This window comes from Capricornis sumatraensis, chromosome 8 (genome assembly GCF_032405125.1).
Source record: "Capricornis sumatraensis isolate serow.1 chromosome 8, serow.2, whole genome shotgun sequence".
Taxonomy (NCBI): domain Eukaryota; kingdom Metazoa; phylum Chordata; class Mammalia; order Artiodactyla; family Bovidae; genus Capricornis; species Capricornis sumatraensis.
In genome coordinates, this window is record NC_091076.1 from 83,175,300 (window position 1) to 83,236,247 (window position 60,948).

At 45.2% G+C, this 60,948-nt stretch overlaps 2 protein-coding genes across 3 annotated transcripts; both read right to left on the reverse strand.

Moving 5' to 3' along the window:
• Positions 1-16,038: 16,038 nt before the first annotated feature.
• TVP23C (trans-golgi network vesicle protein 23 homolog C) lies at positions 16,039-25,450 on the reverse strand. 2 transcript variants are annotated; one of them, XM_068977138.1, is made up of 7 exons: positions 25,335-25,450; positions 24,617-24,699; positions 23,279-23,423; positions 21,112-21,201; positions 19,822-19,953; positions 18,491-18,619; positions 16,039-17,145 (listed from the first exon to the last, which is right to left on the reverse strand). In XM_068977138.1, the coding sequence occupies exons 1-7, from the start codon at positions 25,344-25,346 to the stop codon at positions 17,110-17,112; spliced, it is 627 nt and encodes a 208-aa protein (XP_068833239.1). In that variant the 5' UTR covers positions 25,347-25,450; the 3' UTR covers positions 16,039-17,109. The 2 variants fall into 2 exon arrangements, with proteins under 2 accessions (XP_068833239.1, XP_068833238.1); XM_068977137.1 differs by lacking the exon at positions 25,335-25,450 and adding an exon at positions 24,902-24,986.
• Positions 25,451-28,180: 2,730 nt separating this feature from the next.
• FBXW10B (F-box and WD repeat domain containing 10B) lies at positions 28,181-58,818 on the reverse strand. The gene is made up of 14 exons (XM_068977458.1): positions 58,147-58,818; positions 55,288-55,464; positions 53,274-53,468; positions 53,052-53,179; positions 52,128-52,250; positions 50,939-51,048; positions 48,937-49,137; positions 45,169-45,290; positions 42,254-42,402; positions 41,095-41,237; positions 33,543-33,701; positions 31,500-31,765; positions 30,348-30,404; positions 28,181-29,019 (listed from the first exon to the last, which is right to left on the reverse strand). The coding sequence occupies exons 1-14, from the start codon at positions 58,646-58,648 to the stop codon at positions 28,202-28,204; spliced, it is 3,150 nt and encodes a 1,049-aa protein (XP_068833559.1). The 5' UTR covers positions 58,649-58,818; the 3' UTR covers positions 28,181-28,201.
• Between the last annotated feature and the right edge of the window lie 2,130 nt (positions 58,819-60,948).

Genomic DNA, 60,948 nt, shown 5'->3' on the forward strand with positions numbered 1-60,948 from the left:
AGCTCAGACAATGTTACATTGTGGGGTTTAAAAACATGCATTTTTAAGAGCCTGGGCTTACTGAGTCAGCGATCTGGAACATTCTCAAGATGCTAAAAATATCCCAAGAGTGAACTGAATTTTAAATTGGGCTTTAACAAACATTCTATGTGAAAACAATCAGGCATTTCTTCTTTAAAACCGTTATGTATTTTCTTTATTTAGATTTTTCACTACTGGAAATAATAAGAAATAGGGTGTTCAAGCCTCCGATGGGGGACCGAACATCAAGGCCCAAAAGGTCATCCAGTCGTAAAAGTCTATCCAAATAGCCAAGATTCTACCCAGAGGAACTTGACGTATAATCTTCAATCTCTCAATTTACATTTTCAAAGTAAAAAAGGGTGAAAGGCTTCTCTCCCTTCTGACTAACAGTTTGATGACTCACAGGTCCTGGCCTTGGGGAGGTCCCAGCTGTAGGAGCTTTGCCCCCACCCCAGGGACCCCATCATTGTATGGGGGCATACTTTACCCAACTTCAGGGGTTTTTTTCCTTCCAACAGCTTGCAAATGCAAGTCTTTTTTGAACAGCTGCCCTTGGGCTACTGGAAGCAGTCAGAAATGGTGGGGTGAACCCCTTCCTCACTGGTGGGGGGGGGGCATACCCAGTGACTGACGGGAAGGAGCAGAGAGAACCCAGCCTCCCATCCTTTGCTCCTGGGCACTTAAAAACCCCTTGTTTACAAACCCCCTGCAGAAATAGGCTAAAGTCACTTCCTTGGAACTTAGTCTGAAGTCACACCCTCTCCCACCCAGCTCCTCTCATGCTTCTCCAGGAACCAGGAATACAGCTTGCAGGAGAACTATCATCTCAGTGTCCCTCCTGGGGGACCTGACCCAGGACGACCAGCTGGGTGAAGGGGGCCTGAAGCCAGGCTCCATGGAAGACTTGCCACCCAGCCTTGCAGCGTCTCTCCACCCAGGAGGCCTCCTCGGGGCCTGAGCAATGAGATGCCAGCTACGTGGAATTGCTCCACACGGTTTCCCTGGTGGCTCAGATGGTAAACAGTCCGCCTGTGGTACGGGGGACCAGGGTTTGATCCCTGGGTCAGGAAGATCCCCCGGAGAAGGAAATGGCAACCCACTCCAGTATTCTTGCCTGGAAAATCCCATGGTTGGAGGAGCCTAGCAGGCTACAATCCACGGGGTCGCAAAGAGTCGAACACGACTGAGTGACTTCACTTCATTTTTGGTCTATAATATTGGTCTCTGCCATACATTAATATATGTACACATGTGTCCCCTCCCCCTTCAATTTCCCTCCCTGGATGTGACTTTCATGATGAAATGTTACCAGGGTCACTTGGATTCAGAGGAGAGAAAGAATGGGATTTTTTTTTCATACTCATTTTTGTTTGTGGAGAAGCAGAATCCAGAAAGGCCAGGTCATAAAGACACGAGCCTCTCAACACCACTCCAAGGGGTCGAGACCGCAATTATCCTAAAATCCATCTTTCATCAGCCTCTCCCTTGCTCTGGGGTCTCCAGGCACAGGGAGGCTCAGGGACGCCCACAGCAGGTCATCAGTGCAGAGGCAACAGCAAGAAGAGAGAAGATGGAGAAGGGAATGGCAACCCACTCCAGTATCCTTGCCTGGAGAATCCCATGGACAGAGGAGCCTGGTGGGCTGAAGTCCATGGAGTCACAAAGAGTCAGACATGAATGAGCAACTGAGCACGTCTAATAATCTACCCGCGGAGATCTCTGAAAGGACACTGAGTTTGCCAGTCATTTCCGTAGGACCCTTCTTTGCTGCTGTTTGGGTTTCTCTCTCCCATCCCATCACCCTACACCAATTACAAGCTTTCCATGACCCCAAAACCATATCCCACTCAACTTCATGTCCCCATTCATTCATTCCCAAATGTAACATTAATATTTGTATTTCCCAGCACTTAACACAGGTGCTGGCACAAAGCTGGTGGTCAATGAATACGAGTTGCTGGCCATACTGTGGCGAAGGGGACTTGCCTCCACAGGGAGAACAGTGGCTGAGAGTGCAGGCCAGAGGTCAGAACACTCGGGTCTCTAGCAGGGACCAGCTGCGTAACCCTGGGCAGAACCAACTGCTCTGAGCTCCCCTCACCTTATCAAGTTATGATGATACTTATAGAACCTCACGGCATGAGCAATGTCATGAACGTTAACTGAATTAGTCCAGTAGTAGTAGTTGTTTAGTCGCTAAGTCGTGTCCGACTCTTGAAATCCCATGGACTGTAGCCCCCCAGGCTCCTCTGTCCATGGGATTCTCCAGGCAAGAATACTGGAGTGGGTTGCCATGTCCTTTTTCAGGGGATTTCCCGACCCAGGAATCGAACCCAGGTCTCCTGCACTGCAGGCAGATGAGCTATGAGGGAAGCTACCTCACAGTGCAGCACACAGTAAACAGTATGTCAGTGCTGCTCGTGCATTCATTTATTCGGCTGTGGCAGGTCTTCAGTGCGGCACTAGAGGTCCAAAGGTAAGTTGCCTCAAGGCATGTGGGATCTTAGTTCCAGTTCCCTAACTAGGGAGGGAACCCGCATCCCCTGTATTGCAAGGCAGATTCTTAACCACTGGACCCCCAGGCAAGTCCCAGTGCTGATTATTTTTAATATCCACTGTGCGCTTCATATATTACCTACTTTGTCTCATTAAATCTCCAAACAACTTCCTGAGTTGAGGTCACCAACCCTTCCTTAAAGATTCATGTTATGGTTTGACAGAAAACAACAAAATTCTGCAAAGCAATTATCCTTCAATTAAAAAAATAATTAAATTTAAAAAAAAAAAAACAGAGGTAGAAGCTGGACTGCTTGGCTGGTAAGCGGCAGAGACAGAACGTGAGTTCCGAGCCTGGTCTCACACCCAGTCTCTTTCTATTCCGTCTGCAAATTAGGCCGAGATAATCCTCAGCCAAGAAGAACAACTGCAGGTGCTCACAGAGGACCCCTCAGGCACTAAGAGTCCAAAGCAGGGGCCAACATCACATCAGGCTCCACCCCCAAAACAAGGGGTTCAGAGCTGTGATCAAGTCCCAACTTCCACCCGCCGTGGTTGCAACCCTGGACACTCTGGTCAGCACCCCAGCCAAGCTCAAAAGCCTCTTCATTCCATCAGCCCCAAGGCATCCCAAGCCTCCAGTGCCCCCAGAATGTCTGCCCCCCCGCCCGCCGGCTCTCAGCCAGACCGCCAGCATGCCAGCCGTGCCCACGTACTGGAAAGCAGATGACAGCTGGCAGAAAACTTAGACCATGTCCGGGACAGGATGTTACTGCGCCTTTCTGAATCCTAAGCGTTCCTTCAGGCCCAGGACGCCAAACAGTTAAACACTGTCAGCACTAATGCTAGTGAATTAGAAGCAACCATCTATTAATAGAACCTATTAATAGAACCCTGGCTACAACCAAGCTCACTGGGGAAGTACTCCAGGCTTGACTAGTGATGTCTGTCAGGGCCCAGGAAGGTGGGCAGCACATAGGTACACATTTGCCAGCCCTTCTTCAGGCCAAGGGTCTATACATGAGGACAGTCAGGTATTGAGGAAACACGTGGTACACACGGGATTTGTCATGGGGGGTGGGGGGAGACGTGTGACAGTGGTCTCTGCCTTCAACAAGGAATGCACGGAGGTGAGAAAGCAAATAAAAATATAAATGCCAATGATGTGTAGGGAAAATTGCTCTGTTCCTTTGTACTTGAATTTTTTACAGTGTGGGTTTTTCAGGGACTTTTTTCTAGTTTTCTCAATATGCGCTTTTTTTTCTCTTGGTTGCATCAGGTCTTAGTTGCAGCATGTGGGATAGCGAGCTCAGGTTCCAGAGCATGCAGGCTTAGCTGCCCTGAGGCTTGTGGGATCTTGGTTCCCCTACCAGGGATGGAAACTGTCCCCTGCATTAAAAGGTGGATTCTTAACCACTGGACTACCAGGAAAGTCTGGGAGGGATTGCCTGCCTCTCTCTGGGTTCCTCCTCCCCATCTCAGCATTAGAAACTGCCTGCAGGTGGAAATCCAAGGCAACTAAAAGGCTCACTTCATTTTTATCCCTTTTCTCAGGCACCACCATTGTGCACCACTTGTGGTACAATGCCAAGGTAGTGGAGGAAATTATTTTATGTATCTTGTTCAGCTTTCCCATTGTTTACAATGAGAGGTTCAGTCCAGTCCTTGCTACCACATCATGGAAGTCCCCCACAACATGTATTTGTAGTTTAGTCTGTTTCAATCAGCACAGTCAATCCTAAAGGAAACCAACCAACCCTGAATGTTAACTGAAAGGACTGATGCTGAAGCTGAAGCTCCAGTACTTTGGCCACCTGATGCAAAGAACCAACTAATTGGAAAAGACCCTGATGTTGGGAACGATTGAGGGCAGGAGAAGGGGGTGACAGAGGATGAGATGGTTGGATGGCATCACCAACTCAATGGGCATGAGTCTGAGCAAACACTGGGAGACAGTGAAGGACAGGAAAGCCTGATGGGCTGCAGTCCATGGGGTCACAGGCAGTCAGACACAACTTAGCGACTGAACTACAAAACAACAATAGTTATTTCTGAGCATTTTTAGAGATTCATCCAGTTGAGAGTACCACCAGTGATGTGTGAGAATGCCTGGTCCAGGAGCATGTCTAAATCAATCCTATGTATTGAGGAGGCTATACCAGGCTGCTACCAGTCTCCTCTGTCCATGGGATTTTCCAGGTAATAGTCCTGGAGTGGACTGCCATTTCCTTCTCCAGGGGATCTTCCCAACCCAGGACTCAAACCCAGGTCTCTCACATTGTAGACAGACGATTTACCGTCTGAGCCACCAGGGAAGTGGCTGGCACATAAGTTATCATTTAATTCCCACAATTCTGTGAGGTGGGTTTCATTATCCGAGTTTTTCAGACAAGGAAACCAGGCTTGAAGGGATTATTGTTGTTTAGTCACGAAATTGTGTCTGACTCTTTGCAAACCCAGAGACTGTATAGCCTGCCAGGCTCCTCTGACAATGGGATTTCTCAGGCAAGAATACTGGAGTGTGTTGCCATTTCCTTCTCCAGGGGATCTTCCCAACCCAGGACTCAAACCCAGGTCTCTCACATTGTAGACAGACGATTTACCGTCTGAGCCACCAGGGAAGTGGCTGGCACATAAGTTATCATTTAATTCCCACAATTCTGTGAGGTGGGTTTCATTATCCGAGTTTTTCAGACAAGGAAACCAGGCTTGAAGGGATTATTGTTGTTTAGTCACGAAATTGTGTCTGACTCTTTGCAAACCCAGAGACTGTATAGCCTGCCAGGCTCCTCTGACAATGGGATTTCTCAGGCAAGAATACTGGAGTGTGTTGCCATTTCCTTCTCCAGGGGATATTCCCAACCCAGGAATCAAGCCCACATCTCCTGCATTGACAGGTAGATTCTTTACCACTAAGCCACCTGGGAAGCCCTTGAAGGGATTAGCAAGGTTAATAGTGATGGAGATATAAAAAAGGGGAAATAATTATAACTTATTGTTCATGACTTTTTAAAAATAAAGTGAGTTTCAACAACAACAACAAAAAGTGATGAGGCCCCACACCACAAGGCAGGAATTTGGACACTGAGAAGGCGGGACCCAATTAGATGCAGAAAGAGCTTCTATTTTGTTCCTGGAGCTGGAGAAGCCTTCATGAAAATTAGTGTTTCCTTCCTTTATGCTTCTCTGGCTCATTTCACATCCTCTATGAGACAAGCTTTAAAAATACTGCTGTTCATTCCGGTTAGGACTGTAGCAGTCAGCTTGGGCTGCGGTAACAAAGCAGCATAGACAAGGTGGCTTAAGCTAACAGAAGTTCACCTCTCACAGTTCCAGGAGGATGGAAGTCCAAGAGTGCCAATGGATTCAGCTGGACCTGCAGACAGACACTTTCTCTGAGTCCTCACATGGCGTTTCCTCGGCGTAGGTACAGGGAGTGATCTCTCTTCCTGTTATTTTAAGGCCACCTATAAGGACCATCCTGCCTTATTTAACCTCTTAGTTACCTCCTAAATGCTCTGCCTCCAAATAGTCACAGTGGTTAGGTTTTCAGCATAGAATGTGTGTGTGAGCTTAGTCACTCAAGTCATTTCCAACTCTTTGTGACCCCAAAGATGGCAGCCCACCAAGTTCCTCTGTCCATGGGGTTCTCCAGGCAAGAATACAGGAGTGGGTTGCCATTTCCTCCTCCAGGGGATCTTCCCAACCCAGGGATGGAAACTGTGTCTCTTATCTCTTCTGCATTGGCAGACAGGTTCTTCACCACTAGCACCACCTGGGTAGCTCACATTCATATCTCCTGCTGGTCTGTTCCTCTGACTGATACAAGCAGATACACACATACACAAGGAATTACTAGGCAGTGTCCTATGCGCTATGATTGGGGAAGCATCGTACATGGTACCTGGCAGTGTAACTCAAGCCTCAGTCAGACTCGCCAGATCTGAGTCTTGGCAGCATCATGTACCAGACACACCATGAACTTGGGTGAATTCCTACATTCTGCAGGCCTCAGTTTCCTTATGCGTAAAATGGTGAGAGTATCTCCCTCTTGAGGTTATTGCAAGGGGTCAAAGAGGTTCTTATCTTGCTTGAGAACACACCACCGGTAAGGACAAAGCCAGGTTTTACACTCAGGACTGTCTGCCTCCAGAGCGTGTTCCCTTAGCCCTCTGCTGAATCACCTTCTCCTTGGGAATTACACTTCAGCTGTTCTTTTTTTTTCATATTTATTTATCTGGCTGTGTCAGGTCTTAGTTGCAACACACAGGATTTTCACTGCAGTGTGCAGGCTTCTCTCTAATTGTGGCTTCAAGGCTCCAGAGTGCATGGGCTCAGTACCTGAAGCTCTGGGCTTATTTGACCCACATGTGGAATCTCAGTTCCCTGACCAGGGATCAAACCCGCATCCCCTGCATTGGAAGGCAGATTCTGAGCTACCTGATGGCCAGGAAATCCCACAGCTGTTTGTCCTTCAACAGGCACATTTGCCAAAGGCAGCCCATACATTGTTATGGCTTCAACTCTGCTCTGCAGAGAGGCCTCATAAATGCATAGCTTTTGCCCAGTCCTAATGGAAATCCATTGTTCCATTGCATTCTGGTACCTGGATGTAAACACTGGCTTCAAACCAAACATATCTTAGATTCAAACTCATCACCTTCCCCTGACACTGACCAGTCCTGGCTTCACCTGTCTCTAGTTGTATGACCCAGGGAAAGCTGCTGACCTTTTAATCCTCAGAGTTCCACTGTTCAACCGGGGGAGAGGGCGTTGGTGATATGAGGAAAGCAGACATGTATCATGTATGGAGTGCCTAACTCGGTGTCTGGTACGCCCTAAGTACTAAATAACTGCACTTATTCATTCAGCATCTACTCATTCATAGGCACTGGTTTTAATTAATTTCACAACAGGAAACATGGGTTTAGTCCTAACTCACTACTTGCAGGCTAATTTTCCAGGAAAACTATTATTTCCCACCAAACCAAGTAAACAAGATGCTCCAGTCTGGCTCTTTTCTTTGCATTTTACGTTGATGTATTGCCATCTAGTGGACCCTGCAAAAGTTACAAGCAAAAGAGGAAAAGGGCGCGCAGAGAAAGGCAATACCCTAAAAGAAATGCTCACCGTGAACACTGGTCCATAGCATTGCTGGATTTCAATGACTATCTGAAAAACATAAATAATAATATGTGTTCTAAATATAAGCTGTAAATAAACACTATAGTAAGTTACCAGTTTATCTTACAATCTCTAACTTGGTCTAAGGAAAATGAAAAATAGAAGAATCAGCCTGCAAAAGAGTCTTTCCGTGAGAGCTTGTTTGGAGGTTCTCACAGGGAAGTGCAGATACTCATATACCCTTGACCTAAGACTGGTCCTCCTCTATCGGGGACGGTCATCCTCTTAGACCAAGCGTGCAGCTTCGGGAGGGACACACATGGAGAAGTGACGGAGAAAGGGGACATCCGCCTAGCCAGCCAGATCAGCCGAATCAACCCTGGCGATCAATGGGGTGACAGATGTCGCAACCAGATCACCCTCACATCCAAAACACTCTAACACCATACACAAAAATAAACTCAAAATGGATTAAAGATCTAAATGTAAGACCAGAACACTATAAAACTCCTAGAGGAGAACATAGGCAAAACACTCTCTGACACAAATCATAGCAGGATTCTCTATGACCCACCTCCCAGAGTAATGGAAATAAAAGCAAAAATAAACAAATGGGACCTAATTAAACTTTAAAGCTTTTGCACAACGAAGGAAACTATAAGCAAGGTGAAAAGACAGCCTTCAGAATGGGAGAAAATAATAGCAAATGAAGCAACTGACGAACAACGAATCTCAAAAATATACAAGCAGCTCATGCAGCTCAATTCCAGAAAAATAAACAACCCAAGCAAAAAATGGGCCAAATAACTAACAGACATTTCTCCAAAGAAGACATACGGATGGCTAACAAACACATGAAAAGATGCTCAACATCACTCATCAGAGAAATGCAAATCAAAACCACAATGAGGTACCATCTCACGCCTGTCAGAATGGCTATTATCAAAAAGTCTACAAACAATAAATGTTGGAGAAGGTGCGGAGAAAAAGGAACCCTCTTACACTGTTGGTGGGAATGCAAACTAGTACAGCCACTATGGATAACAATGTGGAGATTCCTTAAAAAACTGGAAATAGAACTGCCATATGACCCAGCAATCCCACTGCTGGGCATACACACTGAGGAAACCAGAATTGAAAGAGACAAGTGTACCCCAATGTTCATCACAGCACAATATTTAGGACATGGAAGCAACCTAGATGTCCACAGGCAGACAAATGGATAAGAAAGCTGTGGTACACATACACAATGGAATATTACTCAGCAAGTAAAAAGAATGCATTTGAATCACTTCTAATGAGGTGGATGAAACTGGAGCCTATTATACAGAGCGAAGAAGTCAGAAAGAAAAACACCAATACAGTATACTAACGCATATATATGAAATTTAGAAAGATGGTAACAATGACCCTATATATGAGACAGCAAAAGAGACACAGATGTAAAGAAAAAACTGTTGGACTCTGTGGGAGAAGGCGAAGGTGGGATGATTTGAGAGAATAGCACTGAAACATGTATATTATCATATGAGAAATAGATCACCAGTCCAGGTTCGATGTATGAGGCAGGGAGCTCAGGGCTAGTGCACTGGGATGACCCTGAGGGATGGGATGGGGAGGGAGGTGGGAGGGAGGGTCAGGATGGGGAACACATGTAAACCCATGGCTGATTCATGTGAATGTATGGCAAAAAACACAATACTATAAAGTAGCCTCCAATTAAAATTTTTTTAAAAAAATTTGGATATATATAGCACAGTTCTATTACAATAACTTCCCTATGTTAGAATATGGAATCATGTATCAATAGTATAATAAATTACAGCATATAGGGGGAAAAAAAGAGTCTTTCCTGCAACTGATGGCTTTTCTCCACTTGAATTCTCCATGCCACATCCTGAATGGGAATCCAAACCATATAGTCACTCAACTAGGGGTTAGGCCTCCTGACTGTTCTACTTTCAACTAGCTAAGCAACTCTGTTTTTCTGAGTTTCCATTATGGAGTGCTTACTGAGTATTTGGGACTATGCTGAATATTTTACATGGATCATCTCACTTGATCATTAAATTATTAATAGTGAATCATCAGTAATGATTACTGAGTTTTCCCTTCAATCCTCTCAGCTTTCACATCATGCATTTTGGGAGCTCTGACACCAACTGCATATATGTTCATAACTGTCACGTCTTCCTGACGGATTGACCCTTTTTTTTTCAATATGTAATGTCCTTGTCTCTTGTAACAATTCATTTTGTCTTAAAGTCTGTTTTGAAAGTGTCATCTGACCTCATGGTTTTGATAAGAAGCAAGCTTTTAAGTTCACCGAGCATCCTTTACACGTGGTGGATTGTTTTCCCTTGCTTTTAATATTCTCTGGCATTGGCTTTGGACAATTCAACTATGAATGTATTTAGATGTGGCCTCTTTAAATTTATCCTACTTAGAATTCGTTACACTTCTTGGAAGTGCAGATTAATGTGGGTTGTTTTTTTTTCCCAAAATCTTTCATGAAATTTGAGAAGTTTGCAGTCATTAATTCCTCAAATATTCCGCCTTTCTCCTGGAACTCCCCTAGGGTGTGTTTGAGGTCCACAGGCTGTGTTCACTGTTCTTCAGCCTTCTCTCTGCTCCTCAAACTGCAATATTTCAATTGTCCTATTTTCAATTGTTCTTTCACCTGTTTAACTTCTCCACTGAATTTCTCATGTCAGTTACTAAACTTTCAGTTCCATAGTTTATATTTGGTTCCTTTTTATAATTTTTATCTTTACTGATACTCGCATTTTGTTCATAGATCATTTCCCTAATTTCTTTCAGTTCTTTGCCCACAGTGCCTTTTAGCTCTTTGAACATACATGACAGCTGATTTGAAGTCTGGGCAAGGTTTCTGTTGAATTCTTTTTCTGTGTATGAGCCATACTGTCTTTGTTTCTTTGTGTGTCTTGCCAATTTTTGTTGCTGTTGTTGTTGAAAACTGGACGATTTCAGTAATATAAGGAGACAACTCTGGAAATCAGATTTGTTGCCTCTTTCCTTTAATGCTTGTTGTGGTGGAGGTTGCAGGGTCTTTCAGTGACTTTTCAGAACTCTGAACATCTGTGGTATTCTTTGTCATGTGTAGTCACTGAAATCTCTACTCAGCTAGGTTCATCTTCAGCTAATAATCAGAGATTTCCTTAAGCATCTGAAGTAAGCCTTTTGCTGAAGGGCTCATGTGCACTGGGGTGCGTAACACTAGTAATTTGCATCTCTACCTAAGCTTTGATTTCTTGTTTGTGTAGAACCTCAAGACAGTCTAGAGGCAAGAGATTAGCGCCTTTTCAGGTCTTTCCTGGACATGCAGACCCTGTACATGCACGTGGCACAGTCAGGAGCTTTTACACATAAAATTCCTGTGAATGTGGCCACAACAAAGGAGACTAATGCTGCTGCAGTGACTTTAACTTGCAATTCAAAAGGTTGTTTCTATGCTCCAACACGATTACACAGGGTCCACATTTTTGTCTTGCTCTCTCAGGGCCACAGAATGACCCTGTCAGATGTCAGTGTCCTAGAGGACTACCTATGTTCAAGGAGAACCCCAGAGCCTAGCGGTCAGGGCCAGGTCAGTGTCCAGCTGACAGCTGTCAGGGGTTGCTTTTCCCTTCTCTTTAAAGGAGGATTTGCATGTACATAATTTTCCTGGGGCATACGGAAGCTATACAGATGCCAGACAACTTGGGGTTGTACAGAAATGTTCTCTACCCATGAAACAACCCATCATTGTGCAAACCAATGATTAACGTATTTAGAAAAACACCCTCCCCTGGGGGTGGCACCACCTCGAGAGAACTCGAGGGAGTAGGCTCTGAATATTCTAAATCCAACCCCCAAATCACACTGAAGAATACCTATGTAACAGCACAGCAGCCTATGCTCACAGACCTCACCAAGCTGTGCTTCAATAGCTTTACAGCAAAAGTTGGGATTTAAAAAGCTGTCCAGATCCAATGCTGCAACATGCTCACCTACCTATTTATTATAGAAGCTATGCTGACAGCAGCAGTGTGTCTCCTACATAAAGCTCCCATGAGAAGTGTGTGGCGGGCACTGCCAGTCCCCTACCCCATGTCCCTTTCTCCTTTGGAAGTGTTAGTCACTCATGTCCAATTCTTTGCGATCCCATGGACTGTAGCCCACCAGGTTCCTCTGTCCATGGACTTCTCCAGGCAAGAATACTGGAGTGGGTTTTCATTTCCTTCTCCAAGGGAATCTTCCCGACCCAGGGATTGAACCTGAGTCTCTTGCATTGCAAGCAGATTCTTTACTGTCTGAGCCATGGGGGAAGCCCTCACTTTTACTCAAGGAAGCAATGTCCACCTACCTACCTGCTTTTCCAGACTTTACACACCTGAGCAACACCACTCTGGCCAATGAGATGTAAGCAGAAGCAAAACCCTACTGTGATTGCTGAGAAAGCTTTTGATTTTCTGATAGAAGAGGACAGACAGGACCAGAACCTCCCTTCTCCTTCCTTGCTTATAAACAGATGAGTCATCTTCAGCTGTGACAGTCATCTTGTGACCCTGAAACAATAAGCATGGGGACAAAAACCAGCTTTCTGAGAACTGTTTAATAAGTGCATCAACACCACCAAGTGCCCACTTTTAGACCTCCTTTGTAGAAAACCACACAAACTCTTTTTTTAAGCCACTATTATTTATAATATATAAATATTTATTTGTAATATAATAAGCCACTATTATTTGTTATTTGCAGTTGAACAAATTACTAACAAACAGAGAAAACTAACTTTACCTTCGGACAACTTAAGGAGTTAGCAAATGGAGGTTTATGCTAAGCCTGTAATTTTACAAACAACTAGGGAAAAAAGTGCTCAAACTATGAGGGGGAGGTGCATACCGTGTGCCAAGTCACTTCAGTAGTGTCTGACTCTGTGTGACGCTATGGACTGTGGCCCCCCTGGCTCCTCTGTCCATGGGATTCTCCAGGCAAGAATGCTGGAGTGGGTTGCCATGACCTCCTCCAGGGACTGTGGCAGGCAGATTCTTTACCTCTAGCACCACCTGAGGGGTTTGAGTTAAATCTTCATTTTTCATAGTAGGAAGCCAAAAGCTAACAGAGACAGTTGGTAAGTCAAGAAACACTGTAAAAACAATAAGCATTTTATTCAGTATGAGGTAAATACCCCCAAATACAAAAACTGTCGCAGCTAAAGATGTCTACTACTTGATAGCAGAACTGAGAGTGGGCAAGACTTGCATTTCTTTGTAGCCCTTCGGTACTATTTGATTTTCTGACCATCATACTTTAATTATTATTTCTTCATGAATTAAAAGTGAGTAAAGGTTAGATTACCCTTTTCCTTGGTACATTTAACCTCTTCAGGAAATGACAGGCTTGCTCTTTTCCTTCTAGAATAAAAAGGATAGAAAGAATGCTTCCTGCTTCTCACAAGAACTTATTATTTTGACTTTAGTTTTAATTGAAAATGTATCTGACACATGATTTGAGAACGTGTTCCTCAAAACCACGCAGACTTTGGCTTTACATTCCTAGCAGTGGTTTGCAAACAGTGGCTTGCGGGCTTCTCAGAAATCGGTGGTTAGGGCAGAGTAGGTGATGGCCGAACAGCTGTGCTCATTACGGACGCTCAGCTTTGACTCAAGACTCAGGAGAGAGAGTCCCACTAGTGTGAACACGATCACACAACAGCAAAAGTTAGCACAGCCGAATTTGTCCTGCAAACAAACTGTTTGGCTTCATGTGTTCTCTTTTTTCCTCTTAACATTTAATTTACAAGCATTAAAAGACTAGATTTCATACAAGCATCCAAATTTTCCATTTCTCTTGAAAAACTGAAAACCCTAGGCACACAGGGACCACATGCCTAAGGGGGCAAGCAATGGCTGGAAATGAGGAGCTTCCGGTTCACTCAGATCCAGGTGGACTCTCCTACTTTTCACCTCATTGACTTTACCTGCCTGGTATGACCAGAACTGGCAACCCTGCACCAAGGGACCAGAATCCAACAGCAAACTGGGACTTACAAGTTTTCTGAGTATTACTTGTCAGTTGTGCACCTATATTCATCAGAACAGGCTACTGTGTTGTGTTGTTATGGAAACAAATTCACCAGGAGATCGAGTGGCTCCACCAGGAGCTTACTCCTCACTCACACCATTCGTCTGATAGCAGCAGGTGGGAGATTCTGCTCGACAAGCCCCCCAGGGACCTGGCTGGCTGAGGTACGACTTCAAGCACCTCTGGCTGCCTCAGAAGGAAAGAAGATTGGAGAATCCCACATCCGCTGTACCTTCTTCACCCCAAGTGACACAGGTCACACCTTCACTTGCATCACAAGGGCCACAACTGACCTCATGGCTTCTGTTAAATAGGGGGCTGCTGAGAAGCAGAGGAGAACCAAAGGAATAGCAGGGGAACATCATCTGTCTCTACTACATGCAACTGTCAGTAACACAAGGTTTTCACGGTCTCACCTCCCTCTCAAGGTTACAGAGGGAGAATCAAATGAGGTTAATAGACATAAAAGAACTCTGAATAAGCTCAAAAGAGTTTTACTAATTTGACGGATGATAGTATCGACACCTCAGTGGACTTATCTGCCATAAGCTCTGCACAACACACAACTTTCAAAGGTGTGGGTCAGGGAACAGGTACATGGGGGCTGGGGAATGCAACGCTGGGGAATGCAACACTGCTTTCACGTCAACTGCACCAGTCAGCCAATTCACTTGTGCTCAAGGCTGACCAAGCAAGACAAAAGGGAAAGCAATATTTGCACCCCATAGTCTCTTCCAACTAGCTTTCAGTCTTGAAATGATTAAAGTGTGTGGGGGGCCCAGATTTTTACCTTCCAGAGATGGTTGCTATGTCCCCTCTCTGTGAATGCAGGGGGAGTTTGTGGCTGCTTCAACCAGAGTGTGGCAGAAGCGACACTACGTGAATCCCGAGGCTAGTCACAGAACGTCACGCACTTCTCTGGCTCCCTAGGGAAGCCTGTCTGAGACCCCAGCTGCCAGGCTGTGGAGACGACCTCAGATGAGCCTCCACGGAGAGACAACCCAGAGGTTGCAAATATAGATGTTCTAACTGCAACCTGGCTGCGGTCCACCTGACAGCCAGCATCAGCTTCCAGACCCAAGAAGACACCCCTAGATGCTTCCTGCCTCCTGGAGAGCATGCAAACCCCGGCCTTCAAACCTCTCAGCTGAGCCTAGACTGTGCAGCAGTGAAAAGCTGTTTCTGATGGGCTTCACCCAGACCCCTGATCCCCAGCTTGTGTGTCATGAAATGACTACTCTGCAAGGCTTGGTTTCGGGGTGAATTTTTATGGAACAGCAGCATCTGGAAGGGCTAGACTGGTTAGCTTAAACACCTCACAGTGGAAAGAGCAAACGTGTGTCTGCTGAACTCCTACATCTCAAATTCCACACTAACAGAAACTGTGGGGGAAGCTAAAAATACAGACTGGTAAGAATTTAGTTAGGCTGCAGCAACAGGAAAACAGTAGTAACACTTAAAAAAGAGAGAAGTTTGTTTCTCAGTTAAAAATTCAGACGGGCACTTCAGGGCTGTCCCCACCAGAGGGAACTCAACCTCTACTTCTCTGCTGTTCACAAGACCAGGCTTCCACCCCATTAACCACAACAACTATCCAAGCACCATCTGTTCCATGTACATTTCAGCTAACAGGGGTGGAAAGGAGAAGAGACAGGCATACCATCCTTCTAAGGACACTTCCTGCAAGTGCAGCCACAAAACGGCAAAAAAAATCTGGGAAACACTGTCTCTGTTGCCATGTTCTGGCTAATAAGTGGGAAATGAGCAGAAGGGAAAAACTAATAGTGGGGGATAAAAAGCAGCAAACAGCAGGTGCTGCCACATGCACATTCCGAAAATCAGTCTGGTTTAGGATCGCAGCCTCAAATAACAACAGCTGCCTCAAGAACGACACCAATGGGTCTCCTGCTAGACTCCCAACTCAGCAGACTGATGTCAGATCTTTCAGGTTCAATAATATCATGTCTTTACACAGCATTCACTTTCCTCATCAGATATGTATAAATAAAATGGGAAATAAGCACTTACCAAATTAATGACTTAGTAAGTTAATGATCCATAAGAAAGGAAAGGACATTTAGAGACAAAGACTTCCTCAAAAATCAGAGGCGTGTCCTGATGGCTCTTCCTGCAATCAGTGGCTCCTTGGACAAGTCACTCAGTGACCTGAGGTCCCGCTCTGTCACCAATACACTCGTGTCACACAGAACAGGTTTGCCATGAGGATCAAATGAGACCACAAACGTCACGGTGCTTTGTAAACAGTAGAGTTTTATACAAATATAAAGTTATGCACCTTCAAAGCTCTCACTCCAATAAAGACACGCATTCAATTAAACAAAACATCTTCAAAAAATTTTTAACAATGTATAAATACAATCACAAAATAATCCACTGATTAAAACAAAGTTTACAGTACCTACGACAGAATTCAGATGCCTACAGTATTTTGCAGATTGTTACATATGTTGTTTTAACAAATACCGTTAATACAAATGCATGATTTACAATATCCCCATTACAGCAAGACAAAAAAAATATTCATAAAATAAAACGTCTTTTAGGCATTTACAATGCCAAGTACTGAAATAATTATTCTCACTATTACATAAGAATAATACTCTTTTAGTGGAGAAAGACTTCATTAGGCCGAGGATCACTGAAGAGCTTCTGGGGGTTTCGAAGTAAAATCTGGCTTTTCTCCCCCCAAAATAAATAGAACAGCAGCCATCCCTAGGAATCCCATGAAAATAAACTATGAATGTTCCTGTTATGTTAACTGGGTCTTGAGTACAAGACTCATCAGTAAACCAAATTTTAGAAACTAGTTAACACCAACAGCCCAAGTGTGGTCTGTACCTGCCTGTGAATGCCTAGGATAAGAAGTCTCATCACGAAAGTATACATAAGTGTAAAATTAACCATTATTTCTAACGTATACATTAGCCAAAGTGCTCACTCTTACCATGGAAGCAAAAACTTCTAAAATAATCTATAGAAACAGTGTGTAAACACAGAGAGTTTTGAGAGAGACTAAGAACATCCTTCTGTGTTCTATGGACCAAGATGCAAAGGTCTCCATTTACATGGACGTGAACACAAACACTTTAACTTAAAAGACACAGGGATCTCACAAGACTATGGACAGACGCCTATGTATACCATAAACCAAATGCCGACAATGTTTCTAGCCATACCACACCTTCAAGGCCCAAGTGCTAGAAAGAAGACAATATGAAAACTACTTTTCCTTTTTCTTAAAGTAAATTTTTAAATGGAAAAACAAACACCACACTCCTCTTTGCAGTAGCTTCTGAGTTCTGAAGATTCAGTCAAGACCCCCTTGGGCGGTTCCCCATGAAAAAAGCACACAGACTTTCACTCTCCTGAGGAGGTCTGAGTGTCGCCAGTGGTCTGCAAAAGAAAAACAATTCCTTAATGCCAAAAGTGATTTACAAAATAAAGAAAAGCTATTTTACATTAAACACCAGATTCAAAGCACTAGGAAAACATTTCCTATTTGTCAGCAGATGCAGTTACTACATGGCCCCATTATGTTAAAAATTACTGTCATGCTGGAGAAGTAAAGCAGTGAGTCCACCCGGATGTCCAGCAGGCAATCTCACTGGAGCAGAGCATCACTGGCTGTCATGTAAGTCTACCAACCCTGTCCATGTACGTTAGGCTCAAAGTTCAAAATCTGAAGGGAAAAACCTACTGAGCGCACACTTGAAAATTACCATAAGGTGGACTTCACCCAGCAAAAGTATACTAGGACTCTGCCAAAGCCGTCAAGATGAGTCATGGCCCTGCAAGAATCCTTGCTTTCCCCACTTCTTAACTTTTCTACAAGAGAAACCATACAGGAAAGAGCAACAAATTTCAAGAGAGGAGAGCTGGGTTAAGCCCTCACTTTGAACCACTTAGCCGCTGTTTATTTCTGAGACGCCACTTAGCCTCTCAGGGCCTTAGTCACAAAGGTAATCTCTAGACCAGCAACATCAGCACCACCTGGGAACGTGTAAACATGCAACTGGTGAGACCTGGCCCCAGGTTATCAAGTAAGTAAGAAACTTCGGGGGTGGGACCCCGAGATCTGTGTCCTAGCCCTCCAGGCAATCCTGATGCAGGGCCAAGGTTGAAAACCCGTTAACCGTCCTGCACATCATTACCTGCCCAACCTACTGCACAAACACAAACGTGAGGCGTCATTCACACAAAGACCTAATCAATTTCCTAAAGATTTTACCAGCAACTATTTTTACCTAAGAATACTACTGATCCCACTGAAAACTCTAACTGAAAACTTCACATCCAGGAACTACAGTAATAAAACTTACATGTTCTTAAAAAAATCTGAGTACTTTTAAAATAATCTTTAATGATACGGTCTTATGTTTCTAACTTGCTCATACTATAAACCCTAAAACCATATAAGATACATTCTTTAAGACTGCCACCAGAAGTAATGGAAAGCAACTGAACTTCAGCTAAATTTTTCTAAAAAAAAAAATTATTGTCAGTGAACAGTTTAGCCCTCTGGTTTTAAAATAACTTCAGGACACTGACATTTTTGGAATGTCCTAAAAGCTTCCAAAGACAAATTAAAATAACTTGACTATCACCATTTCATACTTAAATATATCCCTTTAAAAACTTCAAGTATTTCACAGAAATTAAACTCTACAAGAGTTAGAAATCACCACTGCATTAGTCACTGACCACATCAAAATGATCCTCACATCCAGAGAACACTTACTTGTCTTAAAAACTGCTTCCCAAGGTAAGTGGTGGCCATGCTGGTTAGGTTCTTCCTGCTGCCCACTTTGCACCTGATGTAGCCATACAGGTTGGCCCCTTGCAGCACCACTCCCATGATAACCACCGCCTAGGGGAAGGCAACAATCAACAGTTACGGGCCTGATGGTGACTGACCATTCTCTCTGCCATCAATGACACATAGAGCCCAGCTTGCAAAAGAAGAGAAGGAAGCTTTGTGAAGGGTGGCAAAGACTCCTCCCGTCTCCCTTCCAAAACAGACTCATCCACCACGAGCTCTGCACTGTCCAACAAGCAGCCATCAACATGCATGCTGTGTGTCAGAGCCGGGGGTACAGTGGCGGGACCTCCCTACTATTTTCCATGGTTCAGTGAGCAGACATAGAAAAGTAACTGAGACCCAGAAGGAGTGCAAATGTCAATTATTTCCTTAAGAATTCCAAAAGAATGGTCAAGACAACATGGCCCTAATCCCACATGACTGATGTCCTTACAAGTAGAGGAGATTAGGACACTGACACGTACAGAAGGAAGACCATGTAAAGACACAGGGAGAAGACGGCCAATAAGCCAGAGAGACCTTCGGGATTGGGAGAAAACACAGTGCTGCCGTGTCAGCCCCCGGTCTGAGTACTTTGTCAGGGCACCCAGAGCAGACAGGTTCAGCTGCACCAGGTACCTCAGCACGTGAGCTCCAGCACTCTCACCTGGAGCTGCGAGCCTCGAGTAAGCAGTCTTACTGCCACGAGGCCACCAGGCTGTCCACTTGGGAGGCCATGGGACCTCATAGAGAGGGGCCATACCAGCCCCCAGCCACTGTTCGATCAAAAAAACAAAAGATCCCAAGCCAGAACTTCCCAGACAAGCCCCTTCCAACCTCCTGAACCAGAGAAACTGAGAGAGACTATTCAATGACTGTTGCAGTAGATGACAGGACAGGTCACCACCAGCACTTTCAGGAAGGACCACCGTCAGCTCGAAACTAAGCTAAGCATGTCGGGAGTATGCGGACCACCCACACCTGACAAGGTCCTGGGACCAATGTGGTAATCACTGCACTGTGACTACCAATGTGGTAATCACTTAGATGGGCTAAGTCAACACACTGCTGGGCACCTGGAGAACTGGTAAGACGGGGTCTTTCACAGGACTGTTTTCTAGTGCTCAGAGGAAAGCAGAGTTGAGACTCCAAACTCAGGAAATACAAGATGAAGCTGTCTGTTCGAGACAGGACCCTAATGTTATTGATAAGACTGGTGGTCACCTATTGCGATTACCCACTGGCCACCTGGGTGGGTCACCGACACTCACCAACCACTTTACTCTGAAAGAGAAGAGAGCACTGAAGGCAAAGACCACCCACAGCACAGGACAGGCAACGAGTCCCAACCAGAAGATCCTTGATTCAGCCTCGGAGACGGTTTTACCCTCTTGAGGGGAGGCCTACAAAACAACACAGATTTAATAACCAAGGTTCTGTGATATTTATTGGCAAAAAGTTAAAACATTTTTAGTGAAAAACTCCTTACCCTCAAATTTAAATAAATTAATACAGACAACCCAAGTCCCAACTTTGAACCCCTACTCCCTGCCCTGTTCAAACAGTAGATGTACCACCACTGTGATGTTTAGAACTGGTCTTAATGTGGTTTGTTTTAAATCGAGAATGTTTTATTTTCAAGGCAGAGTGGACAGTTTGTCATCACCCAACACAGTAAAGGTGGCCTCTGACAGGCTTCTAGTCATGCCTCTTGCACTTACACTGGTTATTCATAATCAACCCTTTAACAACACCTTCATGGTAAGGATTCAGTAAATCAAGGCTGTGGTCATCCTGGAGACTCAAAGGTGAGGTCAGGGTCCAGGAGTTAGGACCCTGACAATGACCACCACATCTTAGCAATATCCAGGAATGTAAAAGGTTGTGTGCTGTTCCCCAGGTGGGTTTTATAACATAAAGGTCTAGGGCTCACTGAGCACACACTGCTTTCTGAGAAGCACTAGTCAGGGCCCTTCCAAGCAGAAGGCGAGAGATTTAACCCATGCTGTCTTCAAGAATGTTGTCCTCTGCTGCCCAAGCTGATTCCACTACAGGGAAGCAGGCTAAAACCCCAAAGAGATCAGTGTCCCCCAGGGCTTCTGAAGGCAAAGCCTAAAGAGCAAACTGCTTCCATCAACTCAGATTTTCTATGCAGTTGCAATCCTCTTTCTTCCCTGCCCAGGAATGGAGAAGGACCATGGGGGCAAGAGGGAGCCATTGGAGGCAGTTACCCCTGGCAGAGCCCACAGAGCCAAGGGGCTCAAAAGAGATCCTGCAGCAGCAGCCCCCAGGGGCCAGCCGGGCACACGGCATACACTCGGAGCCCAAGCCCTCTCTCATGATTCTTTCCTGGAAACACCATTTTCAGCCTGAGCCGGCCAGAGAAAACGGGGAGTTCAGAAGGCCATCCAGTTTAGTGCTGCCCCGCCAAGGGATCTGGGGTGGCTCTTTATGAGTTGATTACGTCTACATAGGTAACTTATCCTTAAATATTCAAATATTATCTATACAAAATGTATTACATGACATGGAAGAAAACCAAAACACCAGAGGCTGTTTACCTTCCGGGACTCAAACACCCAATGGCTTTTTCCGTCTTCATCAATATGATTCCACCAGCGCAGGCCAACCATTAGTCTACCTGTGACATTCTGGTGAAGATTAACACACATACACACATTTTAAAACCACCACCGACAGATCTACCTTAACATCCTATCTTAGTGTAACATTTCACAGACAACAAATCATCAGCTTTCCATCCATAACACCCAGTTAAGACCAGCACATGTGAGGCCTGGACCAAAGAGTAACTACAATGGCCACGCAGGCCCAGCAGGACAGAGGTGACAGGGTCGGCACATCCACAAACATCGCCCTTCTTTCCCCTCGTGAGCTCTCGCCCTTTCTCTGGTTTCCTGTTTCTAAACCTGACTCTTTAGCCACTGGGACCTACTTTTGGACTGAATACTGAGTTCCCCCAAGTTCATGTGCTGAAAGTCTAGCCCCACAGCATCGCCCAGTGATAAGTGTCAGGCGAAAGCCTCAGGGAGGTGACGAGGGTGAGATGAGGTCAGGAGGGGGGAGCCTGTGCAGATGGGATTAGTGTCCCCCTTCGAGGCAGGAGAGTTTCTACCCTCTCTCTCTGCTCTCAGCTGTGTGAGAAGTGAGCAGTCTAGAACCCGGTGGAGGGCCCTCGCCAGAAGCTGAACATGCTGGCACCCTGTACCTGGATTTCCAGCCTCCAGAATGTGGAAAATAAATCCCTGTTGTTTGCGAGCCACCCAGTCTCTGGTATTGTGTAAGCAGTCCATTTAATAGTTTCCCCATTCCTGACTTAATTTCATATCTCAATTATTTGTGTATCTGTACGTAATCCTGCCACACACAAAGAGCGACTTTCTTTAAGCCTTTTTTTTTTTAAGAGTTCATCAGAAAATATATTTTCTGGCCATATTTCTTAAAACTCTAAACCCACAAGGTTCTAATTATTTAATTTTTAGAAATTACAAGGAGGAACTGACTAAAAGTCAAAAGGTAGTGTTCTATCTGGCTAGGCAGAAATAACATGAACAACAAAAAGAAACATTCGTCAAAACAAAACTATGACCTGGCTACAGTAAACACTTTAGGACACAAAGCAACAAAAGAAACTCAAGCCAAAGAAGACTGTACAAAATAAGTACCTACAGGAACAGACCTTTGTAATTTTTATTCTCTACATTTTGTGGCCTACACCACCAAGCCAAAGACTTCTGATTATCTCTAAGAATCAAAAGATCTAAAATGGCTGGGCTGGTGGGCATGAGTAGACCCGTAACACCTTATTGGTTTTTGAATCAGTAAACACATCTCTGAAACTGCAAAACTAGTTTTTGCATTTTTTTCCCCCTGTATTCAAAATTTAAAAATTTCCAAACATACAAAAAAGCTTTACAGTGAATACGCATATGCCTAATCCTGGAGTCTACATCTCATATTTGACCACAGTGACTTCCTCACACACCCCTCTATCTGTACAACTATCGCTCCACCACCATGGCCTCTGGGTCTATTTCTTACCTTCTCAGTATCCCCTACGACATGGCTCCTCAGCCCCAGCACTATCTGCACTCGGGGCCAGATAATTCTCTGACATGGGAGGCTGTCCCGGCTATGCACCTTAAGATGGCCAGCAGCATCCCTGGCCTCCACCGTGATGCCAAGAGCACACTTCCCCACCCCGAGCTGCGACAACCAAAAATGTCTTCGGACGGTGACACACAACAAACGCCCGCAGGGGTGGGGGGGAATTGACCCTGGCTAAGAAACACTGTCCTGGAGCTCCCATGGGAGCCTTCGCAATGGTGGGGACTCCTTCAGTTATCTGTGGTCAAGCTATCCTGGGGTCTTATCTAGAAATCACACATGGCACAGCCAGAGGTGACCCCTGAAGCAAAACCAATGGTGTGGACCAGAAGCAGTATGTGCGTGGTCTGTAGCTGCTGGTCACATTTTTGTGTGTTTCACTTTAAAGCTGATGCAGGTTAACATAACACACAGACAAGTCAGTAGAGTAGTAACCTACTGACATAACTGGCACTTGTACACAGATGAAGCCTAAGGTAACAAAAAGATAAATTAACCCCAATCGAAAATGCTAAGTCTCTTTTTTTTTTTTTTTACTGTTTATACGTCATTCAATCTCATCACATTAAATGATTTTAAAATAAAAACAATCAAACCTACCTTGACTGCCCAAAAGTCACATGACAACAACAAGATAATTGTCACCATACAGGCAATAAAGCTGCTGCTGAACAATTCACAGAGAAGATAGACTATAATTGCACTGACTCGAAAGAATAAATGGAAAAATGATGCCACTGGGTGTCTGAAAACCAAAACATAACAAAAGAAATGCAATTACATTTTACGACAGATACTGCAGATGTAGATGAAAATGTTTCAGCCACAGAACCATGCAGAGTCTTGTCAAAATAAAAGGTGACTTGAGGAAGAAGCAAACCAAGTACCTCTCTTTTTTCCTAAGTCCCATTATTTGACTAGGCCCTGCTGTCACAGAAAATACACTATGTAAACATGACTTTACACCTCACTGACTATAAACTTTCACAAGAAACATAACAAGAAACCTTACCAAGGTTGGAGAAATAAGGGACACTATACTCTTAGGACCAACTCCTATTTTCACCTGTCTAAAAGGCATGCCCTCAGAATTCCCAGGCCCTCAGAAATCCCTTCAGGCATTAAGACAAAATACCTATCAGGCAGAGTTGGTGTTTTATTAACAGCATCATTGAGCTATAACCACATGCCATACAATTCACCTGTTTAAAGGGTATAATTCAGTTATTTCTGGTATATTTACAGAATTGTGCAACTATCACACAATCAATTTTAGAACTTTTTCATGATTCCCCGCCCCCCAAAAGAAATCCTATACCTGTGGGCAGTCACGCCCCCATTTACCCCAATTACACCCCTCCTCCAGCCCCTGGTAACCACTAACGTACTTTCTGTCCCTATGGATTTGCCTGTTCTGGACACTCCACATAAATGAAATCATATAAAATGTGGTTTTCTGCACTGGTATCTCTCACTTGGCGTAATGTTTTCAAGGTTCAGGTAGAGTTTTATTTCATTAAGTGAATTTCTTTAGAGAGTACTAAGTATGGAACTGAAATTTGGCTTGATGTTTTCATATTAATTGACACAAAAGATACAGTACTGAAATTTTCACAATAAACCCAACTGTAATGTATCTTTAGAAATTATCTTTAAAAATGGTGCATCCTTGGTACAAAAGTCAGAATTAAAAACACTGGTGTTCAAATAATTGGCTTTGCAGATTTGAAAACTCAGTACTGAGTAAAATTCCATATGTCAACTATTCCCAGAGAAAACATGAGATGTCATCTCATCTCAGACTGAAAAGCGAACTGGCAGTACACAATCTTCACCAGCATAGTCACAACCACTCTGCCCAGAAAACCAGTGCTGGCACCAGTCAACAGACAAAACAGCACCAGACGCTGACCCATCCCTTACAACTTGTCCTTATACCTGATTTTTGATTTTTTCGGCCTGTTAGTTGTCTCTTCTTCCGCATCAAACAGTGAAACATCTTCAGTGTCGTCATTACTGTCCTGATAGGAAAAGTAGACACTCATGAAGCAAAATGAAATCCCCTCTTCCACTAGTCAACACGGAAGACAACGGAAAGACACGGTCACAGCCACCTAGAACTCACAGCCCAGGTCTCACCCTGGCTTTGTTATCACTATGTGAAAACACCTTAGTCTTGTAACTTATCCTGTCTCCGCGCCCCGGCCCTGGACCAGCCCCTACCCCCGGCACAGTCCACTTCACCCTCCCATTCAGGGCAGGAAGCATTCCGCGTTGTGTGCAGCTCTTTCCCAGGGCCTAAGACGGTGGCCTCGACCACGGTAACTCCTCAACGCGAAAACACCACCTACGATAATCTGAGCAAAAGTGTAATTTTTCCAAAAACAGGAAGATGCCCTGAGGGCAGATGTGGTCACGGGAGTGGACCAAGCGTCCATCACCTCCAACGCTGCTTCAACGGCATAAACTTCACCGCTAGGCCCGGGAGAGCAACTCCTCTAATCCCACGTCCAGAGCGGCGGCCCCCTCCCCTCGCCCGTCCACACTCGGCGTCTTCGCTACTGCGCCCTTCAAACCCAGCAGGCCGGGCCCCTCCAGGCCCTCACCTGGCAGGCCCAGCCGCCGAGGCCCTCTCCCGGCGCCCACAGCCCCTCACCTGCTGCAACATGACGGCTAGGCGCCAGCCCCACTTCCGGAAGCCACGTCAGCGCCGCAGCCGCGGGGAGGGACCGACCAGACGCGAAAAGGACTCCACCAGCCAGGAGGAGCCGAAGTAACAGCGGAAACCCGGCCCTACTTCCGCATCCGGGCTCTCGGGGGAGGAGCGAGTGGGGTGGGGCGAGTGTGGGGACTGGGCGACTCGGGGTGGGGCGGGACTAACGAGTGGGCGAGACGCGAAGCCCGGACTCGGGGTGGGGCGGGGCTAGCAAGTGGGCGGGGACTCGCGGACTGGTCCAAGCAGGAGCTGAAATTAACCGTGCAGCATATCGCGGAAAGCTTCATGGTTTATCACGTAGAGATGTTGCTTGTACCTACAGGGTGTCCTTCCCATCATTGTGGACGGCCTCAGGGCAGGTTTGGGGACGGGGTGTTCCATAGTTTTAGTTTGAGTGTTCTACGATGATCTGTAATCCTGTACAGCATTGCTTTTGTACTTTTAAATGGTGGAAACAATTGAAAAAATAAATGTGCACTTACCAATTATCTAACTGACCCCTGTGTTCCTTCCCTTCTTCGGGAAGGTGATGAAAGGGTGTCCCTATAGGATGGGTACCTACTCAATAGGAGATGTTATTCTTCTTATGGTTTTAAGTTTAGCGGCTAAGGATGTGGTCTTGCCCCTTGAAGGAGCTGAGTTCAGGGACTTGGCATCTTCTCTGAAACTGAGATGGTAACAGTGTTCTACCTGCTAGACCTATGTGAAACTGCTCTTGGAAGACTCATGGAATAATATGTAGAAGCACGTTTCCTTAATTGAGGAGATTCTTTCCATACAAATCACAATTTTGTATGGCTATTGGCCAATGCTACTTTACACCTGATATCTTAATAATGGAGAAAAAAAATTCTCCAAGGAGAGAAAGGCTGCCAACCATTAGTATTTGTGGACCTGGAGGTGAAAGTGGAGGCTGGGAGCAGGTGTCTCATGCATCTAGTCTGTCATGCCAGGGTTTTGGTGGCCCACCCAGTGTGTGGGTTGTGGGGTTGGTGTTTTGTTGTTTTGTTCTGCTACTGTTTGAATGGTTTCCATCCCACAGCCATGCTGGGCTAGTGGAGGGTACCCCCTTCGGATGGGGCTTGAGCTCTCTGATGGGCCAGAGGCCCTGTGCTGGGCTGCATGCTTCTAAATTACCTGCCTGGCCCCTCAACAGCTTTAAGTAGCAACATCGACACACGCTATCAGTGTAGAAAGGGTCAGTTCAGTTCAGTTCAGTTGCTCAGTTGTGCTGGATTATTTGCAACCCCATGGACTACAGCTCGCCAGGCCTCCCTGTCCATCACTAACTCCCAGAGTCTACTCAAACTCATGTCCACCGAGTCGGTGATGACAGTACTTTGTCAACAAAGGTCCGTCTAGTCAAGGCTATGGTTTTTCCAGTAGTCATGTATGGATGTGACAGTTGGACTATAAAGAAAGCTGAGTGCTGAAGAATTTATGCTTTTGAACTGTGGTGTTGGAGAAGACTCTTGAGAGTCCCTTGGACTGCAAGGAAATCCAACCAGTCCATCCTAAAGGAGATCAGTCCTTGGTGTTCATTGGAAGGACTGATGTTGAAGCTGAAACTCCAATACTTTGGCCACCTGATGCGAAGAGCTGACTCATTTGAAAAGACCCTGATGCTGGGAAAGATTGAAGGCAGGAGAAGGGGATGACAGAGGATGAGATGGTTGGATGGCATCACCGACTCAATGGACATGGGTTTGGGTGGACTCCAGGAATTGGTGATGGACAGGGAGGCCTGGCGTGCTACAGTTCATGGGATCTCAAAAAGTCGGACATGACTGAGCAACTGAACTGAACTGAACTCTGCATATAAGTTAAATAACCAGGGTCACGATATACAGCCTTGACATTCTCCTTTCCAAATTTGGAACCAGTTTGTTGTTCCATGTCCAGTTCTAACTGTTGCTTCTTGACCTGCATACAGATTTCTCAGGAGGCAGGTCAGGTGGTCTGTTATCTCTTTAAGAATTTTCCAGTTTGTTGAGATCTACACAAAGGCTTTGGTGTAGTCAATAAAGTAGAAGTAGATGTTTTTCTGGAACTCTCTTACTATTTTGATAATCCAACAGATGTTGGCAATTGGATCTCTGATTCCTCTGCCTTTTCTAAATCCAACTTGAACATCTGGAAGTTCACGGTTCACGTACTGTTGAAGCCTGGCTTGGAGAATTTTGAGCATTACTTTGCTAGCGTGTGAGATGAGTGCAGTTGTGCAGTAGTTTGAGCATTCTTTGGCATTGCCTTTCTTTGGGATTGGAATGAAAACTGACTTATTCCAGTCCTGTGGCCACTGCTGAGTTTTCCAAATTTGCTGGCATATTAATTCTTCTCCCTAGGAGTTAGCCCTGAGAAGGAAACACAATTTGAGGGCTCCTTTTTGATACTTAATTGAACTTACTGTGCTTCATAAGGCTTCCATACAAAAACACCAGGGGACTCCAGTGCATGATTCTGATATAATCCCTTTGGTCCATTTGCTAGAAGAAATGGCACAGGAAATTGGTAGCGATAAGTGGTATTAAATTTCCAAAAACCACTTCTCCATCCCCCATCAATGAAACAGGGTTTCCATGCATCTCATTAAATGGTTTTCAGTGGGAATACAGATACCAGTCTCTCTTAGTCTCTGTTTCCTTACTTTGATAAGTATCAGTTCTTTGACTTATAGGAAGATAATGAAGAGTCCCCATGGTAAATGCCAGGGAACAGTTGAAAACAAACAAAACAAAAGAGGCCAAATATCAACATCTACTTGGTTTCCTGTTTATTATAAGACACTGTAATTTCCCAAGGCTGGTTCAAATAAACACATTTTGTCCAAGTTCAGGGGCCGCGGTTTTCCCCAGCTTCATGAAGTTGTCGATGGGCAGACCTTTGATCTTCCTGATCCATGCAGCTCTGCTGGCCTTTTCTGGATCGACCGCTCCAACTGGCTTAATGGCCTGAAACTCTTTCATCCTGGCCTCCCTATACTCTTTCTGCTCCTTCACAGTCAGCAGCATGAACTCTGTGTTCACTCGTAAGGGGTCAAGGGGAGAGCAGAAGCAGGGCCGTTCTTTCTTGGCAGCCTGGGCTGCGGTGCTCGCGAGCGGAGCCAGCATGCGGTTTGGCTTGATGACCTGCGTGCTGGTTAAGGGGCTGAAGTTGCGCACTCCGTCAGCTGAACTGGTCGCCCGGTCTTCGCCCTTCGAGCCACCATGGAACCTGGGGCAGACAAGCACCGGCTGGGGGATGGTGGACTGCACTCGGGGGCCATGTACAGACTTCTTCAGGTTGGGCTGAAGCTTCTGGATTTTGAGGGGAATATTGGTCTGCTTCACTTCTATGGGAGGAGTGCTGAATCTCAGTCGGTCAACTGCTTGTTGGACCACTTGGCCCTTCAAACTCAAGACCTTCCTTGAGTATGGAATGGAAGGTCCCCAGACATCGATGATCTGGGCCTGGGGCCTCCGGGGATAGGCAAACTCCCCAGAATTATGGGCTTTCTGCAGGGCGTTCACGGTCAGGAGGAACTGGTCAGGTGACATGGGTATGCCCCAGGACTTCTTTGAGCGACTGATCAAGTCTCCTGAAATTCCCAGATACCTTTGTTTTGGTAATTTCTCCATATCATCTGCTTTTTCCAAAAACAGAAAAGAAAAGCAAATCAGTGTTCCATGAAAACTATTAAATACTCATGCGTGAAAATTAAATCCATTCTAACTATTATGCAGACTAAGGTCGCTGTTGCCCAATGGACACGCCACCATCATGTGAACAAAAATCCTCTATGAGATGAGCAATCAGAATATATTTAACATGAGCTTTTAATAGATATGCTAGTATTTGTGTCCAAGGGTGCATTAACATCTAGATATGCATATTTTGGAAGGAACATCTCTCTGTTCCACACATTCTTGAAATTCCCCTGTGGTAATGAACTTCACACCCCATTTATGGGCCTTATAAATTTTTAGTGAAGTGTTAGTTGCTCAGTCATGTCCAACTCTTTGCGACCCTGTGAACAGCAGCCCACCAGGCCCCTCTGTCCATGCGATTTTCCAGGCAAGAATACTGGAATGGGTTGCCATGCCCTCCTCCAGGGGATCTTCCCGCCCCAGGGAACAAACTCTCATCTCTTACATCTCCTGCACTGGCAGGCAGGTTCTTTACCACTAGTACCACCTGGGAAGCCCATAAATTTTTAGTAACATACATAGATTTTAAAATAAAACTTGTATAGCAAAGTTTGATCTCCACTTTATTATAATCAAATTTGATTCCAAAAGATCTTTGGATGTTTCTTAGAATCAAAACTGCCTTCAAAAAATATGTCTCCACTGCAAAATGGAAACTATCACATGGCCAAAAAGCAATTCCTGAACAGGAGATCCCAAAACGTTTTGAATGATAACAGGTCCAAAAGCCACTGATAAGGACAAAAGATTCATTCTAGCACACTGGTGGCTCAGGGGTAAAGAATCTGCCTGCCAGAGCAGGAGATGCAGGTTCGCTCCCTGGGTGGGGAAGAGCCCCTGAAGAATGAATGGCAACACACTCCAGTATTCTTGCTGGGAAATCACATGGACAGAGGAGCCTGGCGGGCTACAGTCCATGGGGTGGCAAAGAATCTGACATGACCGAGTGACTAAACACTTTCACACTTTTCTGTGTGGCCTCAAGTTAGCAGGGGATGATTAGGGGAAATCAGTCACTAAACCAACACCACGGTCATTCTTAGTAGGAGCTGGGCATTTATCTGTTCTGAATCAAAGATAAACAAAGCTATTGGCCTGGTGAAAAACTGGACTGAACAGAGAGAGAAAGAGGGGCTGAATCCTGTCACACTGATTCAGAATAAAGGATCACCCGTCTTCTGATCTCTGGCGACAACAGGTTTTGCTTCCAAATTCTCCTGCTCGGCACCCATGCCATTTGCTTCCTGAGAACTCAGTTTCTTCCTGCCATCTTTCCAGGGTGACTTTGGCTTTCCTGGACTTGGAGGTGTTTCTGTTAACACACCTAAATTAAGATTGAAGAGGAAACTGTAGTAATTCTGTGATTCAATCAAGGATGACTACTGGGGGCACAGCTGATAATTCAACTGATCTTCACCCAAATTATCACTTTATTGTTTGATGTTTCTTATTCCTTGAAGCTAGGCAGTCACCTAGAACCAAAGGTCCATCTAGGTCACCAGCTGAACCCCACCCCAATCTGATTTCCTACTGATTATGAAGCTTTAAGTGTTATCTGAAATTTCTAGTGCTCTGTCCTAGCTGATCATTTGTGGTATCATATGCTTGGAGGTGATCTGTTGATCTAGTATTTTCCAGGTACGCATGTTATCAACCAGAGGTCTAGAGAGAAGAGAGCAATATATCTCGTCTCTGTCTTAAGGAAATAGTCACGTACTATATGTTTGGAAAGTAAATCATGAACTATATGTTTGGAAGTGGCTTCCCAGATGGCTCAGTGGTAAAGAATCCACCTGCCAAGCAGGAGACACTAGAGATACAGGGTCGATCCCTAGGTTGGGAAGATCCCCTGGAGAAGGGCATGCCAATCCACTACAGTATTCTTGCCTGGGGAATCCCATGGACAGAGGAGCCTGGCAGTCTACAGTCCATGGGGTCAGACACGACAGAGCAACTAACCCAACGGCAACATATGTTTGGATCAAGGGCATGGAGGAGGGTGTTGGTAGCTTGTTTCTTGTTTTAATGGCAAGTATGAAGGGCTCAATGGACATGAGTTTGAGTAAACTCCGGAAGTTGGTGATGGACAGGGAGGCCTGGCGTGCTGTGATTCATGGGGTCGCAAAGAGTCGGACACTACTGAGCGACTGAACTGAACTGGATTGATGAAGGGCTAGCGTCACCTTCTGTAGAAAGAGTCTAATACGTTTGGAAATTAGGCCTTGAAAATAAGCAGCTTCCCTTGAGCTGCCTATTAGATTGTCATGTCAAAGAGAACGGTTCCCACCTGCCCTAAAGAACTGGGATATACATCATTAAGAAACCACTGGCCAAAATATCCCACAAAGAAGCTGGTCCTGGCAGCCCCTTGCCTGCTCCAATGGATACCACAGAGGCTGCCTGGGTTCAGCTGTCTCACCTGTAGGTAATCTGGATGCCCTCCGGAAGATGCGGGACCTGTGAGGTTTGCTTAACAGGGACTCCTGGGCTGTCTGCTTGCTGGACACAGAATCCCTTGGACTGTAGACCTGGGTGCTAGATTTGGAGAGGACTTCTGCAAAGCTGTTTTCTTCCCTGTCCTCCTCTCTGTCCTTCTTCTTTTGTTTGGCCCGCTCCACTGAGTACTGCCACTTGATATTCTCAAACTGAAACAGGAGGATGTTGCTCTCCGTGTTGATCACCATCCTGGAACCAAAGCAACATGATTGCCCACAAAAGGGGACTTCCCTGGTAGTCCAGTGGTTAAGACTACACCTCCCAGTGAGGGGGAGCGGGTTCAATCCCTGGTTGGGGAACTAAGATCCCACACACCCCTAAAAGGAACGTGGAGGCTGCCATTGCCCCGGCTTCCAAATATGCATTAGGACTACTGTCCCATTGGATCCAGAGCCAAGAGATCAGTGCTGGGGCAATGACCACACAAACAGGGTGGTGTAGGTTGTTGTAGGGTCTAGAGCGGAGAAAGGTAGCAGGCCATGCAGCAGAACTCATTAGCTCTGTAGCTGGTTTCTTTAAAAATGAGTTGTGAGCAAAGCGCACGTGTCCTGATTACTTCGCTTCTCGAGTTAAAACATTTTTAAGTGAATTTCTGTTCCTGGAGTAAGTGCTAAGGACCTAGGTACCTGAGACAGAAAGCTTAGCTACTCTGCACACAGATGTCTGGAAGTTCACTCCTTTTTTAAGTACAGCATCCAAATGCCACATGTCTATTGTCATGATGGGATGAGAAAGCTCTCTAATGGGGGAAGTCTTTAAGCGCTCGCTGACCTTCTACCCCAATCTTCACTCCATCACTCCAGGATCTCTGTGCACACTCTATGTCCAGACAGGACATTTTGTATTTGGAAAGCAGGAGGGTTTCCATCTTCCCTAATACCCCCTGAACCCAGGACCCCAAATATTACCTCCCACCCACTGTTCCTGGGGTTCACAGCATTCACAGGGTGCTGCTCCCCAACCCTGGTTCCTAGGTCGCCTATAACTGTAAACAAGAGAAGGAAATGTTGTGTGCAGGCTCCTTTCTGCTCCAAAAGGCTGTAATTTTAAGGCTATCAACAGTCAGCATAAACTCTCCATAAAAGTGACTGGTTATGGTAGGATATGCTGGGATGGAATTAAGGAACCACCCCAGTTAGAAATCTTTCAGACTCATGTTTACTCAAGTTGACGTCTCTCTTTGGATGTCACGAATGAGAAAAAAGGTCAGAGGTGACCTCTGTGGCTTTCTGACTTCATGACTGAAAGAGTATTCATTTATTGAGCCTTCCTTCCTCAAGGAAGGAAGCCAAAGTAGTTCAGAGCGACTAGGTGATGTCTCAAGTGAGCCTGTGCTAGAATTTAAAAGTCTAGTTGGGTATTTTTACATGATATCACGTGAACCTAGTATATAACAACACAGTGCTATTCAGTTAGTGCCACCATGGTTCTGTTTCTTAAACTCCTCTGCTCCCTGGAGAAGGGAAGAGCCACCTACTCCAGTATTCTTGCCTGGAAAATCCCATGGACAGAGGAGCCTGGTGGGCTACAGTTCATGGGGGTCACAAAGAAAAGGCTTGACTAAGTGATTGAGCACACACACCTCTGCTCAGTTCTGCCCCGCTGGACATGGGGCCACCTGCCAATGCCACCCCAACCCTCCTGCAAGTCTCTTTGCATCAGAAACGAGACACAGGGAGCTGAGGAGCGCTCAGGCTGGACACGGGATCAGGGGGCAGGTGGAGGCTGTCTGTTGGCAGAACCAGGTCCCTGCAGCAGAGCTGTATCATGCCCATCATGTGATCAGATCTGACCCCGGAAACAAATGAGCCCCTGAGCCTATCATCCACCACAACCCAAAATGCAGGTGAGCACAACCTGTGTTCTCCTGCTGCCAGCAAATCCGGGGCCAGTGTCCCAGAGGAGGGTAAAAGAAACCATCTAAACAGACTCGCTCAGGACCCTGACCTCCACACCGACCACCCACCTGTTGCCCTGAATAAAGAAGGACAGCACAGGATCACCTCTGCCATTGGCTTTCATCACCTTCAGACAGTTCCCGTTTAGGAAATTGTAAATGCGGATCTTGCCATCGGCACAAGCACTGATGACCCGGAGGAAGAGAAGGGCCACATGGAGAACCTCCCTGGAAGGGAACAGAGCAACAGGCAGTACCCACCTTCCGGCAAACCACTCGGATGTGTCTGCAGTCAGGGACTTTGGTGTGTGTTTGGAAGTGGGTGGGGGGCTCACGACTGTCCTTGAAGCAATGTTTGCCTCATTTTGTGATTCTGGATGTAAACCATTAACCCTCAAGATGCAGCTGTACTCTCTTCCCTCACTCTGCAGTTACTGTTCCTACAACTTGGTCACAGTGCCACAAGGCAGAAAAACAAAAGGGCTTATGTCAAGATTTTTTGTGTGTGTGTCAGATATATAGATGACTATGCTTCTCTCTTACAATTTGATTTCTAGCTATCAGACTTAAATGTCATGCTCAGAATGATTTGACGTTTTGAATCTTTTGAAAAGTAGCATTATTATACAAATAAAGGGAAAAAACAGACGGGAAAATGGTTATCTTTATAAGAAGCAAAAACCTGGTATTTGAGCAGGTTCTCTTGGTCCTTAAATTAGTGGCTTTTATTCTTTCAGTGAAACATCCCATAGGTAAACTGTACTCAGCAGCTGAGATTTTTGAGCTCTCTTTTGTGATTACCAGCAGGAGAAAGGTTGAGGGGGGGAGTGGGAATCGGGAAAAGATTTAGATAAATGCCTCTAACAAAATCCCCCTGACAACAGTTGGGTCCTAGCTGGGCTCCAGATAAGTGGAGTATTCAGATCTGACAAGTGCCATTACCCCACTGCTATTAATGCTACTGAAAAATGGAACTTGATGTCACCAATTTGTTAGGCCTTGTGTGCAAAGCAGGTCCATTGATCTCTGCCACCTCCACCCATCCAAGTCCATCCATGGCCACATTCATATGTTACTTTCTCCATAAAGCCATCTCTCACCTTCACTGCTCCTCTCACCCCACTCATATACATAGACTTCCGGTATATTGCCAGGTCCTCGGGCATAGCACTTGTCTTATCCACCTTTGCACACCCAGCACCCAGCACACGGCCCAATCCCACAGCAGGTCCTCAAGAAATATTTTTTATAAAAGTGGACGTTGGCTCATGTTTCAGTGTACAATCATTGCTGAGGTATGTTAAAACAATGACATCCAATATAGGGAGTTGGGATGGGCAAATACACACTGTTCTACTTAAAATGGATAAGCAGCAGGGACCTACCGTGTAGCACAGGGAGCTTTGCTCAATGTTATGTGGCAGCCTGGGTGGGAGGGGAGTTTGGGGGGAGAACACATGTATATGCGTTCTCTGTATATGGCTGAGTTGCTCTATTGTGCACCTGAAACCATCCCAACATTGCTAATCAGCTGTGTTTTTGTTGTTGTTTAGTTGCTAAGTCATGTCTGACTCTTATGCTTCAATATAAAATAAAAAGTTAAAAAACAAATAAGAGTGACATCCACCACATACCATCTGGACTTGGTCAGATTCCAAGGTGACCAAGGTACCAGAGTCATACTGAGACTTTTCAAGGCTCCAACAACTAGCAAAACAAAAATAACAAAGACTTTGAAACACAGAAGACATTCAAAGAACAGCAAAGAAGTCAATGTGGCTTGATGTATCATGTGATTAACACATGGATAGATAGACAGATGGATAGATACATAATAAATGTCAGGTATAAAATACATGTAAGAAAGTTCAACAAAGTTCTCATTTTTTTCCAAGATGAAACTGCAATAACTTTATTGGTGCCCTAAGTGCACCTCAGTCCACCTATGGCGAATCCAGCACTGGGAGAGATGCCTCGTGATTGAAGGCTTTTCCTCCTTGTGTGTCTCTTTGGATCTTGCTATACAGTCAACAAAAACAAGACCAGGAGCTGACTGTGGCTCAGATCATGAACTCCTTATTGCCAAATTCAGACTGAAATTGAAGAAAGTAGGGAAAACGACTAGACCATTTAGGTATGACCTAAATCAAATCCCTTATGATTATACAGTGGAAGTGAGAAATAGATTTAAGGGACTAGATCTGATAGATAGAGTGCTTGATGAACTATGGAATGAGGTTTGTGACATTGTACAGGAGACAGGGATCAAGACCATCCCCATGGAAAAGAAATGCAAAAAAGCAAAATGGCTGTCTGAGGAGGCCTTACAAATAGCTGTGGAAAGAAGACAAGTGAAAAGAAGAGAAATGGAAAGCAAAGGAGAAAAGGAAAGATATAAGCATCTGAAAGCAGAGTTCCAAAGAATAGCAAGAAGAGATAAGAAAACCTTCCTCAGTGATCAATGCAAAGAAATAGAGGAAAACAACAGAATGGGAAAGAATAGAGATCTCTTCAAGAAAATTAGAGATACCAAGGGAACATTTCATGCAAAGATGGGCTCAATAAAGGACAAAAATGGTATGGACCTAAAAGAAGCAGAAGATATTAAGCAGAGGTGGCAAGAATACACAGAACTATACAAAAAAGATCTTCACGATCAAGATAATCACGATGGTGTGATCATTCACCTAGAGCCAGACATCCTCGAATGTGAAGTCAAGTGGACCTTAGAAAGCATCACTATGAACAAAGCTAGTGGAGGTGATGGAATTCCAGTTGAGCTATTTCAAATCCTGAAAGATGATGCTGTGAAAGTGCTGCACTCAATATGCCAGCAAATTTGGAAAACTCAGCAGTGGCCACAGGACTGGAAAAGGTCAGTTTTCATTCCAATCCCAAAGAAAGGCAATGCCAAAGAATGCTCAAACTACCGCACAATTGCACTCATCTCACACGCTAGCAAAGTAATGCTCAAAATTCTCCAAGCCAGGCTTCAGCAATACGTGAACTGTGAATTTCCAGATGTTCAAGCTGGTTTTAGAAAAGGCAGAGGAACCAGCGATCAAATTGCCAACATCCACTGGATCATCGAAAAAGCAAGAGAGTTCCAGGAAAACATCTATTTCTGCTTTATTGACTATGCCAAAGCCTTTGACTGTGTGGATCACAATAAACTGTGGAAAGTTCTGAAGGAGATGGGAATACCAGACCACCTGACCTGCCTCTTGAGAAACCTATATGCAGGGCAGGAAGCAACAGTTAGAATTGGACATGGAACAACAGACTGGTTCCAAATAGGAAAAGGAGTACATCAAGGCTGTATATTGTCACCCTGCTTATTTAACTTCTATGCAGAGTACATCATGAGAAACGCTGGGCTGGAAGAAGCACAAGCTAGAATCAAGATTGCCAAGAGAAATATCAATAACGTCAGATATGCAGATGACACCACCCTTATGGCAGAAAGTGAAGAGGAACTAAAAAGCCTCTTGATGAAAGTGAAAGTGAAAAGTGAAAAAGTTGGCTTAAAGCTCAACATTCAGAAAATGAAGATCATGGAATCCAGTCCCATCACTTCATGGGAAATAGATGGGGAAACAGTGGAAACAGTGTCAGACTTTATATTTTGGGGTCCAAAATCACTGCAGATGGTGACTGCAGCCATGAAATTAAAAGGTGCTTATTCCTTGGAAGGAAAGTTATGACCAACCTAGATAGCATATTGAAAAGCAGAGACATTACTTTGCCAACAAAGGTCCATCTAGTCAAGGCTATGGTTTTTCCAGTGGTCATATATGGATGTGAGAGTTGGACTATGAAGAAAGCTGAGTGCCAAAGAACTGATGCTTTTGAACTGTGGTGCTGGAGAAGACTCTTGAGAGTCCCTTGGACTGCAAGGAGATCCAACCAGTCCATTCTGAAGGAGATCAGCCCTGGGATTTCTTTGGAGGGAATGATGCTGAAGTTGAAACTCCAGTACTTTGGGGATTGGGGGCAGGAGGAGAAGGGGACGACAGAGGATGAGATGGCTGGATGGCATCACTGACGTGATGGACGTGAGTGTGAGTGAACTCTGGGAGTTGGTGATGGACAGGGAGGCCTGGCATGCTGCAATTCATGGGGTCGCAAAGAGTCGGACACGACTGAGCGACTGAACTGAACGACTGAACTGAACTGAACTGAGCTGAGCCTACACTTCTTGTGGGTTCCTGTGACATTTGGTGGTTCAGCCTATATACCAGTATAGCCTGGTGATTTAAAGCACAGACTTTGGGATCAGAAAATCTGGGATCAAAACCTGATCGTATCTCTTACTGACTGTATAAACTTGAGAAAATAACCTCTCAGTCTTCAGTTTTCTCTTCCATGAGAAGGGGAACTGCTTCAGAGGATTCCTGTCGGGATCAAATCAATCAAGGTATTTTTAAAACTAAGCCTATACTTCACACAACAGTGGTTTTCATGGTTCTGGCATAATCCAGTCTCCTTTCATATTTTATCTCTGCCCTAGAAATGTCACTTGTCTCTTTCTTTGTCCCTCCTTGATAAAAAAAAAAAAAAAAAAAAAAAAACCACTGCAGAAGCTGATGTCAGTGAAAATGGTGGCGTTCAAAGGAACTCCAAAATTCCATCCTTCCATAAAAGCAATGAAAAAACTGGCAAAAACTGTCAGAATCAACTATTTGGAACTCCAGAAAACAACCAAAGGCTTGCAGCAACCCAAGGGAAACCATTAATAAGGTAATTCAAAAATATATAGTAAAAACATGATGACAGAATTAAAATGATACACTGTTAATATCTAAATATCCATTCAACACCCCAAAAGACCACAATAGAAGACTTGAGAAATGAAACAAACAAACAAACAAAGACTATAGAAAAACAAAGAGCCAAATGGTAGAGTTAAGTTCGTTTTACACTTAATGTAAATAGATTAAATTCTTCCATTAAAAGGCGGACATTGGGAGAAACGATTAAAAACATGATCCAACTAAATGCTGCCTACAGGAGGCTCACTGTAGATTCAAAGACACAAATACGTTGAAAGTGAAAGAGTGGGTAAAAAAGATACTCCTTGCCAAAGGAGCACCAGAGTGTCTATACAAATACAACACAAAATAGATTTTTAGACAAAATTGTTAATAGAGACAAAAAAAGAACATTACATAATAATGATAAAAGAATGAATTTACCAAGGAGATATAACAATTACAAAATCTTTGCTTAGACTGCCCCCCAAAAATAAGAGATAAAATTCAAATTACTAAAATCAGAAATGAAACAGAGGACATTACTACTGACTGATAGAAATATTGAGTAATTAGATAATGGGAATGGCCACATAACATTATGGACATACTAAAAAACATTCTATTGTACCTCATGAAACAGTGAATTTTGTGTCATGTGAATTATCTTAATTTTTAAGTTGTAAATATATATATTTAATTTACTTAAGATATATTAAAATGTTATATATAATATATAAATATACATTTAATGTATTAAATATATAATGTATATAAATATACAATGTATACATTAAATGGAATGAAGGTGTTCAGTGTACTTGATAGTCATATTTCTTGCAGTAAATTAATAATTTGGCTTCTTTGTACAAATCAATAGCATGAATTTGCTTTCTTAACACTTCATTATGTCCAGCTAAACTACCTACCAAGGAGATCAAACTGCCCAGCAAGATCAAACCAGTCAATCCTAAAAGAAATCAACCCTGAATATTCATTGGAAGGACTGACGCTGAAACTGAAGCTCCAGTCCTTTGGCCACCTGATGCAAAGAACTGAGTCACTGGAAAAGACCCTAGAGCTGGGGAAGGTTGAGGGCAGGAGGAGAAGGGGATGGCAGAGGATGAGATGATTGGATGGCATCACCAACTCAATGGACATGAGTTTGAGCAAACTCTGGGAAATGGTGAAGGACAGGGAATCCTGACTTGCTGCAGTCTGTGGGATCGCAAAGAGTGAGACACAACTTAACAACTGAACAGCAATCAAGCACTTATATATACACAGTGCTGCTACAGATGAGTGGGAGAAAGGGCCCTACAAATGAGAACACTGCCCATGTCCTCCAAATGGACTACAACTGTCTATGGATTTGCTGTAAGTGTTCAAGGCATCAAAAGCCAACGTGGATGGTGTGTTGGGCTGTCATTCAGTGGAAATGGGAATGGTTTAAGAAGGTCTCATAGCTGAAGTATTAATAGAATGGGTTTGATGAAATGATGAACACACTGCTGAGTTTGCTGGAAACAATTATCTTCCAACAACTAAATTAAATCCTACTGAATCATGCTCGGAAGGTTTTAAAAACGCAGCGTTATCATTTTAATGTGACATCACAAAGTTTGAGTCCCTCCTTGAGGTCAAGTTTGGACAAGCCAGATGACAAATGCTGAGAGGTTTATCGATAATCACCCAAGGGTTGACTAAATCACTGAACACTGGCCCTTCCTGATACTACCCACCTGTCAACAATGCAGTTATACACCCCAGATAGAGAACATACACATATAGGCCCATATCCCCCTCTACTGCCCACAAAGCCAGTCTGCCTGCTCAAGAAGTTTCTGTGGATAACCAAAAAGGGCCTATTGTATAGCACAAGGAACTCTGCTCAATGTTATATGGTAGCCTGGATGGGAAGGGAGTTAGTTTGGGGGAGAATGGGTACATTCTCAGCAAAGGCTGAGTCCCTTTCCTGCACACCTGAAACTATCACAACATTGTTAACCAACTATACTCCAATATAAAACCTTTTTAAAAATTTAAAAATTAATTTTGAAAAAGAAGTTCCTGTGAGGGTACAGTGAAATCTAGGATCATATTTCATTAAATAACTATCCCTAACAGATCCTCCTGGAAGACCCATTTACTCTCTCAATGAATTAGGATAGCACTTAGCTTCCTGGCGTCTCTTACAATGCACTCAGGGGAAGAAGCAAAATTCATGTAGTACAAGAGTGGCATAGAGCAGTCTGTAAAACCCACGCTTATGGCAGAACCATTAACTGACCACAATGCCCTTTCCAAATAAACTTAGATAACCTCAGAGTACTTCTTAACTGGATCCAAGCAGGCACCATCACTAAACTGGGATTGGAAATGCAAAATGAAATCCATTTGCTGTCCCGGAAGAGAATTGAGCCCACAGGCTTTAAGGGAGCGCCTTCTTTAAGCCCTTAGTTATTTTTAAACCTTCGGCACCTGGGTCATTTTAAGCTTTCACAACCACAATATTCCAAGAACTTAAGTTTACTGAAACTGGCATCATTGAGGGACAGCTCCGCCAATATTCTTAAGTTTGGTAGGTAACAGATAAAATTTATCACATGTGCTGTAAATGTAAATTTTCAGTAACTTCTCAAAATCTGCACACAGTATTGTTGTTTCTTAAGAGAAGCAAAGGAGGGCAGGAGAGGGGGTGACTATATTGGGCAACAGGTGGAAGAAGAGGAAAGTGGAAATGCGTGAGGAGCAGAGGCGAGAGGGTCAGCAGAGAGCAGTAGGGACTGATCTAAAGAGTGAATTCTAGGTTCTGATGGGAAAATTGGGTTCAGGAGCAGGGACCTGGCCAGGGTGTCCTGAGCACCTACTTTGGATGCTTGAAGGCCATGAGGCACCGCTCGTACTTTCCCACCATGCTCCAGGCCATGACCAGGCCATCAGTGCTTCCCGACAGGAGATGCCACTGGTCGAAGTATAGACATTTCACGGCCCCCTCGTGGCCGTTGAGCGTCTGCAAGAAAAGATGCCTCTGTTCTCAGCCCATCTTCAGCCCGAATCATGACTCCTCCAGGAGCAGAGCTGGAGGCTTCTTGAGATGGATCCCAAAGCCACGCTCCACCAATCTGGGGCTACCACACTGGGAGTCTGCCTGAGCCCACTCCATGTCTGCTCTAAGAAGGTTGATGAGGTTCAGGCAACCTGCTCTCCAGAGCTCCCTCCCCAGTTAAGAAGGAAGGAGATCAGAAGAGGCCTTGTACCCAGTGGGTCTGTGTACTCTGCCTTCCTGGAGTACTTGAGAGGGACACAGTCTTCCTTCCTCTGCTGCCAGAAGGGCAAGGCTCATGTGTCAGTTCCCTGCCAGGACCAGAGGCAGCTTGATATCCAGTAACTGCTGCTTAGACCACGGTAACATCACTGGTAAGAAAAGCCCACCAGCCAGGCAGCCACTTCTTGCTGTGATCCTGTGTTCTCAGCACAAAAGATATCTCAGCACCACTCACCAGGGACAGGGGCTGCCTATCCGGCAAGAACACTTCTTGTGTTTGAACATTCGATCACTTTCTAGACAGCCAACATTCTCTTCTCAGAAGACAGGCAAGAGGAGATCACTATGGTTTGTTCATTCCCAGACCCCATGCCAGAATCAGGGTCAAATGTTCCAGAAGAAGAAAAGGTACTTTACCTGTGCTGCTGTGAAAAGACCCCGCTGAATCCACGTATCTTGCAGTCAAAACGTAGCCTCTACCACCTCCACCCATGACAACATGGCTCACGTGGGCCTTGACCTTCAACCAGCTCAGAATGGCCCCTTCTTAGGAGATCTTCCCCTTCCCTTTCTCAGGACCACCCTCTTTTGGTGACTGCCTCTCAACCACCCTAGGGTGGTCTGGGGAGCTACCTGTCTGTCAGTGTCTGTCAGTGTCCTCCAGCCTCTCACCCGCAGCACTCCGCTCCCCAGTCCCCATCCCTAGCCCCTCCCCCTAGTCCCCTCCCCCCAGTCCCCTCCCCCCAGTCCCCACCCCTCACCTTTACCAGCTGGGCCGTGACCATGTGCCACACTTTGACCAAGCCTTTCTCACAGCTGCTCACGATATAGGTGTCATTGATCCTGGTGTCCAGGATGGGGTCTTTGTGTTTGAAGGTCTTTAGGCACTTCCCTGTCTCTATATCCCACTCTGAAAGGGAAGGGGAGAGAGAAAAGAGGGTGCATGGAGAGGGTGCCAAAGGGGCTCCATACCCCATCACAGAGGCTGAGACCAGCCGAGCCCATCATGTCAGATTCCAGAAGGCTTCACCTGCTCCAGCACCCCCACTGGTTCACCCACAGTCCATGTACGTGCAACCCAGGGCTCCCCTCTCATAGCCCTTGGGAGATCCAGCAATGCATAGACCTTGGCTCTGACTCTGGAACTTAGCCTCCTGGTCTAAGAGGTGGACAGCTCATCTCTAGCAAGCCTCCTCCTCAAGCCTGAAAGATGCTAGAGTAGATTTCAGGAAAGTCATGGCAGGTGTTCAGGGCATGATTCCTCCCAGATGCTGTCTCCTGACCCTCACCTCCTACCCACCCCCAAAGAAGAGAAAGCTGTCTATCTCCATTTACATTTTAAGGTATTTCTGAATCTGACTTTTGGATTTTACTTCTAAGAGATTGTCACAGCTGAGTGTGGATCTACTTCTGCTTCTACACAGATGGTGCTGGAGCCCCCATCTCTCATATCGTAAATGTTGGGTGGATATGAGAGTCCATGGGTGGTGGGAGAACTGAGCTTGAAGGAAGAGACTGAAAGTAGGCATCACAAATTCAGTGATGAGAACATTAAAGCCCCTCATAGAACCTACTTCTTCAGGCAATGCAATGAGTACCACGGGACCAAATACTAACCACAGTGCACACCCACCCCACACTAGCCATGAGCCAGGCACCAATCAAAGTGCTTGCCATGCATTAACTCATCTTCACAGGACAAAGCTGTTATTACTCCTTCCTGTACAGATGGGGAAACTGAGACCCAGAGAGGTTCAGTAACCTGCTTAAGATCACAGGGGTGGTGAGCAGATTGAACTGGGATTTGAACCCAGAGAGTCTAGGTCCAGAGACCATGTTTCTAACCATTAACCCAAACTATGTGAGTAAGCTTTTCTACACTGATTTTTTGCCCTCCCCTGGGCATCTGCGGGAACTCCGCACTCAATGCATTAGCTTCCCATTGCTGCTGTAACAGATTACTATCAGCTTAGAACCTGAAAATGACAAATGGATTATCTTACAGAATCACTGCACAACCTCACAAGGCTAAAATCAAGGTGTCAGCAGGGCTGTGCTCCTTTAGGGAGTCTCAGGGGGGCGGGGGGAGGAATCCATGTCCTTGCCTTTTCCACCTTCTAGGGTCCCCCACACACACCTTGGCTCACAACCCCCTTTCTCCATCTTCAAGGCCAGCAACGTTCCATCTCTCTGACCATTCATCCACAGTCAAGTCTCCTTTTGGTCACACATAAAAAATGTCTGTTTTTATGGATCCAGGTGATGACCCATGGGCCCACACCAATAACCCTGGGTCATCTCCCCATTTTAAGGTCCCTGACTTCAGTACATCTTCAAAGTCCTTCTTGCCATGCAAGGAGACACAGTCACTGGTTTCCAGGATTAGGATGGGACCATCTTTGGCTGGCTGTTCTTCTGCCTGCCACACTCAATGTGTCCAAAATACAAGCTATCATCTTCTCCTCCATCCCTCCCCTACCTTGCTCTTCCTCCAAGGTCCCATTTCCATCAGTGGTACTTCTGTGTACCCAATGGCCTGAGTTATAAAGTCTGGCCTCACCCTTCTCCCTTCTTTCTTGCTTTTCATCTCCTGTTGGTGCTGAAGTCCTGCCAGTTCTTTCTGGAAATCTCACCACCACCACCACCACCCCGCCCTCTGTATGTACCATCTCCTAGAAACTCAGATCTATCCGATAACTTCACACTTGCCTATTCTCAAATATTCTGAAGACATACTGTCCCCACAGAGTTGCCATCTCTCCAAATCTTTCTTCCACAATATCACCACAGCAGTCTTTCTCAAATACACATTTCATCATATCACTTCTCAGCTTAGAATGCATTTACAGCCTCCTACATCTTACAGAATAAAGTTCAATTTTCAACACAGAAGGCCCTTTATAATCTGGCCCCAAACAAACATACCTGCCTGATCGCCAACACCACACACAACAGCTCAGCCAACTGAGCAGAGGGAAAGTCCCTCAATTCTTCATTTTCTTTCATACTCTGGGAATTGCCTGAACTGTTCCTTCTGCTTGAAATGCCCTACACACTCCCTCTGCATGTAGAACTACTCATCCTCAGGACCACACTCAAACAGTACCCTGCCTGCAGTACTTTCCCTTTTACTCTTATTTCTATGGTGACTTAGCCCTCCACAAACTCGCTGGAGTATGCATTTTAGAACCAGACAGCCCTGGGTTCAAATCCCCACCCAACCACTTAGCAATTTTGACTCAGGGCTAATTGTTTTTCTCTCTGAGTCATGGATCCCTTATCTGCATCCACGCCATAGAACGCTTATGAGACTGAAATAAGATAATGTAAAGCACCCATTGCAGTCCCAAAGTTAGTACTCAATAAAAGGCAACTGTCGTCATTCTCATATTTACTCTTCCCTCCACGATATATTTATGTATCTGTCTCCATTAGGAGACCACGAGGCTCTTGCGGAAATAGAAAGCCACGTCGAAAGGGCCACGGCATATGCTGCTTTCCTTACACTTAAGCTCCTAGCATTCAACCAATAGGCATCGAGTGAATGGATCAGTGGCTCCATAGACAGATGGATGAAGGAATAAGCGACTGCCTGTAGAAATGAGCAAAACAAGTCTTCTGGCAACCCATGGGCTTAGGGAAACATCTTAGAGAGTCTGAGGCATTTCTTTCTCACCTTTTACCTGGCAATCTTTTGCTCCAGAGGCGAGCTTGTTCTTATACACATCCATGCAGGTGATGGTTCCCTGGTGGCCATTGAAGATGCGTATACAAGCCCCACTTTTCAGATCCCAGTATCTGCAGGAATCAGACCACAAAAAAAGAGATGTTTTTGAGACTTTCTGAGGGCCCAAGGGTTCAACAGTATAGAGTTCCTTCAGGTTGATAGGTAGTTGGAAGGCATCAGAGTTTCATGATTAAGCTCAGAGTCCAAGGCTTTGATTTGAATCCCACTTGCAGCATCTCTTAGGTGTAACTTTAAGAAAGCTACTGAACTTTGGTGAAAACTTCATTTACTCCTTGATGCAATGGAAATAATAATAAAAATAATTATCTCACAGGTCTATGAAGAATTAAATACAGTAATGCAGAAGTTGTCAACTAGGGGTGACATCCGCTCCCAGGGGACATGTGACAATGTTTGGAGACATGTTTGGTTGTCACAACTTGGGCTTCCCTGGTGGCTCAAATGGTAAAGAATCTGCCTGCAATGTGGGAGACCCAGGTTTGATCCCTGGGTCAGGAAGATCCCCTGGAGAAGAGAATGGCTTAATTCCACGGACAGAGGATCCTGGCTGGCTACAGTCCATGGTATTGCAAAGAGTCAGACACAACTGAGTGACTAACAATTTCACTTTTCATCAGATGGAAGGGTCCCTAGAACAATCACCAGACTAAGAATCCACGACACTGATTCAGTGGTAGAGCTGATCTTCAAACAAGAACAACAGAACAACTGAAACATGCCACTGGATTCAGACTATTTTATGTGCATTTCTAAAGCATATCTAGGGCTTCCCAGGTGAGTCTGTGGTAAATAATCCACCTGCCATGCAGGAGACCTGGGTTCCATCTCTGGGTTGAGAAGATCCCCTGGAGGAGGAAATGGCAACCCACTCCAGTATTCTTGCTTGAAGAATCCCATGGACAGAGGAACCTGGTGGGCTACAGTCCATGGGGTCACAAAGAGTCAGACACAACCTAGCAACTAAACACACACACACACAAAGCATATACTGTTTTTTAATATACAAACCTGCCTGAGGTCTCTCAACCATTCATACTGACTTTGTGACAGGACAAAGTATAATGTCAAGAGACTGGGCTCTGGAGCCAGGCTGCCTGAGGTCTACTCCCATATCCATCACTCACTGGCTGTGTGATCTCAAATAAGTTACTGAATCACCTGCTATCTCAGTTCCCTCATTTGTAAATTGGGGATATTAATGGTACTTATCCCATAGAGTTATTAGAAGACTTGGCACATAATAAACAATAAGTAAATGATTTTTTTGATTGGGGGGGGGGGGCATTGTCAGACTTTTCCTTCTAATATTCCTAAAGGTCCCATGGCCTTTATCTGTTCATCAGAGCCTGCTATGTATACATAGTTGAGTTTAACAAGGTCCCAGTGGTCTGGAAAAAAAAGCATGTTTTGAATTTCTACTTCCTATCAGCATGGCTGGCCATATACCCAGGTTGTTTTCGTAATTTATGCAGAAAAGGTATTTGATAAACGCTTTTAGAAAAATAGGAATGGGGACTTCTCTAGTGGTCCAGTGGCTAAGACTCCATGCTCCCAATACAGGGGGATTGGGTTCAATCCCTAGTCAGGGAACTAGATTCCACATGCTGCAACTAAAGATCCTACATGCAGCAAAGAAGATTCTGCATGCTGCAACTAAGACCCATTGTAGCCAACTAAATAAACAAATATTTTTTAAAACTTGTAAATGGATGTTTATAGCCATTTACTCATAACAGACAAAATGTAGAAGCAACCAAGATGTCCTTCAGTAGATGAAGAAATAAATAAACTGTGGTCCATCTGGACAGTGGACTATTATGAAATGTAAGTAAAAAATGAGCTATCCAGACATGAAAAGACATGGAGGAGCCTTAAATGCATATGACTAAGTGAAAGAAGATCTGAAAAATCTATACACTATATGATTTCAACTATATGACATTCTGGAAAAGGCAAGACTACAGAGCCAGTAAAAAGATTAATGGTTGTCAGGGATTGGGAGAAGAATGAATAGGTAGAGGACAGAGGATTTTTAGGGCAATGAAAATACTTTGTATGATACTATAATGATGGCTATGTGTCATTATATATTTGTCCAAATGCATACAATGTACACCACCAAGTGTGAACCCTAGATAAACTGTAGACTTCAGGTAATTGCATGCATGCTCAGTCGCTCAGTTGTGTCTAACTCTTTGTGACCCCACAGACTGTAGCCCACCAGGCTCCTCTGACCAAGGGATTCTCCAGGCAAGAATACTGGAGTGGTTTGCCATTTCCTCCTCCAGGTGATCTTTCCAAGCCAGGGATCAAACTCGCATCTCCTGTATCTCCTGCATGGCTGGAGGATTCTTTACCCACTGAGCCATCAGGAAAGCAGAGATGATGATGTGTCAAACCAGGGTCATCAGTTGTAACACGTACCACTCTGATGGGGAATCTTGAGGACAAGAGAATATATTCATGTGCTGGTGCAGAGGGTATATTGGAAAACTTTTGTGTCTTCCTGTCAATTTTGCTGTGAATCTGAAACTGCTCTATAAAAACTGTCTTTTTTAAAAAGGTAGTTTTGATGCAAGAATAGAAAAGCAAGCCAACAACACTGTGTTGTATTTTTGAAAGTTGCTGAGAGTAATCTTGAAAGTTCGCATCACAAGAAAAAAAAATGTCACTCTGTGCAGTGATGGATATAACGAAATTCACTGGGGTAATCATTTTGCAATAGATGCATATATCAAGTCATTATATCATACACCTAATATATTGTATGTCAATTATACCTCAATAAAAATTTTTTTTCAAATTTATAGGTCAATTATACCTCAACAAAAAAATTTTTTAACTCATACACATGGATACCAGGAAACACATACAGGAATGTCTATGGCAGTGAAAGAATAAAGAGCTAACATCAATGCAAATATCAACCAGCAGAAGAGTAAATAAATGAGTTATGATGATGTATTCATCCAATAAAATACTATATCTCCGTGAAAATAAGTTAATTACTGCCATCTATATCATAAAGATGAATCTCAAAATTAGTGCAAGAATCAAGTACACATGAAGTTTTAAAATACAACTACATTTATGTTGAGTTCAAGAAAGGACAAAGGTAGTGAATATATCTGGAGATATATAAATAGGTAGCAAAACTATAAAGAAATTTAAATATAAAATTTATACTGATCAGGAGGAAGAAAGAAAAAATAAGAGAAAGGCACATAATGAGATTTGGGAATGGTAATGCCCTACTTCTTGACCTGAGTAACAAGCACATGAGTGTTTTATATTGTTTGAAAATATTTGTATATATACACTTTTATCACTATTTGGCTTCCATACCAGGTTTCACACCCACAAAAAAACTACTTTCCCCTGAAGGAATCTGTGAAAAGAAATATAAATTATGCTTTCATATAAGAATACTAAAGAAAATACTTTCCGATTCATAGCCTTCTGCTAGAAAATAGATCTAATAATTGCTATAAATCTATCTCACTCAAAGTTTAAACAATATACAAATTTTTGGTTTTTATCTTGCCAAAAAAAAGTGTGGGTTATTCTAGAAGTCAGCATCATTTAGGATAACTTTTGCATAAATACAAAAAAAAACATAAAAGCACACGTGCTTTTTCCACAAGCTATGTTTAAGCCTGGGCAAGTTGAGGACCACAACTTTCTTGGACCACTTACCTGATACTCAGGTCATAACTCCCACTCAGGAGAAAGTTTTCTTCTTCACACAAGAAGAGGGCCCGGACACTCCCAGCATGGCCTCGAAACCTGATGGGTATCTCCTTTACACGTATGATGTCCAGAAGCTGGATCTTTCGATTGGATGACACGGCTAACAAATCTCCCCCAGAATAGTGGATGATTCTGTTTCGGTCCCACCTGAGTTGCCAGGAAAAAGATGCACCATGAGAGAAGAGAACCATGGAACAATTTAGTACAGTGCCTTTCTCCTATAGCAATGCCATCATGGAAAATCCATCCAGCAAGGGACGTAGCAGAAGGCAAGGCCTAGTGTTAATAAGCCATGATGGATCCCTGCCTCACATTGTAACAAAAATGCATTTCAACTAGATTTAAAACCTAAACACGAAAGGCACAACTATTTTAACAATTTCTGCTAATGTATAATAAATCCCCAGGACAGAGAAGAGAGTATGCAGCATTTTCTGCTTTATTTGACCATGGAAACCTTTTTTCACAGAAAACCTCAGAGGAACACAGCTGAGAAGCCCTATACCCACTGCATATCCCACTGCTGTCACTGTTTCCCTTAACCAATATCCAGTGAGCATACTACATTAGGGGCAAAGTCTTGTGCCAATAGGTGCTCATGGGAAATACAAAGATGAGTAAGATATGGATGGACCCTGCCCTCAATCAGTATGAAATCCAACAAAATAAGGTGAGTTGAATTAATTTTCCAATCATAAGATTATTAGCAAATAGATTAAATATGAGCAGGATGACCAAAAATTTTATTGTCCAAACTGAGATTTTTTTTAATCATGAAAGGGGACACTATTACTAATTACTCGAGGACCACAGAGTAAAGCAAGGTTGTTTGGATAAACAGGGATGGATAGTCACTCTGAATACAAGGAGCAATTCCTGACATTTTTGCCCTCATTCCATTTGTCGTATCTAGAGTTCAACTTGTCATTCTCTCTGCTAAAGAGCACGTATCACCATACTACTCATAAACACTCAGCTCTGCCTTTTCCCATCTGTTCTGTCCTCACCCTATTTGGTCAAGATGCAATTTGTTAGTAAGGTTCACAGCCAAAAATAGAATAAAAGATGTCCTTCACAAAACTTTTTGAGTAAAGAGTGAAGTCCTAGATCTAAAATATGTCAGGAAGTTGACATTATGAAAGGATCTTCTTCTGGCATACTCGAATGATGTCACACTACATAGTTACCATAAATGCCATTTTCATATTTAACAGGAAAAGACACAGTACTTTGCTAGAGTGGGTTACCAAAATATGTATAGCATAGCCCCATTTCTATTTAAAATATGTATTTATACATGCCAAGAAAGAATTCTATGATAGACATCAATATTAATGGTAGTTATCTCTACATGACGAGATTATAGAAGAGATTTCTTTTTCTCTATACATTTTCTGGCATTTAGTGTATATTTTTTCCAATGAGGATATATTACCTCTAAAATAAGAATTAAACAGTAAAGATAGTTTTAAAAGATTTCATGCATGTGAATTGTGCAAAAGGTTGCTGGTCAGTGTACCCAAAGTTTGTAAGGGCAGAGCGTCCTCCACCAGCTAGTTCGTGGTTGTTTAGTTGCTAAGTCATGTCCAGCTCTTTTGCAACCCCATGGACTGTAGCCTGCCAGGCTCCTCTGTCCATGGGATTTCCCAGGCATAGATGCTGGAGTGGGTTGCCAGTTCCTCCCCCAGGGGGTCTTTTTCCACCCAGGGATCGAAACCACGTCCCCTGCATTGACAGGCAGATTCTTTTACCACTTAGCCCCCAGGAAAGCCCACCCTCTACTGAGAATGGTGCAAAAATCAAGCACCAAGTCTCCAGATGGGCTTGGGGCTGGAGTTTCAGGTGAAGAAGGATTGCTTTTCCAGTGAGCAAGGGTCATGGGAATCCTCAAATGCTTGCGTGGGTAGTCCAGGGGCCCTGGGCCCTAGATTCTGAGCCTAGTACCTACGTGTCAGAGAGGATGCGGATGTTGTAAGAGCCACAGAAGACATTCCTCTCCTCCATCTGCACCTGCTGAGTCTCCTGGTTCTGGTACGCAGTCCACAGGTTGTAGTCATTCTAACAAGGGAACACCCGCAGTCAAAGGACGGCAGCGACCTGACCCAGGGTCCCAGACATGCACCTTGGGATTCCCCCCTGGCAAGGGTGCAGGGGTCCACGGCCTCCTCCTCTTCAGGCCGTGGCAACCGCTACGTGGTGATGGGGAGGGGGCCGACCAGTGAGAAAAGGAACCCCTGAGTGCGAAAATACTGAATTGAGGGTCCTGATTCCTCTTCCACCTCTGATTCTGTGAACATCCAGTGCTGCTGATAACACAACTTTTCTAAACTGAGCTCAGGACCAAGATGCATGCAAAATAAAGTCACTGGTGCCCCTTGACTGACCATTTCATGGAACCCGGGGATTTATGTTTATGTTGTGTACATGTAACAGTACAGAGCATACTTGTGGGAACTCGAGGCACATGTGAAATCACTGCTGCACGCTCTGGGCCTTGTGTGTCAAGGTCTTCATGCATCAGCAACCCTCATCTCCTCACAGCTGCGTCACACAGCATGTTACCTGCCCCACCAAGTATTCTCATCATTTCACAGATGAGACAGCTGAGCCTCAGAGAGGATAGCCTCAGAGAGGGTAGCCTCAGAGAGGCCCTGCCCCCATGTCCTTCCCCATCCCCAGCCACAGACTTCTGCGGCCATGAAATGCGGGGACAGACCAGTGGTGGGGACACCCAGTGATCCTGACATTGCTGCTGGCTCTCAGCTGCCCACTAGATGCTTGGTGTCATGGACATAGGACCTGATGTGGGAGCTGCAGTCAGGAAGAACTCCAAGAAGACACCCAAATGAGCCCTCACTTGACAGATGAGGAAGATAAGGCTTAAGGAGAGGAAATCACTTGCTTACGGACACACAGCACAGGACTCTGGCCTCCTTCTTGGGGTACGTCACCTCCCATATCCCACATCCATATGCTCTATTCCATATCCTCCATACCCCACATCCATAATACGCTCTATCCTGTACCCTCTGATGTCTGACATCCTTATGTGAGACCCGAGCCTGGACTTCGGCCTTCCATGGCCAGTAAGAAAGGACGCCCTACAGTTACTTACCCCAGATGCCATCAGAACCCACCTTCGTTCTCAGTTTCCACTTCTGATTTTTCACACGTAGGCGCTTCCCATCATCCGTCATTTTCGGAATTGGGATAATAACCTTGCTGGCGTAACTAGGGTCTATTCCCCTGGTATAGGACCCCTGGGGGAAATAACAGAAAACAGTTATTCTTTGTCCTTACACTCCAAGAGAAAACTAAAAACTAGTGCTTGGCAGAGTCTGAAAGATGGACAAGCACTGGCCCAGGAAGGCCTGGGCCTGGAGAGTTGGGCCAGTGGTATGGGCAGACTGGCTCGAGGAGGGTGATGACATCAAATGTCCAAGGAGGACCAGCAAGAACGGTGGGTGGCATGGCTGATTCATGTCAATAATAGGAAAAACCACTACAATATTATAAAGTAATTAGCCTCCAATTAAAATAAATTAATTAATTTTTTTAAAAAACGGTGGGTGGTCCCCAGCCTCCAGCATATGGCCTGCCTCAGGGCCTCCTCATCTGTCTCCTGTCCCCTCCCTCTGCTGGGAAAAAACCAGACTACCAGGAACCCCTGATTTAGGGTCAAGCTTCAGGCAAGAGACAGAACTGTAAATGCCAGAGGTGGTTACTAGCCAGGGAACAATGCATCATAACCTAAAAATACACTTTGTGGCCCTGTAAACATCTGTGTACATGAGGCTCTCTTATGGCACAAGCTCTGGTAAGGCTCCCTGGGGAAAGCTCACAGCTCCGTGGGGCGTGGGGAAGGCTCTGCCTCTCTCTGGCTGCGGGGCTTCTAGATGGGGTGTTCCCCACTAGAGAGTCAATGGTGATCGGGAATCTGGACATGAAAGCAGTGAAGAAGCAGCCCACGTGGAGCTGGAGGCCAGTCGGGGGCCACCACAGACAGGAAGGCTGGGCAGAAAGGAGGCTGATCTGACCTGTCCCTCCCAGACAGGCCATACCTGCAGGAAGGTGATTTGGTGCTGGATGAAGGAGTGCATGGACAGGTCGGTCTTGACCTGCTGTGCTAGCGCCGCCCAGTGCTGGCTCACAAAGCTACACCTGTTCAAGGTGCTCCTATCCAGCAAACCTGGAAAAACAAGAGGTGGGCCTGGGGACCTCCCACCTGGGCCACGATGAGGGAGAGGGGGTGCTTGAGAAACCCCCCAACAGGCCCCACATACTTAGAATATACTTGGAGAGGTGGATGGGCAGCTGGCGGATGAAGTCGCAGTACCTGCTGACCCCAGAGGACAGTTCCCTGACGGTATCCAGCTCCAGCAGCACATCAGGGGCCGGGGTCAAGCCTGATTTGGCTTTTTCAGAAAATGGCCTGTTCATCTCGGAAATACACTGGAGCGAACTCTTCCACTGCATTTCTAGAGGGAATCCGGGGAAGGGGGCACAGCTGGGGCATCTTTGGGATGGGTCCAAGCCCACCCAGGGACGTGTGCTTTCTCCGAGCATTTTTGGGCTTCCCTGGTGGCTCAGCCAGTACAGAATCTGCCTGCAATGCAGGAGACCAATGTTCAGTCCCTTGGCCAGGAAGATCCCCTGGAGAAGAAAATGTCAACCCACTCCGGTATCCTCGCCTGGGAAATCCAATGGACAGAGGGGTCTGGTGGGCTACAGCTCATCCGTATGTGTGCTTAGTCGCTCAATAGGGTCCGACTCTATGCGGGGTTGCAAAAAAGTCAGACACGACTTGGCAACTAAACTACCACCACCACCAGGCCCAAAACAAGTCCTTGCCAAAAGCTCCCCCACCAAAACAGAGCTCATCAGAGTCTACCCTGAGGCCACTGACCTTTGGTCATTTCTTCTGCCAAAGTGAAAATACCATTTCCCCTAACCAAGCTGAAAACCAAGCAGTTTTCAGCGTTCCCAGCTCAAGGTGACATCTGCAGCATGAAAACTGCCCTGCTGGTGAAAAGGCATGGTGTCCAAAGTTCCCTTTAAAGGATCTCAACAAGAAAAAGCCTCAGACAATTTCAAAAGAGAGGGGTGGGCGAAATAAGATGGACAAGATGGTAACAATTATTGAGCCTGGAAGACAGTTAACATGGGTGACAATTACACTGTTCTACCTCCTTGGAACAGACCCTGATGCCAGGAAAGATGGAAGGCAGGAGGAGAAGGGGGCAACAAAGGATGAGATGGTTGTATGGCATCATCGACTCGATGGACAGGAGTTTAAGCAAGCTCCAGGAGACAGGGGAAGAGAGAGGAAGGAGCCTGGTGTGATACAGTCCATGAGGACACAAAGAATCAGACACGACTTAGTAACTGAACAACAAAAACAAACCTATTTTTTGAAACTTCATATTTTCCATATAAAAAGTGTTTTAGAACCTATGCTTTATGTTTCCTATATTTATTCCATGTATGTGTCTTGATTCAAAAACCAACTGAGGACAGCCTTAAGGTCAGAGCCCAATTCCCCACTGCTCTTATTTCCACCTCAAGACTGAATCCAGGGACAGCCCTCGTGGCCCAGTGGTAAAGACTGCACTCCCACTCCAGGAGCCTGAGTTCAATCCCTGGTCAGGGAACTAGGTCTCTCATGCCACAACTAAAGATCCCACATGCCACAACTAAGACCTCACAGAGCCAAACAAATAAATAAAAAGACTGAATCCAGTGCTGCAAAAATAGCTCCTGGTGGGCTGGATCCTGGAGGTGCCCCTCCCCCTCCCTGTACCAGAAGTCGGGGGACTAGACCGAGGGGTACAATCTGGTGCAGAGGAAGACTTAGGATCACACCGACTGATTATCATCCTTGTTTCTCACCCCACCAGTGAGCGTGTGCACGCTCAGTTGCTCACTTGCGCCCAATTCTGTGACCCCGTGGATTAGCCCACCAGGCTCCTCTGTCCATGGGATTCTCCTGGCAAGAAGACTGGAGTGGGCTGCCATTTTCCTCCTTCAGGGGATCTTCCTGACTCAGGGATCAAACCTGCGTCACCTGTGTCTCCTGCATTGCAGCCGTATTCTTTACCCACTGAGCCATTGGAGAAGCCCACTTACCAGACATGGGATTAAATGAGGGAATAAACACCAGAGTGCCCAGCCCACTTTGTAGACAACAAATGAGTGTGAGTTGCCCACATCTGTCCTCCTCAGATGCCATCACCTGCCAGCCCCTCCAGGTCCTTGGGGACCCCTCCCCTCGGGCTTTCCTGCCACCAGCGGACTTACCAGCAGTGGCTGCTCCCCGCTGCACAAGGTCATGCAAGCTTGCTTTTCCTGCAGCTTTGGACAACGGGAAGGTTGTGTGCCTGGTTCTGGCTGCCCAGCAGACTTGTGAGGTGTCGCACGAGTGTACGTGGCCTTTCTCAGGGATTAAAAATATGTTGGTAAAGTCTGGGTCAGTCCCTAAAGAACAAAAGACCAAGACGAGCGGCCCTTGAAGCGGGTGCATGGAGAGGAAGTGCTGAAGAAAAGTGGCTTCAGGTCTACCGGTTTCTCTTAAATCTACACAAAACAGACCAGGCCAGTCATGTCTGTTTTTATTTAGGGGCCTCTGAGTTTCTACACAAAAGTCACAGAAAGCCTCTGTTAGCCTTTGCCACTCTGCCTGCACTATAAACCTCATCAGTTTTCTATATACATAAGGATAGAGACAGAGAGAGGAAAGGAGGACAAGAGAGAGAAAAAGAGGCAGGAGTTGAAAGAGGGATCGCTTTTTCGAAGCACTTTTAATTTTCTTCGGTGATATGAATAAATGCCCTTGAGTCAAATTAGAAAATTTCATTTTTAAGAGAGAAGCTTCCCTAGGAGAGGGAGACCTGTAAATACAAGGAGCTGATTCCTACGGTTGGGGAGGACCTCAGAGCAGGGCGTGTATATGGACAGATCTGCTTCCCTGCCTGGAGGGCAGCCTTGCCCATGGGAGATGCTTAGGATGGGAGGGCTGGTTTTCACCCCCCAACCGGATGACCACAACCAAGTCACTCAGATTCGCTGAACTTCAATATCATTACCTACAAAAATAAAGGTGCTGGACTGGTCAATCTCTAACCTAACTGATGGGATTCTCTGACTTTCTCCACCACTTCTTCATTCCATATGATTATTCTTTTACTTCCTGGACACCAAAGAAAGCAAGTGCCTTTATCAGGTTCTAATAGCCTTCTGCATGCATGCTTAGCCTCTTCAGCCCCGTCCGACTCTTTGTGACCCCAGGGATTATAGCCTGCATCTATTCATGGGATTCTCCAGGCAAGAATACTGGAATAGGTTGCTATTTCCTTCTCCAGGGGATCTTCCCAACCCAGGAATTTTTACCCAGTGAGCCACCTGGGAAGCCCCTAATAGTCCCCTGGGGAGCTGTAAAGTTTCTTGAAATTCTATGAGTCTGCAAATAGGACCACACTGCAAATAGGACCATGGACAGCAGGAATCCCCCACTCTCAAGAGCACAACCTCTGAATCTCTCCATCTCTTGCCCCCTTCCAACCTTCTCCCATGCCGCTAAACCTCTGCTTGCCTTTCTAGACACCCCCCTTGCCTCCTTTCTGGCTGCTTTTGCTGCCCTAGTCCAGCTGGCCAATACCTTCTCACCAACAGACTGGACCACTGGCTCCCAAAATGAGGCGCACAGACCAATAGCAGCATCTCCTAGCAACATGTTAGCAGTGCAGACTCATAACCCACATCATACCTGCTGGGTCAGGAGCTCTGGGGGAGGACCACAGCCACCGGGGTGTTAATAAGCCTTCCAAGTGATTCTGATACAACAATAATGGAGAACTCCTATCCCAGCCTTATTCAGTCCTTTCATGCCTTCAGAAGACTCTTGAGAAGTTCCTTGGACAGCCAGGAGATCAAACCAGTAAATCCTAGAGGAAGTCAACCCTGAATATTCATTGGAAGAACTGATGCTCCTTGAAGGTGAAGCTCCAATGTTTTGGCCACCTGATGTGAAGATCAGACCGGCTAGAAAAGACCCTGATGCTGGGAAAGACTGAAGGCAAGGGGCTGGGAGTGGCAGAGGATGAGATGGTTAGATAGCACCATCAGCTCAAGGGATATGAATTTGAGCCAACTCTGGGAGATAGTGGAGGACAGAGGAGCCTGGCATGCTACAGTCCATGGGGACGCAAAGAGTTAGACACAACTTAGAGACTAAACAACAACATCTGACCCAGCTTTGGATAAACTCCACATCCAGGTTCGATTTCATGTCCAAGCAAGGAATACAGTGGAATGAATGGAGATAGGGCTTCCCTGGTGGCTCAGGCGGTAAAGAATCTGCTTGCCATGCAGGAGACCCAGGTTCGATCCCTCAGTCAAGAAGATCCCCTGGATAAGGGAATGGCAACCCACTTCAGTGTTCTTGCCTGGAGCATCCCATGGACAGAGGAGCCTGGTGGGCTACAGTCCATGGGATCGCAAAGAGTAGGACACGACTGAGCGACTAACACTTTGACTGAATGGAGAAAAGTCCTAGGTTTGGACCTCTTGGCCTGGTTTCCGTGCAGTGCAAACTGAAGGGCCAAACAAGTCAGCAGTAACCTTAACCCCCTCCCAAACCCACTTCAATCCTGAATGCACTGAGGCGGGGAACAGCCTGGCACTAATGAGCAGAGACAGAGGGACAAGCCACTTCTGGGCTTCAGGGATGAAGAAGTCCCTGAGCCACACTTGACAGCTGAAAGTTCCTTCTGCATGTGTCATTTCTCATTTTCCAGAAGGAAGTCACATTTCAGCAGCTTCTCCTTCAGTCAACAGGACCAGGCACCACGATGGTGGCTCAGTCGGTAAAGAATCTGCCTACAATGCAGGTGAGACCTGAGCTCTATCCTGGGAAGTTCCCGTGGAGAAAGAAATTGCAACCCACTTCAGAATCCTTGCCTGGAGAGTCCCATGGACAGAGGATCCTGGCAGGCTACATTCCATGAGGTCGCCAAGAGTCGGACACGACTGAGCAACTAGCCCACCACCACCTGCCATCTGGCAGTGCCCTGTCAACCTGAGCTCGTCCACACCTCCCATCCCTTCATAGGCTCCTGGTCTCCAGGGACCCCCGGTCTCTCTACCTGTGGCTTTGCTTACCTGAGGCGTCACCCCACTCTCTCAGAAACAGGACTCTGATGACATCAGTGGCAGTGAGCAGCAATCTGGGGTCACACATCTGCAGCAGCAGGAGCGTGTAGTTGGCCTTCGTCCGCTGGCTGCTGTTCTGGAGCCAACGCAGAGCCTCCCGCATCTTCTGCTCCACCGTCTCATCCAGCGTTTGATTCCAGGACTGGATCATCTTGCCCTCCTTCCTGCTCAGGTCGACCCGGGTCCTGTGGTAGACCAGGTCCTTGCCCTGTGTGGTCTGCAGGAGGGTTAGGAAGTAGTGTAACAAGTACGGGCTGTCCAGTTGGTGCAGGACACTCACCAGGAACCTCCTCTGGAACCCAGCATCCACCCTCCAGAACCACTCTCGCGTGGAGAAGATCTTCCAGGCCAGGATGCATGTCTCACACTTCTGGCACACAGGGAGAGAATCATTCCCCTTCTCACAGCGAAAGTACGGGGCATTCTTGAGCCTGGACTCCAGGTTTGCCATGGCCCAGAGAAGACTGGCTCATTTTATCCTTGCCTGCGGCCAAACCCCAGACGGACAGTAGACGCTGATGAGTATCCCAGTTGAGCCTTTTCCGACATGAACATCTCTCGAAGAAAAGGTACACTGCTCCAATGGGGTGGAGAGCTTGTCTCTACCAGAAACTGCCGGTTGAGTCTGGCTTTCAGTACTGACCTCCTAGGAAACATGCCTTTACCGTAAATCTCCTAAGCCTGGTGCTGCTCAGAGGGAGGCAGTTGCTGTATATTCTGAAAGAGCTGGTCATCTCATTTCTAGAACAGCAGGAAGAGAGGTGGTCAAATCTAGATAGTGGATGGACCCCTTTTAAAGAGAAAATTATATGGTGGAGCCTGGTGTTGAGGCTTCCATTGTTGTTGTGAATGAATTTTAAATATTTATGAATATGAAATTAGATAGAGGCTTCTGTGGATGGCTGTTTAGTTAGAATGATCTTGCATGTTTATAGCTATCTTCTTAACATCAAAGTGAAAACACAAATGCTTAATATATGTTTGCCTGGTAGGCTACAGTTGGACATGACCGAGTGACTAAATCTTTTGCTTCAGTTTCACTTCACTTTTCAAGTTACTTAAGTGTTTCAGAATGCTAACCAAGGGACTTCCCTGGCTGTCTAGTGGTTAAGATGCTGCCCATCCAACACAGGGTGTGGGTTCAATCCCTGGTCCGTGAACTACAATCCCACATGCCGAGGAACAACTAAGCCCATGTGCCACAACTACAGAGTCTGTGCACTGCGATGACAGATCCCTGATAACACAAGGAAGATCCTAAGGCCTTCGACCAAGACCCAACCACAGCCAAGTAAATACAAATAATAAAGTGAATAAATAACAACAAAGACCCAACCACAGCCAAGTAAATACAAATAATAGAGTAAATAAATAACAACAAAGACCCAACCACAGCCAAGTAAATAAATATATTACAGTAAATAAATAATAATTTAAAAAAAAAAAGAATCCTAAATGGAAATCTCTGCAGGTAAAACTCCTTAGTGAAAAAAATGTCATTGGGCCTGAGCATATATTTGGGGTCTCTTCAAGCTTCAATCACATGCCAACCCTGGTGTCAGGAGACACCACAGCTGAGTGGAGAAGAGCGGGGAGTCTGGGGTCAGACCCCTGAGTTTGGACCCCAGCCCAGCTGCTCACAAGGTCTGTGAACACAGGTGGATTACTTAACCCTTTATGCTTCAGTCTCCTCATCTGTAAAAGGGAGACAACTGTTCAGTTCAGTCACTCAGTCGTGTCCAACTCTTTGTGACCCCATGAACCACAGCACACCAGGCCTCCCTATCCATTATGAATTCCCGGAGTCCACCCAAACCCATGTCCATTGAGTCGGTGATGCCATCCAACCATCTCATCCTCTGTCATCCCCTTCTCCTCCTGCCCTCAATCTTTCCCAGCATCAGGGTCTTTTCCAATGAGTCAGCTCTTCGCATGAGGTGGCCAAAGTATTGGCGTTTCAGCTTCAACATCAGTCCTTCCAATGAACACCCAGGAATGATCTCCTTTAGGATGGACTGGTTGGATCTCCTTGCAGTCCAAGGGACTCTCAGGAGTCTTCTCCCAACACCACAGTTCAAAAGTACCTTCAGCGCTTAGCTTTCTTTATAGTCCAACTCTCACATCCATACATGACTACTGGATAAATCATAGCCTTGACTAGATGGACCTTTCTTGACAAAGTAATGTCTCTGCTTTTTAATATGCTGTCTAGGTTGGTCATAACTTTCCTTCCAAGGAATAAGCGTCTTTTAATTTCATGGCTGCAGTCACCATCTGCAGTGATTTTGGAGCCCCCAAAATAAAGTCAGCCACTGCTTCCACTGTTTCCCCATCTATTTGCCAGAAAGTGATGGGACCAGATGCCATGATCTTAGTTTTCTGAATGTTGAACTTTAAGCCAACTTTTTCACTCTCCTCTTTCACTTTTATCAAAAGGCCCTTTAGTTCTTCTTCACTTTCTGCCATAAGGGTGGTGTCATCTGCATATCTGAGGTTATTGATATTTCTCCCGGCAGTCTTGATTCCAGCTTGTACTTCATTCAGCCCAACGTTTCTCATGATGTACTCTGCATAGAAGTTAAATAAGCAGGGTGACAATATACAGCCTTGACATACTCCAATTCCTATTTGGAACCAGTCTGTTGCTCCATGTCCAGTTCTAACTGTTGCTTCCTGACCTGCGTACAGGTTTCTCAAGAGGCAGGTCAGGTGGTCTGGTATTCCCATCTCTTTCAGAACTTTCCACAGTTT

Excerpts from the sequence above, each read along its gene's own strand:
- TVP23C (XM_068977137.1), bottom strand. The coding sequence starts at position 24,946 with ATGCTTCCTGCCCTGAATGGGAGGGTGAAGTGGACTGTGCCGGGG. Across the intron at positions 23,424-24,616 it reads CCGAAAAAATCAAAAATCAG|ACACCCAGTGGCATCATTTT; the intron begins GTATAAGGACAA and ends TTTGGTTTTCAG. Across the intron at positions 19,954-21,111 it reads GGGTGTTTGAGTCCCGGAAG|GCCTCCCCTCAAGAGGGTAA; the intron begins GTAAACAGCCTC and ends GTTGTTTTGTAG.
- FBXW10B (XM_068977458.1), bottom strand. The coding sequence starts at position 58,648 with ATGGCAAACCTGGAGTCCAGGCTCAAGAATGCCCCGTACTTTCGCTGT. Across the intron at positions 42,403-45,168 it reads AAAAGATTGCCAGGTAAAAG|AGTGGGATATAGAGACAGGG; the intron begins GTGAGAAAGAAA and ends CTTCCCTTTCAG. Across the intron at positions 41,238-42,253 it reads TCACGGCCCAGCTGGTAAAG|ACGCTCAACGGCCACGAGGG; the intron begins GTGAGGGGTGGG and ends CTTTTCTTGCAG.